We start from the raw sequence: 54,260 nt of genomic DNA on the forward strand, positions 1-54,260 counted from the left end.
CTGGCATAGAATTATAACACATAAATATCCGTCTAGGCAAAATTTGTCCATCAAATGTAAAAACAACTGTTTGTGAAGGTTTCCACGTAGGTGAGTTATTGACCATGATTTTATAATTAAGTCGCCTGATTTTTATAATTTCCCCACACCCAATGGGTATGTTAGTGTTTTCCATAATATCTTCAGGAGACCATTCCGTTGGTACTCCCCTAACCAAACCCATCCTTGTAATATTGAAAGTAGGGATAAAAGCTTTCATGTTGTTAGTTGGTAAGCAGTTTGAATTTATAAAGCTGTTTGCGTCTGTATATTTACTAAAAGTTAATGTCATTTTATTTCTGCCAATACGTTTTAAACTACCATCTACAATATTTTTAAACAGAATTTTTTTTTTAAATCTCCCGAATACAACTGAGTGTAAAACTGTGCTATCATCATCAGCAGACTGTATTTTCTGCACATGTACCACCGTGGTCATTGGCATCGTAACTAGCCCTACCAATTTGTGTCGTGGGTTTAGAAGATATACCGGTGGAAAGATCAGGCATTGTTGTCTTATTAGTGGAAGGTGGAAGCAAATTGTTGGTTGGTGGTGTCACAGTGGTTTCAGCAAATTCATCTGTACATTGACAAGAAGGACTGTCTGAGGGTTTAGAGTGTTCTGTAGTAGTTTTGCGTTTCCTTTTGTTGCAATGTTTGCAAACTCTGTGTAAATTTTGCCTGTGACTGCGCTTCAGCTTCTTTTTAGAGGCCAAAGAACAGTCAGAATCCTTACCGGATTCATTAGAAGTGGTGACAAATGCAAACGCGGGGGGCGCCCTGCCCCCCGGGTCCGGAGGCTCGTTCATAAAACACAAAAACGCTTACCCAAACTTGAAGAAAGAAGAAGAAAAATATAAATAATAATACAAATTATAAATATATACAATATTTAACTATTCTGATCACTTAATTTTTTAAATATTATTTTACAGAAAATTCAAACAAAAATCGCGCCCGCCAAATTCGAAGCTTCCCGCGTTTTTTTTTTAACCAAAAAGTTTTTTTTTTTTTTCCTTTGGCTCTAACACTGTTTGTGCATTAGCCAGCGTCAAGTATGGGATTTTTATAATTCGTTGTTTTAATTATTTACAGTTTATGCATAATGAAAAAACTAAGGAAACCAATCGCGACATAACATAAATAATTGAAAGCGCATAAATTTACAAAAAATCAGAATAATTAATAATGGAAAAAAATCAAAATTATAGTTTAATGTTATTATTTACAATAAACATACTTATAATACTATATACAAGGGGATTGAAATCTCGAAGAAGTAAATAAATATTGGTAGGAAGGGGAACGGACAGAGAAACTAAAGAAGTATATAAGGAAGAATGGTCATACTTAGGACAAGAAAAGAAAACATGATTCAAGTCAGAATAGCTCTCGCCACACTCACAGGCGGTACTAGTTACGATACCGAGTTTGTGCAAATGAACTGGAAGGCTGTTATGTCCCAGACGCATACGGATTATAGTAGAAGTGGCAGTTTTACCAAGCGACAATTTGGCAAACCACGGCTTCCTGGGAACGGAAGACTGTATAGCATACAAGAAACGACCCTTAATCCGGCCGTTCCTTTCCCAACACATATTCCACGATTTGTGGAGATATATCCCGGGCAAAGCAGCAAGATCATGGCCAAAATTCTTGTACGGGTATACGTCACCGGTCTCAGTAGCACTGTTAGCCAAACTGTCAGCTTTCACATTTCCAGAGATACCACAGTGACTAGGTATCCAACAAAATGATACTAAATAGTTGTGTAATTGGCATTGCAACAGCTTTCTCCTACATTCAAATATAACATGAAAGAATGGGTTTAGTTTAAGTGAAAATTTTGCTAAGCTCTGTAATGCACTTAAGGAATCGGTAAATACAACGGTTTTTTTGAGTTTGAAACACAGCACATATTCAAGAGCTTTTAGTAGTCCAAAACATTCACCGGTAAAGACCGATGATTCTGGAGGTAATTTAATTTTCTGAACTATGTTGTACTGTTTGTGGTACACTCCAACACCAACACACCCATTGGAGTGTTTAGAAGCATCTGTATACATTTGATGCCAGTTAGGCCATTTCATATTGACATTGGAATTAAAGTTTGCATTGGCATTAAAATCAGATTTTTCAATGTCAATAGAAAAGCATATCTCAGGAGAAAGAAGTAGAGAATCATAAGAAGAGCTAAATAGGGGAAGTATATAAAAGGAATGAGTTGGGGCTTGTAATTGTTTAAATTTCAGAAAGCTTTTTAATAGACAAGGTAAAGGTTTATGTGCAGAGGGTAATTTTTGAGAAAGAGATTCCAGTTTAGAAATGAGGGGATGATTATGGAACTGGACAGTTCTAAAAATGAATCTATCTGACAGATATTGACGCCTTAAGTTTAATGGAGGGTCACAACATTCTATTTGCAGAGCATTAACCGGGCTCGATTTCATAGCACCAGAAACAATCCTCAAAGCCCTAGACTGTATGAGATCTAGTTTTCTAAAGCCTGCTACATTACCTGGATCTAAGAAAAAGGTCCCAAAATCAAGAACGCTTCTAATGACAGCATTATACACCAACCTCAATGTGGCCGGGTGAGCACCCCACCAAACTCCACTGAGACATCTCAGCATATTCAAGTGTCGCTCACATTTACCAACCACAAATTCGCAGTGTGGTTGACCTGTTAGTTTAGAATCAAGTATAGCTCCTAAGAACTTTACTTGATTATTGACGGGTAATATATTATCGCAATCATATCTTATAGTTGGTGAGGGAGGATTTCTGGATTTTAGGAAAGATAAAGAGGACGAGACACGTTGTTCAGCATTACTTACAGACTTATCAGAGGCATAAATAACCAAGTCATCGGCATATTGTAATAAACTAACTGAATCTCCGATAGAGTTTTCTAGGTCATGTGTATAAATATTGTACAATAAAGGACTCAGCACAGACCCTTGTGGCAAGCCCTTCCATACCAGCCTACTAGGAATGTAAGGGCCGCCAACATCTAAAAGAATTTTCCTCTCTGATAGAAGATTTACAATGAAATTATTTAAAAAATAAGGAACCTTTAATTTATCTAATTTACTTTTTAGAATATGTAACAAAACATTATCATAAGCCGAATTAATATCCAAGAAAGCTGCGACTACTGACTTTTTATTTGAGAAAGCATTACGAATGTCCGTGACTAATATGCCTAAATTGTCACACACACTTTTACCTTTTCGAAATCCAAACTGAGTTGGTGACAGATATTTATTATTTTCTATATACCATTCAAGCCGATTTTTAATTAAATGTTCAACAACTTTTGTTATCACCGATGACAAGACTATAGGACGGTATGATTTAATATCAGATCGAATCTTAGACGGTTTTAAAAATGGCAGCACTATTTGACTTCGCCAAGATGGCGGTATGTCATTTGTCAATAGAACTTTATTTATTAAATTTAAAAAGTAATTTAATCCATTTTCGCCAAGGTGAGACAAAAAGGAATATGGGATCCCATCTTCCCCAGGAGCACTGTCTTTAACGTAATTTAATACACCTTTTAATTCTAATAACGTAAAAGGTAGATTTAGTGAGGAAGGGACAACATCAGAGTTATTTTGTGTAGAAGAGTGGATGAGATCTGGAGCAGAAGGAGGAGCCAAGCGATCAAGGAATTGATCAGCTAATTCTATAGGAAGCAACGACGGGTTAGAAGGATTGATAGCTGACCTGAATCTTTTGATATTTCGCCAAATGACAGAAGAATTTATTCCAGGTGATAAAGAGCTACAATATTTCCTCCAACCCTCAGATTTCTTTTTTTTAAATAGTTTTTTAACCTCTTTCATTACATTCATTAAGACCTCGTATTTTTCCATAGACATATCATTGCGATAATTAAGCTCAGCTGCCTTGCGTTTTTTAATAGCTGTGGTACATTCTTCATCCCACCATGGTGGAGATGACAACTTATTACTACTTGGCTTTTTCCTAGGAAAAACACTATCAGCCGATTCTAACAAAACTTCTTGTAAATAATTACTATTTGTGACATTATCTTGTGAGCAATTATTCAGTTTCTCTTCTACTAATAAACTGTATTGACTCCATTTCGAGTCTATGATTTTGTGTTTAAGGCGAGACTTTTTAATAAACATATTACTATTTTTTTACAGGGAAATGAAATGATTATGGGATAATGATCACTATTGTAAGATGAACACAAAGTAGACCAAGAGAGAGAAGATGCTAAATTGGGAGTACAGATGGACAGGTCAATGGCACTAATTACTTCACCAGGCTTTGTAAGGCGAGTAGGAGAACCCGTATTTAAAATGCACAGGTTATACATGTCTAAGATATCCAATAATTCATACCCGTACCTATTAGATACTGAACTACCCCACGATGTATGATGAGAGTTGAAATCACCCAGAATCATGAAAGGCTGAGGGAGAACTGAAATTAAGTTTTTTATTTCATTGAATATTTGCAAGGAGGGGTGAGGGACATATACAGAGACAAAACAGATACCATCAACAATAGCTGTAATGATAGAAAAGCTGTTACTATGTGAAGGAAGAGGGAAGGAAGAAAAGATGCTTGAGTTTCTGATGAGCAGGCATACACCACCATACCCATCAGCCCTGTCTTCTCTTAAGCAAGAATAACCAGGGATTTTGAATACCTGATCTGGCTTTAGCCAGGTTTCAGATAAAGAAAAAATAAAAGGATTAAAATTATTTATAATGTGTATAATTTCATGCTTTTTGTTTATAATACTGCGGCAGTTCCATTGAACTAACCTGTCCATGTTGGCCATTATTATTATCAGTGTAGGAATTAATTAAATTAGCAGCGTGGGACGGTATAGATAAATTAGGTTGAGAAAGAAATTTAATTAATGTAGTAATTAACTCTATTATTGTCTGTTGTGAATTTGCATTAGGCGATGATGGTAATGCACATCCATTAGAAGGCTCTGGCATATTGTAGTCTCTTACAAGAGACTCATGTGCTACATGATCGAAACCTTTACTGTGTTGAGGAGGTGTTCTGGGTTTAGTGAAGACTGTTTTTTTATAAGATATTGTACGTGGAGGTGGTGAACCAGGCAATACTGTATTTCCACCAGGAAGAGATTTACTTGGGAGAGAGGATACAACATCAGCAAATGATTTCGAAATTGGGGGATGTAATTTTGACGCTTCAATATAAGATAAGCTATTCTCTGCCATTGTTACTTTTATATCTGTTTGTCTCACATATTCTGGGCATTTTTTGCTTGAAGCAAAGTGCAGCCCAGAGCATAAGCAGCAAGAACCATGGTCTTCCTCTACATTACAAGTATCTCCAGTATGGCCTTGACCACACTTGTAACACCTGGGCTTTGACCTGCATTGGACCTTGGTGTGCCCAAAGCGGCAACAATTAAAGCACTGAATTGTGGGATACACATACAATTTAACCGGCATAGAATTATAACACATAAATATCCGTTTAGGCAAAACTTGTCCATCAAATGTAAAAACAACTGTTTGTGAAGGTTTCCACGTAGGTGAGTTATTGACCATGATTTTATAATTAAGTCGCCTGATTTTTATAATTTCCCCACACCCAATGGGTATGTTAGTGTTTTCCATAATATCTTCAGGAGACCATTCCGTTGGTACTCCCCTAACCAAACCCATCCTTGTAATATTGAAAGTAGGGATAAAAGCTTTCATGTTGTTAGTTGGTAAGCAGTTTGAATTTATAAAGCTGTTTGCGTCTGTATATTTACTAAAAGTTAATGTCATTTTATTTCTGCCAATACGTTTTAAACTACCATCTACAATATTTTTAAACAGAATTTTTTTTAAAAATTTCCCGAATACAACTGGGTGTAAAACTGTGCTATCATCATCAGATGACTGTACTTTCTGCACATGTACCACAAACGGGCCGTGGTCATTGGCATCGTAACTAGCCCTACCAATTTGTGTGGTGGGTTTAGAAGATATACCGGTGGAAAGAAGAGGCATTGTTGTCTTATTAGTGGAAGGACTAGATGGAGGCAAATTGTTAGTTGGTGGTGTCACAGTGGTCTCAGCAAAATCATCTGTGCATTGACAAGAAGGACTGTCTGAGGGTTTAGAGTGTTCTGTAGTGCTTTTGCGTTTCCTTTTATTGCAATGTTTGCAAACTTTGTGTAAATTTTGCCTGTGACTGCGCTTCAGCTTCCTTTTGGAGGCCAAAGAACAGTCAGAATCCATACCGGATTCATTAGATATGGTGATAAATGCAACCGCGGGGGGCGCCGTGCCCCCCGGGTCCGGAGGCTCGTTCATAAAACTCAGAAAAGCTTACCAAAACTCGAAGAAAGAAGAAGAAAAATATAAATAATAATACAAATTATAAATATATACAATATTTAACTATTCTGATCACTAAATTTTTAAAAATATTATTTTACAGAAAATTCAAACAAAAATCGCGCCCGCCAAATTCGAAGCTTCCCGCGTTTTTTCAACCAAAAAGTTATGAGTACTGATAACCGACCAACCATAGACCATGTCAAATTAGAAGGTAAAAATCTTTATGGAAATTATTATATAAGTGTTTACACTGTTACAGAGTATCTGACCGATAGACTTTAATTTCTTTTATAAAAGTTAAGTTTATTGATAATGTTAAGTACATTCTCCTTTTTCGCGATGTGAAGTTAATGCAAATAAATAATGTATCTTGTAAGAATAGAAATGTATTAACTATGGTGGAGCCCTCCCACAACATTGCTGTGCCTAACCAAGGTCCTTATTGTAATAAATTATAACGTGTAAAATATTTATATAAGGAATGCAATAAAGATTTGAGTTTAGCAATATTCACTACAGACACAAGATTAGCATTTTCAAAAAATGAGTCAGTAGTAGCTACTTTCTTAGATATAAGCTCAGCTTATGACAATGTTCTTATATCGGTTATCAAGGAAAAACTGCTATGCTTAAACGTACCACCAATTCTAACAAACTTTATTATAGATATGCTCAGTGAAAGATACATAAATTTATTTATTGAAGATGTCAAACTATCTCGGACCGTATGGAAAGGATTACCACAGGGTTCTGTACTCAGTCCTTTGCTCTATAACATCTATACGTATGATTTAGAAACATCATTGCAGGCATCAACAAACGTACTACAATATGCAGACGATCTTCTTATATACAAATCGGGCAAATCAATTGAAAATAATTGTCAAACTCTAACATCTTCCCTTTCATTTTTAAACTCATGGCTGACTTCGAATGGTCTAGACATATCTGTATCCAAGAGCAGGGTTGTGTTGTTTTCCAGAATGCGTAAGCCTCTCCCGATCCAGATAAAGTTTGATAATGTTTTGATTCCCTCAACTAATAATGTCAAATTCTTGGGGGTGGTTCTAGATTCTAAGCTCACCGGTGTATCCCACTGTGAGTATGTAACAGCGAGATGTGAACGAAATTTAAATATTCTTAGATGTTTATCGGGCATCTGGTGGGGAGCGCATTCACACTCCCTAAATCTGATTTACAACGCCATAATCAGAAGTGTAATTGATTACGGTACTTTCCTGTTGGAACCAGGAAATGTTTCTGCTTTCAAAAAATTGGATAGTATTCAAGCAAAAGCAATGAGAATAGTCTTAGGAGCTATGAAGTCAAGCCCAATCAACTGTATGAGAACCGAATGTGTAGAGCCACCATTAAACTTACGCCGACAATTTCTATCTGATAAATTCCTATTCCGCTGTATGCAATTTAGTAACCATATCCTTACACCTAAACTGACATGCCTGACATCTACAATCCACACTTCTCATTTTTGGAAAAACAAACGCACACCATGTTTGGTTAAAAGTTACACAAGATTTACCTCTCTTCAGGCTCCTACTCACCAAGCGACTTCCAATCCTTTGTTCAAATATAGTTACGATTCCCTTGTAATCTCTCCTGATATACATACTAGCATAGGTCTTGTTAAAATTGAGCAAAACCAAAGGTTAACATTTAACTGTATTGTTGACACTAAGTGGCCACAATGGCATCGAATATTTACAGATGCATCTAAACATTCCAGTGATGGATGTGTAGGTGTTGGTGTACTACATTCTAACTACAATATTGTCCAAAAAACTAAACTCCCTACTGAATCCTCCGTGTTCACTGGCGAATGTATTGGCCTATTCAAAGCTATAGAATACATCCTTCTACTGAAACTTCAAAAAACTGTAATTTTTACAGATTCACTTAGTTCTCTAAATGCCCTAGCCCGGTTCCCATTTGGATCACATTATCAATTCCCTGTCATTTCCGAAATTAGAAATTAGAAACCTACTATTGAAATGTTTAAAAGAAAACTATGCCGTATCGTTTGCATGGATTTCTGGTCACTGTGGAATATCTGGAAACGAAAAAGCCGACCGTATTGCCAATGAGGCAGTGGAGAGTGGAGATGTGGATATTTTTGGAAACTATGCGCATGACTTGATAGCTCTTTCTGGGATTTATCTCCGGAATTCCTAGTCTGAATCCTGGAATCGTCAATCGTCAAATCGATCGTTCAAAAGGTCGCCATTATCGTGCTATTCAACCTTCTATACCCATTAAGCCCTGGTTTTGCAGACTGAGATTCGGTAAAAGAATTACAACAATACTGTCTCGTATGCGTCTGGGACACGTCTGCACCCCAGCTCACCTTGCTAAGTTTAATATTATTGACAACCCTACGTGCGAATGTGGATATGATGAAGCTGATTTGAATCACATAATTTTTGTTTGTTCTCGGCCCGAACGGTCGGCTCTTATCGACGGTCTCATTTCCCTTCATCCATATCCTGTTCACTTTCAACAATGGACCCACATATATTATATTGACAACATAATATAATGGACCCACTTTTAGCAGCTTTTATCTTAAGTAATGATATAAAGATCCTATGAATGTGTATATATGTAAATATCTTTTCTTACACTCCTTTTATATCTATTTCTATAAGAATTGATCTTTTATTTTATAGATTTCCTTTCCTTAATTCCGTTCCATCCGATACGTTTATTTTTTATCCGTTTCCCTGTTTTGACCCTGGTCCACAATGACCAAACCGTGCGGGCCATAATATAAAAAAAAACTATTAGTTAATAGTTTCTCTACTTGGTCTTGCTGTTTATTACTGATACCTAAATGGTTATAAATTTGTACACATTACCTACTAAAATTCATAAATTTTATTTTTAAGTGTCCTAACTCCTTACCCTCATCAATTTTACATTACATTTAGAAATTACAGTAAAACTAAACAATGTCATTTAAAATTCATATACTCTTCATAAACAGGTCCAGTTTAGATTTTTACGTCTTACCATTCTATTTGTAATTTTGTAATGATAACAGGCAACAGCAACAATAAATATACAGTTTGTTAATCGGTTCGAAAATAAAACAATCGCACAATTCGCTCATAAGGGCGTATTGTAACTTTGATCTGTCATCTGTGCAATTATGTCAGAATTGGGTGACCACGTGAAAAATCTAACCACATTCATATGGTTAATATAGGTTGTCATGTGTAAGTTGGCGTGTGGCAGAAAAAGGTACTAATTTTGACAGTTGTGTTGACAGTTCTAACAGCTTGGTAGCCTCACGTGTGTCGGTGCTAATAATTTGTGTTTTAAAGTATAAAAATCATTACGAAACATGCCAAAAGTAGTGCGGAGTGCAGCTAGAGAAATTATTCTAGCTGTAAAACGTTTTTGTGAAGAGGAGAAACGTAACAATGGGCCGATTATTCCATTTCAACAAGTGAATGCTCGAACAGCGGCTTTGACAGGTAAAGTATTGCCAGTTAAAAGTGATATTTATATCCCCAAATTTAGGGAAAAATAATAATTGCTTTTGAAAGTAAATGTGATTGATGGATAACTTAAAATATTTTTTGTTTTATTTAAGGTGTTTCTGAAAGAACCGTGAACCGTATAGTTTCAGAGGGAAAAATCATGGAAAGTAATTTTACAGCGAGAACTGAAGTCCCTAATCAAGCAGCTCAAGGACCTTCCACATCCACAGCTTGTGATGACAATTCCACACCAGAGAACACTACTTCCGAGGCTAAAGTTACGATAAAACTAGTCACTCCAGGTAAAAGTAGAAAAAGAAAATTAACTGTTTCTGATTTGGATGACTTTGATCTTTGTGTTATTAGACGCAAAATCCAATCTTATTATTTAAATAATTCCGTCCCTACTCTCAGAAAATTACATTGTGATCTAAAGGCAGACATCAATTTCAAGGGTAGTATAGAATCTCTCAGAAAAATACTACACAAGTTGGGATTTAGTTATAAAAAGAATAAATCCAAAAGGATGGTTCTCATGGAGCGATATGATGTTGTTGCCTGGCGATCAAGATTTTTACGAGAAATAGACAATAATAGAAGGAGTGACAATCCGAGGCCAATCGTTTATTTGGACGAGACTTATTTACACCCTGGCTATAAAGTTAAAAAATGTTGGCAGTCTGAGGAAACTGAAGGTGTCCTTACAGAAGTCTCAGAAGGTCAGAGATGGATCATAGTGAATGCCGGAAGTGAGAAAGGTTTTATCCCCAATAGTCTTTTGTGTTTCAAATCTAAGACCAAAAGTGGAGATTATCACGACGAGATGAATGGAGATAACTTCAGTAAATGGCTACAAGAAAAGCTTATCCCAAACTTAGAGCCCAATTCATTATTCATTCAATCAGGAGAATGTCTACTTAATTGATGAAATATTAAAGAAACATGGTCATAAGGCTGTAAGACTTCCGCCTTATCATTGTGACTTTAATGCAATAGAATTCATTTGGAGTTCGTTCAAAAGAATATTTGCAGACACAAATGTTACTGGCCTCTCTGAAAACATGGAACAGAGAATCCATAGTGCATTTTCCAAAATAACTGCTGAAGAATGGCAGAAACACTGTAATCACGTTATAAATGTTGAAAATAATTATCGTATGACAGACAACCGCCTTGAAACAGTAATGGAACCATTTTTAATTGATTTGAATAGCAGCGACTCAGATTCTTCTGACACAGATGACTCTGAAGAATTCATGGAAGGAATAATGCCTCTAACAGACCATAATTACTATAAAAAATAATTTTTTGTTATTGAGTTTTTTATTTACCTTTAATGTAATATCTAAGAATATCCATCAATCCAAACTAAACAAAAAAAGTGGCAACACAGAGGGTTGTAGGAGGCGCCGCCACTGGTACGCCAACTTATACTTGACAGTCTATAGAGTACTTGTCTAGTAATTTAGTAGGAAAATAGAAAGAAAACTCTGCCATTCTACCTAAAATAAAACATGTTTTAAAGTGATTTTGTTATAGATATATTCCTTAATTCTCTACTTAAGCGTTGTTTCTATATGATGTGGTCGTTGATTTCGAAGTCGTCTTATTTAAGTCTGTAGTCTCCGAGCTAACTAGATACTACTTATAACACAGTCTGTAATTAAACGCAAAGAACATTTCCCGCCTTTTTCACATGAGTACCAACCTTAGCCTTAAAAATTATATATTTAATTGCCAGTGTTTTAATACGTAAAATTTACATAGGTCTATACTTTATAGCACTGTGAAAGATTTACAGAATTTAATTTGTTTAATGCAAAAAGTAATATAGGTATATTGATTAATGTTACCGATTTAAGAATGAAATAAACAATATATATTTTTAAATATTGAACAAAAAGTCCTAAATTATACTTGTTAATATTTCAGTTTTATATAATGATAAAGACAATATTAATAAATGTGTATATCAATAATAAAAAAATACACCTGTAAGGCTTTCTCTTATGTTTTTATTTTGTTTTCAGATTATGCAAAAATATAAAACCGACTAATATTTATTATCTATATAATAACATAGACAAAATCTTGACGGCCGACGCCATTTTTCTCCCTTTTGTAAGTTGCTATTGCTGTTGCTAACGCCATTTTTGTTATACAGTCGAAGCTCCATAGGGTGATTCTTTTTTACTCATAGGCGAGACCCGTGAGTAGGAAAGAGATAATCGACATACATTGTTTTATGTAGCTTCAACCTAACCGAATATTTTCTACAAAGCTTATTTACGACGTTTCTCCTTGTCTATGCTCTAGATACGCATCCCGAGCGATACATACGGTGAAAAGAGTTTACTGACAAATGTTTAGTGAAAATGAAGGAAAACGCTGTACTTAAGTGGCAAAAAGTGTACAATCCTACTGGACCCCAACCACGACCTAGACATGGTCATCGAGCGGTCGCCATCAAGGATTTGATGATAGTTTTCGGCGGCGGAAACGAAGGGATAGTTCATGAGCTTCACGTATTCAATACTACAACAAACCAATGGTTTGTACCTGTTACCAAAGGTGAAGTTCCTCCGGGATGCGCTGCCTATGGTTTCGTCGTGGACGGAACGCGTCTTTTAGTTTTTGGCGGCATGGTGGAGTACGGCAAGTATTCTAACGACCTTTATGAACTACAGGCCTCTAGATGGGAATGGAAGCATTTAAAACCACTTCCACCAAAGCAGGGACTGCCTCCCTGCCCGCGTTTGGGCCATAGCTTTACTCTTCTTAACGGTAAAGTGTATTTGTTTGGTGGACTGGCTAATAAGAGTGATGATCCAAAGAATAATATTCCGAGCTACCTTAATGATTTATATACATTGGAGCTATACCCAAATTCGTCAATGACTGTATGGGACATACCATTAACATATGGTCAATCACCGCCCCCACGCGAATCTCACAGTGGTGTGGCTTATACAGATAAAAATACTGGGAAATCATCACTGATAATCTATGGGGGAATGAGTGGCTCCCGACTGGGAGATCTCTGGATCCTTGATATAGATAGTATGTCATGGACTCGACCTGAATTAGGAGGTATATCACCACTGCCACGTTCCTTACACACTGCTACTGTAATTGGACACCACATGTATGTCTATGGTGGCTGGGTACCACTTGTACCTGATGAATCTAAACTAGCAACTCATGAAAAGGAATGGAAGTGTACTAATACCCTTGCATCACTTAACTTGGAGACCATGACATGGGATGATATATCTCTTGATAACTTTGTAGAAAGTGTCCCTAGAGCTCGCGCTGGCCATAGTGCAGTAGCCATCCAAACTAGACTCTATATTTGGTCAGGTCGTGATGGTTATAGAAAAACATGGAATAACCAGATTTGCTGCAAGGATTTGTGGTACTTAGAAGTGGGAGTTCCACCACAAGCAGGGCGTGTGGCTCTGGTAAGAGCTGGAACTACTTCTTTAGAATTGTGTTGGCCAGCTATGAATACAGTTACTACTTATCTACTGCAAGTCCAAAAATGTGGTAAAGTGACCCCTGCTAGGTTCCCATCTGCATCTGAGCCTGTAACAGCGCCACCACCTGCACCTCCTGTGGCATCTCAACCAGACGCAGCAAAGGCCTTTGGGTTGATATCCCCAATTGCAACATTACCTACACCTGAGATACCTACCCGATCAACAATTTCTGCTGCAACTCCTGCACCTACTACACCTCAAAAAATAGTATCTGGATCCATTAAAGTAGCAGGACAATCTACTGGTCTCAAGATAGCTCCAAGCCCTCCAACAATAAAACAGTCATATCCTGGGAAAACAATTGCCAAATCACCTGCTCCTGGATCATCGCAACAAATTAAAGTAGCAGCAGTTACACCACAAGGTGTAACAAGAATTATGAGCGGAGTAAGCACTCCTGCCACGGTACGCGTTTCAACCCCTCAGTCTAATGCACAGATTGTTCTCAGTTCTCCTGTTGGATCTAGCACACCACGTTTTGTACAAGTTAAGACTGGTACGACTGCAGGAGTCCCTGTAAAACTTGGTGCGGGTAATACTGTAAAATTGGCCAGTAACACACTAAAGATTGGGACTGCAAATCTCCAGGGTAAGATAGCAAATAGTGTTCAAAAAGTTGCTTCAAATGTTCCATTAAAGTTAAGTGCTGGCAATGTTAAAATTGGTACAAGCAATGTATTGGTTAAATCTGCAGGAGGAGTCCCTATACAAAGTGGCATGCAAACAAAAATAACAGGAGGAGTCCCCGTTAAACTAGGTTCTGGCAATTTACCTGTTATTGGCAGCACTGGAGGAACTATACAGATAGCCAGTGGTGCTCTTACAGGACAAGGGGGCAAAGCTCCTGTGTATAAAATAGTGACTGCAAAATCTGGTGAACAAAGCACTGTAGTAACATCTGTGGCAGGCAGTGTGAGTGCTACTGGTGCGACAGTTCTACGACAAACTGGTGGCAATGCAGGTATACCTGTTATTATAAAGAAGACACCAGGTGCCAATGCTCAAACAAGTTCTGCTCCACAATATGTTACATTAGTCAAGACCTCAACTGGCATGACCGTTGCGACTGTGCCTAAAATGGCAATGATGCAAAATAGACCTGTAGTATCAAGTGGGGCGCAGGGCCAGGGAATTTCTCCAGGAGCAACAATTGTTAAATTAGTATCCGCAAATACTGTAGGAGGTAATAAGATAATCACTTTACCATCTAATGTTCTCCAACTGGGTAAATCAGGAGTTGGTAATAAGCAAACAATAGTAATCACAAAGTCTGCTAACCAATCACAGCATGGACAACAGCAGTGAATGACCCGACCACACTGAATCTGACCACACAGTGAAGTGTTCTTGAGTGTCTTACTTCTTTTTAAAAGATGCAAGGTTTCTGGGACTTGTGACACTATAGAAAATCCTTAAAACTATTTATTAGTTTATAGTAAGAAACCGTATGCACTGTAACAGTTTATTTAGTTTTAGCTTTTAAATATTCTGATTTGCATTTCAATGACATAGGAAAGAAAATTAAATAATTGTGCTGGTTACATGGTTTGTCACAATAGAATATCTGCAACCCAGTTTACTGCTGCTAAACATACTGTCTTTTTTGCGTGCAATTCAGATATTTTATATACAGTAACTTAAAACTAAATGTCAAGGGTTTTTTTTTATTGTTTTGCCTCTCTTAAATTTTCTTGTCTTCCTGTTCACAGCAGTTTATTATATAATTCTAATAAATAAACTGGTGTATTAGGCACAATACCCAAGTGCTATACTTAAATTTGAACAATTGTAATTAAAGTAACATAAAAAATGCACTATTTTAGTTTTAATATGACAAGCCAAGTTAATGTTGTGGTGGTTATTTTATCATTAAAAATAGGTTCTGAGGTGTATTCTGTTGAATTGCTGATTTATGAGACTTATGAGGCTATTTGTATGTTGACAATCCACTGTTCTGAATATCTGGATGATTATGGTTTTAATGGAAAGCAAATATATAAAATTAATTTTCACTGTGCCTAAAAAATTATTGGCAATATCACTGTAACTTAATGGTAATTTTAGAAAATGTATTGAACAGCTGAAAATTTAAATTTTTACAAATTGTTTGGTCAATAGCTATACTATATATTAAAGTCAAAGCCAAGTGTATAGTTGGGTGTTATGAAAACATATTGATTTCTTTGTGAATTACATAAATAATTATAATTGTCTTATACACATTTCAAGAGTCAAATGATTTTCTTTTATGGCCTAGCCAATAGATTAAACCAAAACACTATTAAATTGAAAGCGTCAGTTGCTGAACCTAAGTCTAACTTAAGAAGTTGAAATTCCATGTTAGCTTCTGTATGTATACATTTAGTTTTTAATGCTGCTCGAGCCTACCCTGGATAGCCTTACTCCTATCAAATAAGTAAATATTTCATTTGTTTGATATCATATTTTATCTGTAATTTTTATTATGTAAGTTAAGTAATTGACATAATATAGTAATATATTATTAAAAATATGCAGAATATATTTTCATGTCACCTAAATCAATTATAAATTTAATGCTAAAATGGAAGCAACATGTCGAATTAATTGGATTTTTTATTTTTGTATTTGAATTAAATGAAAGCATATTCTGCACACAAACAGTTAAGTTAGTTATATTTTAGAATATTTAGAGTGATAAGTAAGAAAGAGAATGTAAATATCATTAAGTAGGTAATGTTATAGTTTGTTCATAATATTATGTTCATTTGCTTGAATAAACGATTTGGATAAAATGTGAATTTTATTTATGTATATGCAAAATATGAATCTGAATGATTCAAACATAGAATACTTGAATTATAGATTTAAATTTTAAATCACTCATCATCAGTGCTAAGTGTTATATGTGTGCTAGTTAATTCCGTCACTAGAGGGCGTTACCCGTATTTATGTATTGTAGGGTCATAGATACATAGAGAACATATTAAATTGGTGTCGAATTGAAAAACTCACTTTTTTTTGCTGTTCTCTGAATAAACGCCATCTTATTAAACAACTATTAACAGCCTTAAGGGCTAAGGGGTATTTTAGTTTGTACTTGTGTCACAAGGGTGCTCTGTGCGCAGTTTTAATGAACTATGATTGTCGCGTTACTGCATAACACATGTAAAAGCAAAATTTCCTTGACGTTAAGTATGCCATAATCACCCTTGTGATAATATTGTGGTTAGGTAATCCACACCAGGTTCAAAATCCGAAACTGTTTAGTAGATTATAATTATTTGTATTACCAAAATGATTAAAATAGTGCCCTAACGATAAATTTCTGTAATTTTTTTAATTCAAATCCAAATGGTTTTCCAAGTAGGTTAAAGTCGTCAATTGTAGAAACATGTGAGTGCCATGCTCGATAGTTATGATGATGATAATCTATAATGAAAATCTAACACACACTTCTACTGCCAGTAAAAAAATCTGTTTAGGAAACATAAAAATAACAGAAAATACGTACTAATTTAATTTATTTCTTAATAACAGTCCTTAAATTATTTTATCCCAGAAGACCACACGTGACTATATTGAGGCAACTCCTAGCCTGTCCATCAGGTTTTACGGCTACTATCTTCTTCTTTTTTCCATTCGCATCGTAATGTTTTTCTTCCTGTAATTTACCGATATGTTAATATATATTTAACCCAACTGTAAATCGCTTGTTCTAACTCGATGATTTTTTTTATTATTGCAAAATACACATTTTCAGGCCACCGGTCGTTTTTTTTGCTCAAAACGAAGTGGACACGATACGCTTATGATGTACATAGAATACATTATACAGACGGACACCAGATGCGAATGGACATATTTATGTATAATATAAGGTCATTTCACTTCTTGGAATTTTTGAAAACTTTTGTATGTTACTTTATGTATATTTAAACTTGGTTCTGCTCCAGTATAACCAGTAACAAGTACCTTTCCAAAGTTTGAAGTATGATTCATTGCTATTGTTAGGTATACCTACCGTGACCAGACGTCCGTGTTTCCAATTATAAGTCACGGTGTCCCCGGTATTAACTGTCCCGTTTTCAGAAACCACGTGACAAATTGAGCAGCAAAATATAAAAAATTGTGCCAAGAGTTACATTCACATTTGAAATGGTCACCAGCTAATAAATAAACAAATTTGTTCTTCTGATATTGATATTTGATATTCATCATCATATTGAGATTCGTAGGTAACTTTTAAGCCAACTTTGAGCTTTTTTTAACTGACTAGGTACTTATTATTTAAACTTAATTAGACCAAAGTCCCGTTTTGAGTCAAAGAATAAATGGTCATTTTAGGTATACCCTGTTTCGACAAATTAATACAATTCTTAAAAGGCCGGCAACGCACTCGCGAGACCTCTGGCATTGAGAGTGTCTATGGGCGGCGGTATCACTTAACGTCAGATGAGACTCCTGCCCGTTGGCACCCTATTCTATAAAAAAATGTCTAACCCAAAAACCTTAACAACGTTCTACTCCATATTTATATAAAAGTAATCTCTCGGAAAAACAATTAGGAACGAGTATTAACTTGTTGCATGAAGTGCCACTGTATTGGAACAAGCGTCCACTCAGCGTAATCGATTGTCAATTGTCAATTGGATTGAAAGAGCAAAATTCAGCTTGAACGTCTTAATTTCAAAATTACTAATACTTCAGGTGTCTCTAAAATAATAATAGTTATATACACGTTATTAACATAAAAAAACAGGTAACACAAAAGTTGTCAATGAAATTAAAGGTTGGTTTTACTGCTAACAGAAGATTATTTCTGACAACTTTGACTGTGACTTAAAGGAAACATACAGCAAACACTATAATAACATAAATATATCGAATACAAAATACTTAAAAAACACGAACCTATTGCGTAATGGAATACTGGAAGAAGCTGTAATACTTACGTTCAAAATGAAAATGAATGGTTTTACGTGGCGTATATTGTTAAGTCCTACTCCATTATATAACAAGTAGAACTAAGCCTCTATTCCGCTACGATCGTCACTTTTTACATTAGTGAAAAGGTATTGTATTTTCATTTTTTATAGCACTGCAACTGAATACTCTCCAGAGATTCAGTTGTGTAAGGTACACGTCTATTGTCTTTAAAGTTCTTTGAAACTTTAAAGTTAGTAACAATAGAGCTGAGCTGAGCAATGTTTTAGAAACACATACGATGAATCAATACTTACTTCAGGTAGTTCTCCTATTTTGTATTTGGAGAGTATGGTGTAAGCATCAGCCGTGTGACCGGCCTCGTGGAAGACCTTGGTGCAATCGGTCCCTGCCTCGTCTGTAACTAGCTCGGGACCGCCGGGATGCTGTGAATATTCGTTTTTAAGGTTTTTAATTTGTCGAGTTAGGTTTTACGAGACTACTTGCCGTACTCGGTACATTAATTCACGTCCATCAAACGATCCCTAATGGTAGATTAATTTTCATTATAAATCGAAGGTACAATGCCGGATATCAGCAAAGTAAATTTAGTTCGTGATAGGGTAGTAAATGACCTATATAACAAGGAAAGATAATCTCTGATTAATAGTTTTCTTTGTATATTGTAATAACTTGATAACTATATTAACTTTTACCATCAGTTGATAACAAGGTTATTTTTTGTAATATTATTACAAATATATGAAGACCGCCGTTCGTTTCTAATAACCACTTTTCTGTATTGTGTATTTCATTAGATTTACAAAAAGCCAAGGTACTCGCAAGCCACTGGGCCAACACTATCAAAAAGACTATATTCATAGACTTTGTAAAATATTAGATTACCGCATTCACATATGTTTTATTTTCGTATATTTTTCTCTCTTGGTGGGCGTTTATAAATAATGAAGGATTTTGGACTAACTTCAGCAGTATATTTAGTAACATCATAGACGGAGTCCTTGTATATGATCCACACTGGAGCCGCATTTCGACCAGTCTTCTCGGCCACCTCCGCTCTACTATACCTCACCGGCGCCGACATGTTTCTGTAGAATCAGTCATTACCAATATATTGATTATCTTCACTCATCGTCCTAACAACATTTATAAACGGAAAAATTAGTTTAATAATTTATTTGCTGTATTAGAACACATCACTGTTGTTCTAAACGAACCAACGTAACATACGTTGTTGCTTTTTTTAATTATGTTTGCATAATTAATGTTTCATCATTTAATAATATTTGCTTGCAATTGCTAATATAAATAATATACGTACATTCCTAAATAAAATACCTACTATTTTAAAATATTAGAAAATAAAGAAACTATATACTTACGATAATCCTCAGAAAGCGAGTATCCGCGTTCCGCAGCTACCACTCTATCGCCAGTTATCGCTTTATATATCCATATTATCTTTGATAAATATATTACATCCAATCCGCACGGATAGTCACGGATATGAAAGCGTTCATTTTGTTCATCTGTTAATGTTACTTTTTAAACGCAAAACAAATGAAGAATGGGCAATCCACTATGTTTTCGGAACGTTTTTTTCTTTCACAACCAGATCTTGATGCTGAGAGATAAAAATATTATATGTTATATTATGTGATAATATGTTGATTATAATAAATATTTGAAATTGGCCGATAAGATAAAATATTCTTTATAATCGATTTACGTATTTGTTTGTCGTCAATTAGTATTAATGTCTGTTAGTGTCTAATTTGTCTGTGTTCCAATTTTTCATTAATGTGAAAATGTAATGTATAACAATAATTAATCATTAAAAATTACAAAAGATAAAGTAGAAGAAGTCAACGATAAAGATTGCATGACGATTTATAGGTTAATTCTTTTAGTTTAATTGCTTTTCAAACAAGAGATCAAAGGCTGACGCAGAGGCGCAGCAACCCTGTGTGGTTCTTCCCGAAGTTTTCGGTCACTGATCAAGCAACAATTGATTCCTTTAGTAGCATTTCACAAATATCCTCTTTAGGTGAGAGTAACATTAAATAAACGCGTGGCCGGCCTCGGAAGACCAATAAATGCTACTAGAGTGGGGAAGTGAGTTGTTTGGCGCGAGTGCTGGTCAATAAATTATCAATATTGGTTAAAGATATTGGTAATAATATTGGTTATCGCTGGGGCTACCGACCTCAGTTCGTAGTAGAGTGTGAGGAGGCACCAACCTGCTACCACTATATCGGAGACGGCCGGGCGACGCACATGCATACGCTGAGGGACTGCCCAGCATAGAAGGAGGATATGATTCCTCTGCTAGATGTACTCCAGGGCGATGACGCAAGACCACCTATCGTAGTAAAATAAATATTAATAATATTTATTTATATTTAGTATTTATATTATTAATAACGGCTCATGAAAAATTGTCCACTATATCTACTAGGCGGTCATGAAAAAAAAAGAAAAGGTGGAAAGGACCAGAAAGCTTTGTTCCGTAGCCCATCCGCGGCGGCGAAAGAAACTCCAAGCCTATAAATGTCTCGCTCACTAAAACCTCGCCACCTAAAACGTGCCAAACCGGAATAGCAGGGTTCCATCCGTTAAAAAGAAGGTAAAGCCAGTAAGTACCCGATCTCCCCGAGCTATTACTAAAAGCCCCCTAATGGCCCCGTCTGACAAGGTTACTTGCTGTGGTCTGTGCCAAGTATCTTCACAAACCAACAATGAGCGTGGAGAGGCGGACGCAACCGCCGCATCGTATGTGGGGAAGCATATAAAACTCTAATGTAACCGCTTAGGCGATTTTTTGGTGGCGCCTTAGCGTTTTAGTGGGAATGCACAATTGCGAGTGCCATGTGACTGCTTAGCAGTCGGTAGAATATAACCAATGCATTTCCACCAAAAAACAAAAACAAAAAGAATGAGAGAGACTTTTTTTAACATTTTAAATTTATAAATGAATAAAAAAATAACATGCATCTTACGTTGTATTACAAGCGTGTAAAAATGGGCTCGCTATTAGTTTTCATTGAGAGTGTAATTACTGAATATATAGCTATGAGTGGTTCATATTAAGATCCCATATACGCCTCGCTAGAAGCAAACTTGTGTTACGATACTCCATAATACGTTCTCATTGCGCCTTAGTAAATATTAATACGTTTCTAGTTCTAATAGAAACATTTCAATCGTTTATTAATGGATATCAATTGGGTTAAACAGAGTGTCGGTAATTATTTATTTAAATTACAATACATTATCTTTGATAAGAAAAAATAATATACGCGTAATATGATACAGAACCATTTCGGTATGAAAAAATTTTCACCGTGCCTAAGCCGGTGGAAGGCCATCTGTTTGTCTATCCATCTGTTTTTTTCTGTGACGGCCAACGGGTGGTAATGATGGAATACCTTGGAGCTTACATTAGGAGGGCATTGTGCATAGGACAAATAACGCAATTGCTAACATGCTCAAGGTGTTTTGTTTCACCAAGATAACGCCCCGCGCACAAGTCCGGAGTTTCGATGTTACTAAGTCGGAAAATAAAATAGCATCTAATAAATAGTTAGTATCACCTTAACTTATTTATTTATTTATATACTTGAACATCCCTTTGCGACAATATATATGTCACGAAAAAGGAAAAGAGAACGGAAATTGTTACTAAAAGTATTTGTGTTTAAATATTGGCTAAATCTAGTACTATATCGTTGTAATAGTAAAATTATTTTAATTGAAAATAGATTATAAGCACATTATAAGCTGTGTAGATTATAACCATTATGAAGGCATCATTACACCGAATGATGTATTTATAAGTGTACACGAACACGTCTGATCCAATCTGGCTCGCAAACATCACGCTTGTTTGTTCATTGCCTTCGGACATCAAACATATTTGCCCAACACACCCACTTACTTGGAATATTATTACGCACTTTAATATTTTAAGAGTTATTCATATTACGAGCTTGGGGATCGGACAGAAATCGCCGTAAATCTCTTCAAGGGTTTATTTTAAATCAATCAACGAAGAACTTAATTACACTAAAAAAACAAAAATTTCTAGAAATAATGTCAGTAATTACAAAATTACGCCCACTTCACTCAATACTTTATCAGTTATTTTCACTGTTCGCACTTTATCTCTTCGACGTTAGTCTCTAGGAATCGCACTAGAAGCCGAGTAGATGGGTCGCGTTTCGGCTCACTTATTATCCCTGAGAATAATCTTGATCGATTTTCGAGAACTTTTTAGTCAGGAATGGTACCGAGTAGCTGATGTTTTATCCTTATCCCACTATTGACTCTTGAACAAAGCTAGAAGCAAAAGACCATATAAAAAATAAAATTTATATTTTTTAAATATCTGGCGCTATGCATCATCTTAGACCACTATATCTTAGACAATAATAGTTTTTACAGCAATGTCGCGTCGGCAATGAGTGTAAACCGAATTATATTGCTCTATTAGTTTTGCTTTCCCATTTGACGATCCTACGTAAGCATTGAATTGCTCATCAAACTTATAGGCATAGCTTTCAACACAAATGGTAATGGTCGTGTTTATTTCTCGGACCAATATAATGCTTAGTTCTCAGTTTAAGTAGTAGACAAAATTAAGACAGTAAGTTATTTAAAAAGCAACACATTGAGGATATATTTGCTATTACTAACTACAAACATTGGTAGTTTTGAGTTTTAAGTCGACATATTCAGCGTCTTATATACCCAATATTTACGAATTAACGATTGGTTACTTGACTAAGACTGAAACTATATTAAGTTGAACTTCTGAGGGGCTACGACTCATATCAGTGCAACAGCCACTCTCCGGTTAAGGGCCAACTCATATTTAAGACAAATGCCACGATTGTTGTAGTTGTTGCCTGTTAACTCCTGTAAACCCTTTGCAAACTGATAACATTGTAAAGGAACACAATTCAACATTTTCTTATTGGAACATAAAGGACGTGGAAGTGATTTCCTCAAAGAAAGACAAGAACTATGAAATGTTTATATACTATACTACTATTTTATATAATACATATGCATAGTTTTGCGCAAAGAAATAAAATTTTATTGTATTACAAAATTGTACTTGTATCTTTATAAAAATAAATAAATGCTTTCTGTATAGACGGTAAAAGCTTCTTAAATAAACTAAATTGAGGTAATAAACCTTCAATAGATTAAATTAATTATTATCAATTGTAGGTGATAAAGGAGTTGGTGACGATTGCTGAGTGGAGTTTACGAGTATCTTGAGAAGTTTACGAGTACACGCCCGTTAACAGTTTGCCAACAATTATCGCTTTTTATTGACTGTCGCATTAAACTGTTATTACTTTATTTCTTAACGTATGGAAAATTTCAATTTGTTGTTGTTCTAAATTATTTAAGCGTTTTATTAAAATATTTTATGCTTCGTCATTAATTCCACAATAATTGTATTTACTTCGCTAGATGATTAGACTTACACACTTCGATCATTTTCTTTCACACGTTTTAATTGCGCAGATAAAAGTGAAATCCTTGAACGAACAGCGAATGCTCGACCGCAGGCTTTCGTCATTACACAAAAATAGAAAGCTCTTGTCAAAGGCCCCACAAGCCAAGGTCTGGAAGCCTAATAGGTTTTGCAAAGTTGCGACAAAATATCTTGTATGTACATAATATAATTTTCAAGAGAGAGGTTAATACTATAAAGAAACATAATATTTAAAATTTCGATATTTTATTTATTCTGTTATTTGTGACCCCACTATTTCTAAAGAAACGCCGAAGGACAATCTCTTTTTGTGGCCAATTCCGATTCCTTCAAACCATTTCGAAATCTTACATGTTTGCCACGAACCATTCTTACACTCAGCTCTTATGGCTCGTTTCCTTCGGGATGACATCTGTAACCTCTTGACCTTGATCAACTAAAAATATCTAGACGTCATCGATGACGTCATAAGATTTTATAAAAATGGGCGGAGCCAGGAGTGCCATGCGCTGGTTAGCGCCGCCCATCAGTTAGAGGAGCCAACGAGTATATAAACCATTTCAGGCTGAAAGGGCACCAGTCCACGTCGCACTTCAGGCAAGAACGTGCTGCCTGATGTCGCAAAGTTTACTCCGAAGTACAACGGTAAGTAGCTCTGAGAGCAAATTACGTTTATCAAATAGAAATATACCTACACACAACTATATAAGTCATTTCAATGTTACAATTTAGTTTTTTAACTGGAAATTTGTTATTTACGTTCTCCAAACATTTTCAAATTAACCCTCACAGTGTGTTGGTATTTTAAACCCATATGTGCGGTCTGTTAATTCGGCTGTTAATTCCTATTAACAAATAATATTCCGAATCTGCAAACCGTCAGGAAAAAATGAATTGAAAGTAAAGTTTTATTGAAGCCTACGAGTGCTTTTGTTAGGAGCGACTGTTTACCTTGGAAGCCAAGTTTTTAAAGGTTTCTTTCTGATTTAAAGCGTGAGACAATGGATCGTCAAAGAACGAATGTAATACACAATATTTATTCAGTAATTATCACTTTTTCCGTTTATTCATTAGCATTTAAATTAACATTACTAACGGTAGTAAAACTAGTCACAAATATTTATTTCTCATATTGAGCAGTAGTTTGTTAGAAACGACTATGCAGCCAAATGGACTAATAAAAAATATCAAGTGCTAATTCACGCGAATCGAATATCACATAATTTCGTCCTATTTTTACCTCTCCTTGTCTATATCTACGAATGCTTACGATTTATCTAATTACATTTAAGATTATCAAAGGCGTAAAATTATATTAAATAGGAAAAAATATGAGTAATTCACTTTTAATACAAAAAATCATAAAACGGGTCGTATACTTAGCGAAAAGAACATTCTAAAAGGCAATTATAAAAATTCAATAAGAAAAATATTCAGTAAAAATCTTAAAAGCATAAAATCATGGGACAATGATTCATAATACACGAGGAAGTTGAAGAAGAAGGAGTTTTTATAATACTGGCAGAAGTTTCACCTATTTTAATCGCTAAAGTAGTTAAATTTTAATAAATAAGGGTCGGTTGTCGGTAAACGATGGGATTGTTTTTGAGCTCACGCAATTCTAATTATAAAATAAGATACTTACGTCAGCCTTTGAATGTCTGTTTCTTTAAATAAAAGACAATCAATCGGCTTGACTCCTGTCAATCTCACTTATGGACGAATATCTCATTTTGTATTTTTTATTCTGCCGCTTTAAAGGGAGGTATTTTTATAGGGAGAGTATTTAGACCATATCATATATATAACTTAACTGTTCTCATTATGTTCTTATTACATATAATAAGAACATAATGAGAACAGTACATTTATACAATACATTTGACATTGGCATGCCTATTTTTATATGGCTGATTGTGTGGATTTTAATAATTAATCGATCTATACGTACCATTGTTTTTGCAAAAAAACAGCTTATTTATTAATTACAAATCGATTTCACTTAAAGAAAATAATATAATAGCGCTTAGAATATATTTATATATTAAATTACCATTTTATTTATATTCTAGACATTTCGCAAACTGCGTTAAACGCATTTTAATACTAAGCCTTTCTGAAAGTCTTGAAGATTGGTCAATACTGATTGAAATTATAGAACAATTTCAATATCCGGCGTCCCAGCAAACATAATAAATGCGTAGCAGCCATCTACGAAGGGTCTACGGAGTTCTGTAAAATGTCTACGTCATTTGTTAAAATGTTGCTACTGCGTTTCATAATAGTTACCAGCGACTTTCTTTAGTAAACTTGAAATTTGGTAAAGTAAATTTACAAAAACTTTTTCAACCGGCTTTAAAAAATGACACAGTTGTGAAAGTTTCGTTACACAGTTTATAGCAAAAGGTAAGCGGGTTTTTTTATTTGATTTGTTGAATTTTTCAGACAATGGAATTGACTTAAATATTTAATCCAGTACCAACCTCGCGCTGCCTATTTATTTATTAGACTATTTTAGAGTATGTACATTGTTCAGTGCCCCGTATCCCTATTGCCTTTGTTTCGGGATAAATTGTTAGCACTTAAAGACAGTAATAGCGTCTCGAGAACACGAGCAGTAGTTAAGTTTCGAGCCTATTTTGCGTCGATATTGTTTCTTTGCTCATTTATTTAAAGACTATTTGCGGCTGACGGATTTCCAAAAGGACGTTGAAGCACTAAGCATAAAAGATTATTTTAGCAATAGATTGTCTACCACGTCTATAACTAAACAAACTGCCTTGGTAGATCCAAATATAAAAACGTAGTTTGACGATAAACGAGGTTGGAATTTTCGAGTAAATCGACGGATACAATTTCTTTATACTTAGGTAACACTGAAAATGTTTTTACTTTAATTGTATTTGAAGTAATCTCCGTTCCTTTCTAAACATTATCGTATCGGATGGAACCACTGAGAAAAGCAGTGGGCTATCTATGAAATTTTCGTACGCTTTTATCTTTAGTTTTTGGAAATAAATGGGGTTGCAGGGAGTTAGGTCAGGACTATATGGCGGATGAGTCGATACCTGCAATGATCAAATCTGTCCGTTTTGCAGAGTGCGGTGAAGCATTTTCGTGTTGTAGGAGGGCTGTCGATTTGTTCCCAAGACGGCAGGCAAACAGCGATTGACATACCAGTCTGCAGTAACTGTCCTTCCATCTTCTGGCACAACTGTCGCGAAATAACCTTTCCGACCAATGAATGAGGCAATCTTTTTCGTAGACTTCTTTATTTCATTCTTTTATCGAAAGGATACACCCACTGAGCTGATTGTCTTTTGGTTTAGAATTCATAGCAATATATCCAGCTTTTATCACCTGCAACGATACGAACGAAATACAGCATTTAAGTTATCACCGTTGAACTTATCTAACATTTGGCGGTACCAGTCCATGCAAAGGTGTTTCTGGTCGTCGGTTAAAGTATCGGGAATTGATCTGGTACAAAGCTTCCTGACGCCTAAATGTAACGTGTAATATTTTTTTCTCATAGCCTAAGCATGCCCGTATCACTTTCCAATATATCTATAGGGATTTATTATAAAATGCTAACCGCAGCCTATCATTATTTTGTTGTAGCCCACAACAAACAAAAGTCATAATAAATCATTGACCGAAAATTTTCTCGCGTTAGGTTCATTTTCACGTGTAAGCTTTAGATTTAGATTTACCGATAATTCACAAAAACAAATGATACCCAAACGATAAGTTTTCGTTAGTAATATTACTAAGTGGCCAGTTCTAAACATTTTCAGTGTCACCCACGTATGAGACGCTATTGCGAGGCAAATTGTATTCAGCTAATTTTCTTGCAACAGCTTTAACTGTTCAACTTCAGTGGTAAATCTCAAAACCCTTTGTTGGGCTCAGATTTCTTGAGACAATTTGGAGCTATGACAATGGTCGTTAATTAATTCGGGACGTCCCAGAGGTTTGCAGTTCTCTTCAAATTATTCAAACAAATACGCGTCAGGCGTCACTTAACTATTGTGTAAATCATATACAGACAATCTATTTAACACGGACATAATTCTGATCTTACCAATGCGGTGCACTCTCATAGTTAACAACTAATTGGAATTCGATTTAATCTTGAAAGTTATTAAACGACAGGACTAAACAAATAAATGAATATCAAGAGATGGCGAAGAATTAATGACAGCAGGAGATTGATCCAACTGAAATATTGGCAGCGTAATTTTCTTGTTATTTCAAATTGTTGGCAAAATAATTCAAATATGATCAGAGCAAATACAGACGTTGGCTCTTTGAGCTTGTAATGAGGTCTTAATATCTATCGGACGTTCTTGAGTCAATAACGACCTTATCAAGTTGTATCTAATATTAAATAAAATACAACCCAAAACGAGAAATAATATCTACGAGACTCACACAGTCACACACTCTACACACTCACACGGTGACTCACATATTATTTATTGTTTGAGGAAAGCTTTACAGACCCCACGGCCCAATGAGTTTACAAACGATTACAACATTCTATTTAAATTACACATAATACTACATGGTACAAACATATTAAGCAATTTTTGAACAAACATAATTTAATCCACTCCATTAGAGACAAACAGACATTCAATAGCAACTCGTACGTAATGTTTCTAAGTTGATTCTCTCTTTATTCTAGTGATCGATGGCTACAGCCAACATAACATTTGGGTGTTAATCCTAAGTATTGAATAGGCGGCGCATTGTATGCTCTTTATGCTATCTTGTTCATTTTTACTTACGTACCCACAGTTTTATCAATTACAATGATTTATCTATCTATTTATATATATAAATATATATATATATAAATATATATATATATATAAATATATATATATATATATATATACAGGCAGGAGCTCACTTGCTCTAGCGCTAGTGCGTTACCGGCCATCACTAAAAAATTTACTGTTCTGTTATAAAATTAATGTCATGTGTATGAAGATAATTATTAATTATGTATTCACCTTTTTCCTCTTACGGTTTCTTCATAAACGTTAGCTACAAGTTAAAGTTTGTAATAATTAATGTAAATTATGAATTTAATTTAAAAACTACACTTAATCGGTATTCGGTCGGAGTGAAATAAATCCGTTCCACCGAAAGTTTTAATTTAAAATTCGGTCACTAATTGAAGCCACCTCCCGCCATCTGGTGTCATTTGTATGGAAATAGCTTTGTTTAATTTTTATTGTAAATTGATTACTGAGCCCGTTGTTTGTTTAACTGTCCTTATTTACCTTGAGCCGATTTTTATTATTCCCCTGAATGGCCGGTGGGTTTTTATAAAAGTGGTCGCAATTAAATCCGGTCGTTAGTCTTAATAGTTCCTCTTTAATTCAATCGTCTTAATTGTTTCGTTGCTGCCATTATTGTGTGTGTGCTTAGTTTTTCTAAGTTATGAGCAATATATAATACTGTTCTAAATATTAAATGGTTTAAAGGTTGCACAATCTAATAGGAGTATGTCGTGTGCTCGTATATTATAATATTTGAAACGTCCAGAGCAATCTGAGCTCCTTATCTCGGATACCTGCTTCTACCGGTCCGCCATAAATAAGCACAGGGCGAAGTGTCCCAAGATACCGAACCCAGCTACTTTATACACGATATCCTTCGTTGGTATAATTTATTCATGATCAGGTTCCAAATACTAATAACACAATTATATTTTCAATAAAAGTGAAGCACGTTAAAATGCGTACGTTTATTCAGTACAGGCAAGTGAGTATAAATAAGTCTTGCAAGATTTTATAGGAATGATGTTTAGTTTGGTTAATAAATTATTGAAATGTCTCAAACCTCAGCTCGTGAAAATGCAACCGAAGAGTATAAGAAACACAATGTCGTTTTTCACATTCGATTTATTATTTTCAATACCTTTTATTTTCTTTCCTTCTCCGGGACTTTGGAAATTGCTAGAATCTTACTTATGACAGTAATATTTTTGCGTCGCGATCATAAATTATGTATTACCGTTGTAAGGTTAAGAAATGGCACCACGCAATTTTTTTAATTTGATCTGCTGTTCTCAAATGTCTGTTTCATTATATTTTTCTTGATTATTTGTTTTATTTAATAGACTAGAATAGTGATAAGTCTTCTGTACATTTTCCTTAAAGCGCAATATCAATTACATATGTAAATATTAGTTAAGTTTCATGTAAAGAAGAGAATCTACATATTACAATTACACATATAAGAATGATATACACAGAAGTACGCGAATCACACCACCTAAACTTTTTAATACCGTTCGCCACTTGAAAGTGAGGGAAACTTTCGGAATATTAAAATTTTAAATCCCAGTTTTTAATAATCTGGGAAGCTTTGGCTCGCTCTCAAATAGATAGCAGAGCCGGTCACTTCACATTTACACCCATTTCTCTCTCCCGCTATTTTCATAAAACTGCTTATCTTTCAGATAATTGTTTTGAACTCATATTATATCTTATTATAATGATAAATAGAATTAGAATAAGTTAATTCGATTACAAATATAAGCAAACAATGGAGAATGAATTCACAAATACAGATCATTACAAAGACAAATTGACACCTTGACAATCAAGTATTGTTGAGAGGTACATCAATAAAGCTACATTCATTTTCTCATCAAAACAAATTCTCGAATTTTCAATAAATTGTCATTGAGGGATAACCACGTTTTATACATTTGGATTTTACATTCTTAAGATTATCAAATCGATACTTACGATATATATAATTTGGTATTATAAATCAATGAAAAATGTTTTATTTCAAATACAACAGGCATACTGCCTTAAAGCTGCATGTAATTTAACAAAACTTGATTTCCTTAACAATCCATGCATTGGAGCCATTAGAACTAACGGATATAACATTTTAACTAAGTATTATTTTTATTTAAGCGTTCATTTTGAAATCTGTGTTCTCTGAGGGCATATAGAGACAGGTGCAACAAACAAAGGCTCGTGTCCATCGACCGACATCACGGATCACGGATTATAAGCCCACACGTTTCACACCAATATTTTGCCCTGTTTGTTTTCCAAATAATGGCTAATGTTAATACGGTTTAAATCAATAGCGTATTATAAATGCACTTGTTGAAGTGCTGATGATGGGTCAAACACACTGCTATGAAGTGCAATTATTACGATATCACAGTTGATGTAACTATAATGTACTCTCATTTTGGTAATATATAAGCCATCGCTGTATACAGTACTTTGTTGTACTCTATTAGAGTTTGTGATTCAATTATCTCACTAAAAATATAAGTAGTTATAATTAGTTTAAAAATTAAATTAATTTATTCGTCCATAGGTACTGTAACGTGTCAATCTACCAAGCCCCTATCTCAATATCGCGCTATTGTTGAAATTAATTAAAATTTATTAAGACTCTTTTATTCCTGATTTACACTACATTACAACGACAATCAACACTGAGTTTCAGTACCGTTTTATACTGGTCACATTGGTTCCAAGAAGAACCAGTCCATCAATGTTAAAAGGTCATTTCTGCTGCACAAACACTAGAGCCAATATGTATCGTCAAACACTAATATAACAATCAGTTACTGCCAACTGCTTTGTAGACGGCTTACTCCGCGTTTATCTTATAAAGTTAGGCAAGTTGCTCGTTGGGTATAATCCTGTATATCCTACTAATAATAATCACTTAATACTTTATAGGGAGTATCAATTGAATCTGGCATACACATTCATACGTAAGCAATGAATTTGTCTCTAATGCTTCTCTAAGGTAAATTAACGCGCAAATGTAAGTTCATTTCCTGGGTCTTTTTTTGCTTCCGGAATACACATAAAGCAAGAAGTATCGAGCTCAAATAATTAACAATGAAGTAAGGCCTTAGTGCGGCTGCTTCCGTTTCCGGCAAACTTAAGTACAAATGTGATGTCCTACTTTCATTTATTTAGACTTCATTTTCCTCTCACAATAACAACAAATTCAACATCAAGTCATTTTTATTTTGCGCCCAACAAATACAAATAATAATATTAAATGTTAACCCGGTTCTTCATTCTAAGGTTTCGACGTTCATCTTCAAACTCAAACTCAAGACCTAAGAACGTCATCAGAAAAGGTTCAAGTCAAGGGGATGAACTGGCAAGAAACTCTCCACCATTCTTTTTAATCGATAAGTTTTGAGTCATACAAATTGTTGAACTGCAGCAAATCAATCCTATATAATAAATCCATTTGCTTGGAAGTTTAATGTAAAATCTATTACAATTTTCATACACGGATTAGTTCTGTTTCGAATATAACACACTGGTGAAAGTCACAATTTGTAAAAAAAATCTGTAAGATGTCGGGTTTCTTCTCTCGGGTTTCGGTTCTTTACTGCATATGCTGCAGAGCTCAGCCTATTCGAAAGAGTCTCTATGTGTGGGCCCCATTGGAGTTGACTGTCTATTGTTAAGCCTATAAATACAGTTTGTCAACAAAGTTCGGTTCACTGTCCTTAGCTTCCAGTTGCCATCTCACTTTAAGCTAGTAGTTGTAGTTGTCTTTATTTTATTCATATTGTTTATATATATACTATATAATAATTTATATATAATTATTAACATAAAATAATTAGTTCGCTTCCATGTAGCAATAATACGACATAGTATTTATTTCACACGTCATCAGCGTTAGATTGAATTAAAACAATTATGTCATCTTGGAACTTTTCCATCGGAAAACTACCCATCGCTAAAACTAAAATATATATATATTGTTATTCTCACAGTGTACTACTGTTAACACCGTCGGAACTCTGTGTAGAACGTAAATCAGCGGAAGAGGACAAAAATATTAATTTGCAGTTTTTATGTTTCCCCAAGCAGCATAAACTTCCAAACTAATTTGGAGATTACAAGTCAAACATGTCGCCATGTTTCATTCCACGTAAAGCATATTTGTTCTGCATCAGCAGTAAATCCTTTTTAACGGCATTTTGTGTTGATTGAAAAAACACAAATTATTCTAAACCCTCGTGGCCAGTAAACATTCACTAAGTCTCGACAATTACATGCTAACATTTCGGCAGCATATTTATGGCTTTGGCTTAAATTTTGTTTTTCCGCACTTTTGCGTGCACTGTTAAAACAAAATATAGCCCGTATAAAACAAGTGTCCATCTGTTACCGATGCTATATCCATTTTAAATAATCCGCATTCAAGTATTATCGAAATCGACAACCGACAACATATAAATTTCATTTCTTATCGTATTATTTCTATATTATTGTCTACTTAAATAATTGCACGACACAAAAAATATACCTTCCCATATCGTGATGTCAATGTATATAAAGCAGAAAATATAATCCATAAAAATATGGAGTAACTCGTCGTTGCATTACATTACCGGTACAATGAGAAGACTTAAATAATCAGGAAGGCAACTGGTTCCTTACACCTACGGGGCATGCTTATCTATTTGTTGCAGTTACTCGGATGTTCAAAGTAAGAGTCGACTATGCCTAAAGCCGAAGTTTGAAAAGGAATGCGCTTCTTAGAAAATGTTAATATTTCGCCTTGTCATAGATATAGTTTTATTGTACCGTGATTGACATAAGAAAACTATTTGAAAAAACTCGTAATACTTAAATGCGTAGTAAAATGTCAAGTTTATAGTTTACATAATATTCTGTATTTCTCTTTTGAAAGCGTTAGTTGTGAGCTTTAACATAAAATACTTTCACCGAATAGAGCAAAAAGCATTTCAACAAAGCCACGTCCAGATCTTGCGTCGTGCATCACGAGCTGTAGTCGCTACTCGCAAATACGAGTAAGTATTAATAAAACCTCAAACCCGTCCGAAAACCACCACATATTTTTTTATGCAAAAGTTTTCCATTTCCTCTCAAAGTCGCTTTGACTCGAGTCTCGTAATATTGTTGGTAAAAACGTTACTTCTGTCCGTAATGAGCAACTAATGAGCTCGCCGCACGCTTTTATTTACTCTTTCGCAATTTATAAGCTTCTTACAACTTACAGAATGACATCGTTAAGTTTTTCTAAAAGCCATACAAACTGTTTAGCGCGAAGCGTACAAAAACTTTACAAAACCTTAAGATGAATTAACACGACGTTTTTTCACTGTAATTAACAAAATTTATAAAAAATAATACAAATAATTATGTTAAAATTTACCATTTATGTTTGAAAGTGCGAAACCAGTGTTGAACAAGTTGAAGCGCCATGAATCGTGTATCGTGATTGATGAGTTCTTGTAATTATATTGTGCAGACAAAACGGCAAAACTTTGTTATTAAAAACCGCAACCTGACAACAATGCCCGTTCTTATTTACGTTAACCGTACAACAGAATTAACTGCTAATACTTTGGGTTCTACTCATTTGATTTCTAATATTAGGAGACCTTTCAGATACGTAGGTTACGTGTAGGTTTGAGAGCGGAAGCTTCGTTTGTCAGCAGTTGCACAATCGATTGTCAAGTTTTCTCGTTACGGAAGCCCACGAAGGATGAACGCTTGTGAGATACTTTCCTTGTTTAAATGTCGAATCATAACAAGTGTTCAAGTTGTATTCAAGTATACAAATCCAAATATATTTCGTAACAATGAAAAGTTTGTTATTGTTATTAGCAGGTTTAAGATATTGGAAAAATAATATTAGTGCCCATTTAGGTGAATTCGTTATATTCATAAAGGTGTAACTCAAGACTTGATAATACGATAAAAAACGAACAAAGCGATGCTCATTAAAATACACGTGGCATTTTTTGTATTCCAGCTAGATAACGTTTTTCGATTTTCTATTAAAAAGTTCTAAGTAATCGTTAAAAAAATATATATATATACTTACTTACTTACTTAATTACCCCATGAGAGGAAAAAAGATATACTCGTACAAAGGTAGAATCTAACACTTTGCTTCGAAAATAATTTCTGACATTAATTTTGATAATATACAAGCTATTTTTGTTTAAGATGAAAAATGGCTACGACAGAGTTTTTAATGAAAGATTGGCGATACCTTGATGGACGTGACAGTTTAATAACGTCGCCTCTTCCCCGGCCACCCTCACCCGCGCCAATGCGTTGTTAATGGAGATTAACAGATTGAAGCCCTTTCCATTTCAATAATTTATTAAACATAACGATGCGCATCGTTTGTGTAAGAACTGTAAATGATTGCTGAAAAGCACTAGAAACGCCCAGAGATTTCAGCCGTTTTATTTATGCACACATTGATGAGTCGAAGAGATAAACGTTTTTATTTGATTACATCGCAACAACAAATAAGATCTACTAGAAACTACGCCAGTCTTCGATTGTGGCTAGTGAAAGCTGTTGACGGTTACCGGAACTCGGACATGCAATTACATAAATGTATAGGTCCCTTCATCTGCAAGCCCTTCAAGATTACTTACGCTATACGTATATGATGGCTTACGGAATCATAAAAGCGTGTTACGGATCGCTTGACGTAGGAGAGAGACCGACCCTAAATTATTAACAGTAATCAAAATGTTTTGATGATTGAAAATTATTGTAATATTCGTCAACCCAAGTCTATTTGACTTATATTATCTTTCGTGAAGTCTCAAGTTTATTATAAACCCCAAACGGTTTTAGATAGTTTACTTCAAATAAACCGCAACTTAATTTAAACCAATCAAATGAAAAGTCAACGGGCAGATTATCCTCCGTCAACTGATCTCATCCAAACTTTAAGTATCGTCTTAATAACTACTTGAAAGTCTGTCGCTCTGTCCTCATTTAAAACTATAGCTTTGGAAGGTGATTTTCAAATCTAAAGTTATTTCCTCGTTCAACGAATTAAATAAATCAATTAATTAACAATTAATTACCCTTCGAATAGTAATTTCATAAAACGATATTAATTAAATAAGCCGATAATATGGCAATAATCGCTCATTATACAACGTGGCAAATCCGGAGCGTGCTGAAAGACCGCGTGACACGATTACTGCGTGTTTGTCACGTACGCGCTGTCGATAATGCGTGAATGCCTCAATCACTGACGTCTCGACAAGGTCGGCTGAGAGTCACTTGAACGTAAGACTCGTTCGAAAACGTGACTTACATGTAACAATTTCATAGCGGAAGAATTTATTGATTTAATTATCGTTTATTATAATTAGTTCCTACTACTCGCTTCAGAACAACGCTTTTATAGAGGATATTTTCAATGGTTTAATAGTAAGGGAGGCGGACGAGGGGTTATGTCTCGAAATGGAAATGTAGCAAGAAATATAATTCCGGCAATTTGCAATAATCTCGCTACAAATTAGGTTAAAGCGGGCTCGAGGCGCGCAGTTCAATCTGCCTCACCGGGGTTGGCGCCATTAAACACTCGTAAACATTATTTATAATTTACTATGTTTTTTTTTCACAAGACACAGCTGCGTTAGTATCTAAGATTATATGTAATTCCCATAGCGACAAATTACAAACGTCTATTAAATGAAATGTTGATTGCGGCCTCACAGCAGCGAAGCGTCGATAAAGTTGGTAAGGCGATCTACAAACAGAAAGCCACCATCCCAAACTCGTAATCTCCGCTAAGCCTGCCCGTAGACCTTAATCGAAATTAAATGTTTATTATTAAACCGACATTATAATTTATTTAGTTCTATTTAGCTCGGAGACTTTCGAGATGATCATTCCTCGTTTAGAGTATATTGGTTTAATGTTATAACTTTTTGTGTAATGATAAGTACAACATTTAATTTGCTGGAGAAATAATTCAATAATTATACAAACACGTTGCCATTCTTCGCCATTTATCACGTCATTAGTAGTCACTTCATGACGTCATTTATTGAGTATTCAATTTCTGTATTTGTAAGTTTAATTTGATTATTTCGAAAAACGTTGATAATACTGAGCTGAAATAAATTAAACGATTCATTAAAGTTGTATTGATTTTGAATATTGTCATTAACTTTACGGGTCCTTTCAAATTTGAGTAACGGTCAAACGAGGGGCTCCCTTTGTGAGTTGTATTTTACAAGTTTCGTGTCATATTGAAGCCCTTTGATGAATTTCTTAATATCTGGAATGTTAGTAGCGTATGCATACCTGGGTTTTTTATACGATTAACTCCCTCGCCAAGTCAATAGGACAGAGCCCGCAACGAATGATCTACTTCCTCATGTCATTGCAAGTAGGATATTACTCCAGCTACATCCTAAAACAGTCGGATAAAGGGCAAAATTGTTAACCTTTTCGTGTTCTGCCAACTTGAACGTTTCATATAGTATAAATGCATTCATATATTATATGCTATATGTAGTAGTTGAAAGGTTTATTTAATGCTAATGTACCAACTGATGAATATTGAAGGACACGTTCAGAGCGATGCTTTCATTTTGAAATTTTCCTTAAAATCTTTTATCAAAACTATGATTAAAATGTTATTACTTCAATGTGCACTCCAATCCAAACTATATAGATAGTTTATGATTATCCGAACTATAAACAATTAATTAGTTTAGCATTAGTGATTAGCTGAAACATATTAACAGTATGAAGAAAAAAGTATTTTTTTCGGGAGTTTCTATATTCAGCTATTATCTATTACATAGAACAATCAATACATATTGAAACCGCAAGCATCAAATGATATCCATTCGGTATCAGCTTTTAGAGTTAAAAATAAATTAATCCATATAATTGTTTTTTTAATAACTTGACTTTGAAAGTCCTGCATCGTTCCAACAGTCTTTTTCCTGATTCCGATTCAATACATAATCAATTATGATAAAGAGAAGGTATAAAACGCGAAGTTTTCTTTATAAAAAGGCCTGTGACGCAATCGGTATCCCGATCTTCAGGTTTAGCCTACATCAGATACTTATTTTTACCTATGAGATTTATGTCTATGAGGCAGATCGATATCACTCTATAAATACTAAATGCTTTTAAATTGCACTATACGACATATAGAAGGCGCATTTCTCCTGAAAAATGCTTTTTACCAGCTTGACTCTTTGTCCTTAAGGTTGATTCCACGATACATATACAGTGAAACTTGGTTAAGTGGGACCTGGATAAGTGAGAAACCTCCACAACTGGAACTCATGCTGAGGTCCCAACACTTTGGCACTGAATTACCTCTGTTAGTGGTACGAGGTAAACCTCTATATCTGAGATTTGTTCTTTCCAAAGCATATTTGATAAAATTTATAACATCGAAAAACATCTGATGGCTGATACTTCCAAACGACAAACTAAAATGACAGATTTTTATAATTGATACATTCTGTTTCCATATTCGTACATATTTCGTGTAGAAACGTGCTTGAATATTTTTGTTGATTACATTTGTATGATTACCTTTAAGTACTATTTTTTTTTATTTAAACTCATTTACATACATAGCACGTTATTTTATATAATGATCGCACCTGTATAACTGAAATAACCTGTATTCTCACCTCTATTAATGGAACCCTCTGTAAATGAGACAGATATTTATTTATACCTGTATATCTGAGACACTGGGTAAGTGGAATACCTCTATAAGTGAAACGACATTGCAGGTCCCTTGATGTCTCACTTAACCAGGTTTCACTGGATATATGAATGTATCTCTGTTAATAATAATAATGTGATTGTCAAAGAGATAACTTCCGACATCGTATCGTTCACTGTGAGAAATAACAGCTCCACGACCCTTAGGCAAAGACCATCAAAGCTTGACCCCTCACGTGTTCCAGTCCTTTGAATACGGCAACGACCTCAAGTAACCTACAATGGATAGTGCAGATGGCGCTTTTTATAGAATATTGGCTTAGCGAATTAAACCGTGCCGAGTGTGGATTTCTGAGTTTGCTTGTTCTCTTTTAGACAAATATATCTCTTGTTTACATTTAGGAAACATAATACCGAAGCGAAGAAGCACCGATTGGTTGAAACGGTTTGCATTCCGACAATTCTTATTTACAAACTCTGTCGAACACTTCCGTTTAATTACTTTCAGCTGTACCAGCATCCACGTCAAACAAAGTGTTTTAAATTATCTTCAAAGTACTAAGATAATATAGAAAGAATGAGGAAAACTATTACCGCATTTCATCAAAAAGCAAATTCTAAAGCAGTTTATTTGTTTTCAATTGCAAAAACAAAAGCTTGGCACAACAAAGCATTCTTTATGCCCTGAAAGCCTTATTTTCAATTTGTATTAATATGCATTCCTTCAAGTTTTCTCTTTGTTTATAAGTTTTTAAATATGTCAGCTATGCGGAGCTGAGAAATGTGGGTTTCGCATCCTAAATAACATTTTACTAATTAACATTATTTACTCGAAACAAATAAACAACCTGAAAATGTGTAAACATTTCGTTTTGTTAGCTGGAAGAGTACATGATATATTTGAACTCATACGTGCTGTCAATTTTCATTAATAATAATTATATTTTAATAAGCAATTTCAACTACAAATGTTCCAGATGCGTTGTGTAGCGGCGCTGTGTTTGTCCGTCCTTGCGACACTTGCCGTCGCTGCCGCCGAGACGCACGACCCGCTGCCCCAGGTGATTACTAGCATTTATTACAATTGCGAAAGGACCGCCCAATTAATGTCACGAAAAGACGCTTTAAATTATACTTTCCATCCAATTATACGCAAACATGACCACCGAATGTCACTTTTGTTTTAAACAATTACTGTCAGACGCATGACCCTTCGGAACCTGAATGAACAAACTTGTCTTTACCTTACGGGCCATTTCCTATTACAATACATCTTTTAGCACAATAAGCAAACAAAGCCTTTGTTATATATTTAGCTATACGGGCTACATTCCTGTGTCTGAAATTACAATATTCTCACTATTATTTAAAATTAACATCCTGTTGGGATGTTCTTTTTGTTTGACAATTACCTGAAAACTTTTGTTAGATCTTTTGCAAACCGTTTTGAAAGTGCGAATTTTGAGGCGTAATATTGATTAGAAGCTTCTTGAGCTTTAATTATTATTTGCACCTCATGAATAAATGTCACAAATGCAAAGGAATATTGTGTTTTATTTGATACGAAAGAATTTGAGCAAACCTTAAAAAAGTGAACAACGATAATAAATACATAATGTTTTTAATTTAACGATATGTCTAAAGTAATTACAGACAGTCAGACAACGGTGAGTTTGAGACAAACTATTATTGATCGTTCTTAAAATTGAAACTGCTATTAGTGCTGCTCGGTTATTATTTTTCAATTTTGCAGTTTATTAAAATTGCTGTTTGTCAATCATGTAAGCAAGTTGAGAGCTGACAACACTTCCGGATTGTACTGCTCTTACCTATTAGCGTTAACATATAGGCTTTTAATAATATTTTATGTCTTTATAGAACGCTACGAATATTATTTTAACGTTAATCTAAAACCGTCAAAAATATAAGTGAAATAATGATACTTTGTAGAAAATAGCTCTTGAGGCTTGCTTTTTCACTCAAAAAAATTTATTATAATTTTTTCAAAGCACGTAACGGCTACAGAAAAAGCGTTGTAAGAAAGCGGGTGATATTAAAAATATTCACAGAATACACAACCACGACGCAAAATGCGAATAAATCAGTGTCGTTAAACAATTTTCCAGCCAGTCCAACAGATTGGAGATCGTCTTTTATTAGCCTATTTCCCTTCTACCTTCTTACACGTCGTGCCGTATTCTCATATCTCTTCAGAAATTGTAGCTTCTGACTAAATCTGGACTAGTCATTTATTCATTTTAATTCCCACAATCCTCAGACATACAGCCATATGTCTCCATGACAGCCTGTAAATATATTATGTTAACGTATTAAACATTGAGTAACGTAAGTCAAATAGCTAACTTTTACATTGTCAATTTCACTTACTATCTATAATAAACTAAAAACTAAAAATGTCATTATAAAAAGACCGAGGCATTTTATGTTTAGAAAACTGTGTTAGACCTCAGCCAAGTAAACTGATTAAGATTCCGCGCGAAAACAATTTGATTGAACAACTTGTGAGGCGGCTCACGCGTCGCCGGCTCCGAGGATTTTTGTACGCAATATAATTTAACAAAGAGCTTTGCTCCGATACCGCCGCTAAACTAATTTCATTCTAATTATACAATAATCTCGGCTTAATCGAAGACGTATCTGATGGATATTGCCTCCGGACGGCTCGGACGGTAACCGAATACATATCGCGGATCCTATTCATCTCGATTATTATCTGAACACAAGCAGACAATATTACATAAACCTTAAAATAAAGAAAAAACTTTCTCCAGCAGACTGACAACGATATGCAACTAACAGAAGAAGAAAAGCGAGCATGGACAAGTTTACAAGGGGGGTGGGGTAAGCGAGCATGGCAGGACTTGAATTCTGCCTGGGGTAAACGGGCCTGGCAAGACCTCAATACCGCTTGGGGCAAAAGGGGTTGGCAAGATCTAAACTCTGCCTGGGGGAAAAGGGGATGGCAGGATCTAAATTCAGCGTGGGGTAAGAGAGGGTGGCAAGACCTAAATGGAGCGTGGGGCAAGCGGGCATGGACGGATATGTCGCAACACCCATGGGGAAAGCGTTCATGGCAAGACCTTAACACTGCTTGGGGAAAGCGCGGCTGGCAAGACATGAGCTCAGCGTGGGGTAAACGAGGCTGGCAAGACATGAGCTCTGCGTGGGGCAAACGGACACCTGTAAGCATACCTGTTCCTACTTGAGTTGCAAACACAGTTTCACTTAAATCAAACACTAGCTAGCTAATCTTGTGTTATGTGTGACAGGACAACTGGGCCAACTTGCACGCGGCGTGGGGCAAGCGATCGTCGGAGCCCGACTACGAAGACTACGAACTCATTTCTGATCGCGGCCTACCCTTACAGCAGCTACAACCGGTATTCTTCATTAGAAAGAAATACTTGTTCTGAACCGCAAGACTAAAAATATGTTCTGTTTTACTTATTCTAATATTGTACATAACAGTTGGAAGCCGAACAACGAGGACTCTCGGAGGCGCCGGAGAAACGAGCGTGGTCTTCTCTCCACGGGGCATGGGGCAAACGACCCGTCAAGCAGGCGCACTATAACAACGGTGAATTATTATTTTTTGTGGTCTGGATGAGTGTATGAGTAGTATTTTAATAATTAATTTAATTATAACATTTTTTTCTTTATAACTAGTCCAAGTCCATACACCTGGTAAATAGAGTTGCTCCAAAAGACAACGCTTAAAATTTAAATGATCGTCGATACAGTATTTATTAAAATTACTAAGTAATGATGCTCTGCTTTACAATAAATGTCAAAACTAATTAAATTTCGAGTTCAATATTGAAGAAATTTGTGAGAAAAGTGCAGTAATCCCCGTCAAAATAAATTAGCGGCATGAAAGCCGGGATTTATTCCCCGCTCTTCTTACTCGCTGCGATCTTAGATTAATTACTCGGCTATCATTTAGGGTGGACATTTCGCAGTTGAACTCTTTAATAATAAATTCTTATCATTTAATTATATACCGTATATAGGAGAACTTTAATAAATTGTACAAAGTATTGTAAGGAAATATTTGTTTTGAACTCGGCATTCGTCGGTCTCCGGGGTGCGACTGGACCTTTGTGGTTTAAGTCGAGCTGATTCACTATTTGCTTTGAACTTTGTAAGTATAACTTGCGAGTGAATCTCAGGAGCATATTACTGGAAGCGCGAGCCGGGCTGGACGAACCTGAGGGGCATGTGGGGCAAACGATCGATGTCCCCCTCGCACGAGGACCATGGTAACATTTAAGCCCCACTGTCTAGTGCATCTGTGCCTCTATTTGCACCACTGCATATTTAGATTAGACTTAGAGGATTAGCAATTTGCACTTTCCGTAATAGTATGCACTCGCACTTAGCCAATCGCCTTAGTGTATCAGATTTCGCAACGTTTCGGCACCGATCATTTTCTCCTAGTAAATCCTATTTGGGTTTCCGGGAGAGATACGTTTCATAGCACCATCACTAATCCACCCACCACCAACAGCACCCACCACCACATTTTCTCCTATCAATGTATCTCTTGTTGTATTCTCACACGAGGATTTTCATATATTTATGTATAACATGTTTACTTATAAATTTCGCTGACGGTTCAAACGGGTGGCTGTCGAAGGATAATTAATTTAAAATCGTTATCCTCTTTGTAGAATTCAATTAGAGTTTAAAAGCCCACACGTTAAATCAAATGTATTCTAAATAAATACAAGCCCTTTGGATATGTTGACAGGCGCCGGGAAGGCACGAAAGTTGTCAACATGATGACGCTGTGTTGAAGGGTGCATAACTTCTACTTGCTTGCAATGCAAAGAAATGCTTTTCCCGATTCATGATCTGCCTCACTACATGTTTGCGCATTGTAGTGAAAGTTCACTACAATAAATCACAAAATATAATTGAAATATTTAAAAATTATTCCAAAACATTAAATATTGTTCCTATAATATGTATGTTTGTATATATAAGACAAACAACATAAATTGTTAAAGTTTGTTTAAACTTAAAAAAAATTAAAGTTCTTTCTTTTACAGAAAATCATAATATGTTTAATTAAAAAACTGCTGTGGTTTGTAGAAATATGACCCTAGCAGTCTTGAAACATTTGCCGCCAAATATCAGTGGGACTTGTGTGAGTGTACGAGCCGTGCGCCAAGCATGAAGGCACAGTCAATCAGTGCTGACACCGACAGGCAGGTGCCAGACGAACTGACGAATACATGTGTCTCGGCACTTCGCCATTCCATTCATCTATTCTCACGAGAGTTTACTTACAGCACAATCAACCTCATTTTAACACACACACACACACACACAGTACTTGTAACGCAGAGAAGTAATACAAGTTTTTGTGATGATATAAATCTTTCTGATTCTAAAAGGATTATATCTTTTTAGACCAACATTATATTCATTTCTTTCACATTTCATTATGATTACATTCAGCTACATTGTTACTCATCCGTATTCCAGATGTTAACTGAACCTGTTAATCAATTTCATTGAGAAACAATTTGCATTTTACAGTTTTACGGTATAAACTAATTTAGATAACAATAAGTGAAACACATTTTAATTTGATAGCTCCTCAGACATTCATTGAAATTGATTTAATATTAAGAGGGCTAGGAATAATTTATAGAATCGAAAGTATATAATGGAAGCAATATGGCAACAATGTGCACTGTATAATTATAGGTACCTTTAATGCAACATCAATAAAACGCAATGTTCTCACTCGCAATGGCACACGATACGAAGTCATTAGTAATTAAAAGGACCAATAATGCCACTCGTATTGTTATGGTAATGATCCCATTTTTCTCTTTCCGTATAAAATATTTTACTTTCATAAATCAAAGTGCTCGTCCCAAATTCTAAGCACTGCTGGAAGTGACGTTAATTGTAATGAAAATAAGCCGACGATGAGTCAAAGCCGTCTGTTTCATGAGTAAAATAGCATTTGCATTTACCGTCGAGTATGGACCTGCTAAGGAATATCATACGGGATTATCATACTTAATGGTTGTTGTCTTAATATTGAATTGACTGATCGAAACAGTATAATACCGTATTGTGCGTGCCTATTGCCCAACCGCGTATTAAAGTAACTACAGATTTCAATTTCCACTTGTAACATACGAAAAACAAGCGAACCTATAAAATTTAGCTTACACATAAAAATATATATAAGAAATATATATTAATCATTCAGAATTAGGTGGGCTCACGCCGAAACAACACGTCTTAGAATCGTTAACAGAATGGTTCCAACCCAATGAGCGGCTCCCTGTCGATCTTAATGAGGCCTGACAGCGCTTGATAATGTTTACATACTCGCCTAAAGCTACCCTTCTATGTGTGCCGCATGTATAGATATATAAGCCGCACACAGGCATATGTAGCGATGTGAATATTATTTCTAACGAGATATTAGCATTTTTTTACAATTATCTCGGGGTACCTGAGGAAATGACGAAAAGAAAATAATCAATTAATCTTCCAAAATGACTGAATACGTTAATGTGGATTAAATATATAATGAACATTGTGCTAACAATGGGATTAGTAGAAATCTATTAGGATGGTATTAGATTCGGCTTTGGGAGTAATCGGGCGCTCAGCACCCGTTTGTAAAACAGATGGAGCGATCAGGCTGTCGGGCGACCCACCGAGTGGTTCGCAGCTTGGGGTCAAATCGTTTCAATATGTAACGCCAATGATGCGCGAAAAACAATCGCTTTACTCGACCCCCGCACTCACCCCTAATTTATTGGGTCTAGGAACATATTATAATAAATATCAATAATGTATGAGTATGATTCTATGTATGTTACCTTATTGTAGTCTTTTGTATATGCATGTTATGTTAGATAAGCACAAACATTATTAAACTGTTTCCTAACGTAAATATATTTTTGTGTTTCCAGAGAACGTGACAGAAGACGAGGCCTAGACACTGGAACACTATGTATTATACGAAAAACCACCTTTTCTTTATTCCTTAATTATTTATTATTTACTTTAGTTTACCTTATGTTAGCAGTATCAGTTCCTGCTAATTAATTATTTAACTTAAACTACAACACAAAAGTAAACTATGTATACCTTTTCGTAAGATGTTAAAGATGATTTATTTGATACTGAGAATTACTTTTACTAGATTCGTACAAGTGTCACCTTCTAGTTAAGAAACAATTAATGGAGATTATATTATGTTTAGCTGTAAGTTCGGGCTGGTGTAACATATGTTAGTTAAACATAAATAAAAAATTGTAATTAATTATTGTATTTTATTAGTAATGTTGATGTATTAAAGGGCTTCACGACTTGTCCAATAAACATTTATTCGGAGCCGAAATATGTTTCATTTTATTAACCTCATGAAAAACATATTAGTCAACAGTGCAGATCTCTGTTTGAAGAGTTTCATATACTAATACCATGAACGATTGTTTAGTTAGTTTGTCTTAATAATGGTTAAACTGTGGCCACTACTGTCCTCAAACTTTAACTTTCGTAATTAGAGTAATTATATCTTGGTGCACTGTTTACAACAAAAGGCACAGTTTAAGATCCTTTTGCAAAGCTCAGCTTTGTCATCTAATATAACATTGTGGGGTATCTTATGAGTAGGCACATAATAAATATGTGAAGAAGAAATAAAATTAAACACCTATCTCAGGCAAGCCTTGGAAAACGACTCCTTATTGATTTCAATTTTAACATAATGTAAATGTTTACAATGCATTGACTTAACCTAGATAATAAATGCAATGTAAGAACCATTGCACCATGTATGTAACAACATAATTAGAATCCATAAAGTTTAGTGTTTGATATAATCAATCGGGAAATTTACTCCCTTTTATCGTATCTGCGTTCATCTTTAATAGGAATTACAACCATTACTTTAACCTGTTGTCATTTCATCATTCTCTAAACGTATCAAAGAATAATATAAACATTAATTAATTTTATGTTTGCTATTATCACACATTGTAACGAAAATACACCTTGCTGCGTTAAAAAGCGTATTTTACATTAATTCTAAAACTGTGAGATACGTTCATTTTAGCAGAATTCATGAGCTTACTCTGAATTAATTAAATTCAGCCGGACTAGCAGACATTCGTAACAGCAGCAGGGAATTATTGGGCCCGTAACTACGTACGTAGGTATATTCATTTACGAATAGCTTACACAAACAATTTATACAAACATCACGTATAGATATTACATATCTTGATCACAATTTAATACAAAGCAGAGTTTAATTTTCAAATTTAAAGAGATACAAAATATTAATATCAACTCGACCTCATTGTTCTTAATATTGCCACCAAAAGTCAGCTTTAACTCATTTTATAAGATGAATCTCAGAAAACGAGAACTTAAAACGAAGCTCAAACGATATCTTTAGAAATTAAATATTTGTTCATTTGTTTTCGTATGTTCATAACGCGTAGTACCAAGTTTCGGCTTATATTATTTTCAATCAAAACCCTGCAAGACTGATAACAGGATTCCTCGCGGCTAATACGGCGCACGACAGCAATTTGTATAGTGTGAGTGACGCAGTCGGCGGAGCGCGATGTGACGATGAAATATGAACTGTTTTATTGCCTCTAATAAGCTCCGAACACACTACCCTTCCACCTGTCGACGAGATGACGACCTCATCAAAGTTACGTAGTAGCAGCAACCAATACAACATGCTTTAAGCGTAATTAAAAAGTAGAATTGCTTTATATATGCCTTTATGTTTTCGTTTAGTTCGTTTGATTTTACATATTATGTACTGATAAAACACTGTAGCTGTTATAGTATATAGGTGGTATTTTTAATGCCAGAATATAAAACGAGGAAGAACGGCTGCTGTCAGTGATTACATATTAACGATCTAAAATAGTAACAATGAGGATTGTGTTTGCCTTTTATTTTTGTTACGTGCTTTATGATAATAACGATGTATACGAGATAGATTCTCGTCTAAACAAAGATAGGGTAGGCGAGGTCAACACGAAGAGTGCAGACAATAGTGATGAAGCTATAAAAAACAAAGTAAACGAAGCACTGATATTTGGGCCGCAACCACTCCATTCAATCGTGTACTAACACCCAACTTTTTTATACTTTTAGGGATAAAATAAACTTTAATTTAATACAAAATAAGTATGCTCTGTTTTTTATGGAACCACAATTTTATGACTTTAAAAATTATAAAAGGTTTAATATTCAAAAAGGTCCTTATGAGGAAAAGAGTGAACATTTTGGCTTAGGTACGTAGCTGCAAAATCAGGGCGGAAGGATGTTTTAAATAACTATAGAGCAATAGAGATCATAATCGACTCTGTGGTTAAAATTCACTCTTCATGAAATTAAATAAATGACTCCATACTCAAATCTTCTGGACATTTTAAAAACATGATTGTTGCGGTTTTGGAAGCCTATGTAAAACGTGGCGTGCAACTGTGTACTTTGTGTATTACTACCCTGAAGGCTAAAGCTCATAATGTATCACTGATTAAATCTTGATTAGTATCATTATCCAGATCAACGGTCATCAGTTACCTGACTAAAGGGAATTAACAAACTGCAAACTTCATTAATTTTGCTAACCACTAGTAATAGAGCACAAGACTTTACTAAAGACACTATCAAAAGAGAACACACACGCCCAAATGTAATTGGTACGACATCAATAATGCCTCTTTACCCATATGTTACGTGAGGTCGTGGCGCGGGACCTACTTACCCGATAACGTATCAGGGTAGCGTTACAGTAAAATCCTTTTATTGTTGGAACATTGAGGCTTGAGAGCAATGTAATGCTCCCCGATGTGAACCGCTCTCCATTGCACTTTACTCGTTTACGCTATAAACAAAAGAGATTTCCGCCAAACCTAAACGGTTGGTATAGTTTGACGCCAGTAGTAAAATATTTTGCATTGCTAACCTTAGTTTAGCTTTATGAACATTCTTAACGCAATTAGCAGTGCTTAGTGCATAAATTAATTGACAGATGTCAATAAAAATAAATGTATAAATTAACCTGATATGATCTTTTATGGCCTATGGCAGGGAGGGTTTCGGGAATAAAATAAAGAGGTATATTTTAGCAGACCTGACTTAAATCAAATGAAACTTACCGTAATAAGGATAATAGTCCCTATGAAGAATAAAATTAGTTTAATTGAGTATGAGCTGTAAGAGAGGAGTGCTCGTGTTCGCGACTGTCACAGAGCGAAAGAAGGTCGAAATTTGAATGGAGTGTGTTAAAACAATAACATTATTTCTATGGATTTATTCAAAGCGGACAACTTCGGGGTATTTAAATTGCTAAACTGTGGACAAGATTCAGAGGATTTGTCGAATCACAGAGCAAATAAATATATTATTATTCACGGGTTTAAATAGAATTTATCGGTAATTTATGCAGGATCGACTGTAGCCAATTTCCGCTGTAAGTTTTTGGATTTTATTTATTTATGTAATATATATAATAGACCGAACATAAGATACTATCACGGATTTTAGTGAGTATTTGAGAAGCAATGAACTAAGCGAGCAATTTGTAAAACTCAGTTTCCAAATATCCAAGCATCCGAAATGGTGAACACGAAGCTGGGGAATGCGAGTTGTTCCCGACAGAAAGTATAAAAGGAGACAAGGCTGTCTTTATCAATATTGCGCTGCTGTCACTTCACAAAATGAAATTTTTTCGCGTCCATTAAATATTCCCGTCCACCTTCCATTTACCTTTCACCTTAACACCCGAAAATTTCGCCGAGATATAAATAAATTTGCAATCATTAATTACAACCAAAATAAACGAACGACTTTACTCTATTCTGGTTTTCTATTTGTTTTTTCTTTGTCAGAAAAAAAGCACTTTCCGATTAGCACCGGTTTATGAGCTTCGACGCTTTATTATAATATATGATTAAGTAAATCCGTTGATTGACGCAAAGTAGTAATAAATATGTAATAAACTAGCTGATTTGTTCCTGTTTGACAGTTAATAAACCCAGTTTGTATTGTATTTTTGTTTATAGTGTCGATAATTTTCAGATTTATTTAAATTATACACAGAGAAAGCAAGCATCCTATTATATAAACATCTTAAAAATTAGTCCAGCCGTTCTCAAGTTAGAAGTGTTCAAACAAAGCTGACTTAGTATATTATATTAGTAAATTCCATACGATTTTCTAGTCTCACTTTAAACTTAGTGAGAATTTAGATGTGCGAGTGTCTTTCAGACACGACCAAAGTGGGTCCATAATGCATAAATTGTTAGAAAAGTGATTTTCTTCAAAAGTCTGTATATAGTCTGTAGATCTATAATTTTGCTTTTTAATTCTTCGGCGAACAAAGTGATCAGGTATTCAAAAATGATTAAATGAAATCAGCATTAAAAGGTGGGCCGACGAAATTGTGGAAATGGCTGGAAAGACCTGGATGAGATTTATATACAATAAGGGAAAATGGAGAAAAATGGGGGAGGCCTTTGCCCGTGGGCACACAGAATCAGTTATCGTAGATTAACAAAAACAATAGCTGTAATGTATATATCTTGTATTCTGATATAAGGCTATTAATAAATAAATAAATAACTGAAATCAGTGTCAGTTTATATAAAACTTCATTTATCGTCCGCACGATAACATATATCACAAATAATGTTCAAGTTACGTCTACATACATGTGTGAACATTGTATTAACAAAGTGCGGCCGGACGCACTTCATCTCATGTTTTCAGTTCTGCGAGAGGGGTTTGTATCAAAACTATTTATAACAAAATGTGCAATACTTTATAAAGATATAAGGCAAAATTCAAAAATTACTTTGACCGCCTCATGCATCAGATTGAACTTAAAATCTCCTGACGTGTCTTGATGTAATCCCGAGCGATTGCGAATTAAATGCCTCAGAACCTATCCACTGTTGTACTATCAATATTTGCTAAGGCAGGATGGCGTAGCGCAAATAAATGTAATATCGTCACAATTCTGCCTCCATTAGCCTCCCGACACTTGGATACGTATCAATGACGCCTCAGTCGTCGTTTCCATCAAAAATAAGTACCTTTTCGATAGAAATCTATTATAAATTATAATGTATAATCTATCATAAAGCAAGTTTTTGCTACATTTAAATGAACAATGTTAAAAATATATTTAAATAGGAAAAGAAAAATATAATAGAAAATGGATATTCCGAGTGAAATAAATGTCGCTCAATTCAAGGCACAGATAATAATTAATAATACATTAGCCCACTCATCTGGAACTCATCTGAATCTGGAACTGGTGGTGAGGCTTATGAATGTATTTAAATGTACGGTAAGTTAAATATTGATTCTTAGTATATATATAATAGTAATAGTATATAATAATAGTAATATTATTATAATTAAGAAAGTTAAATGTTTACACGTAGATACTAATACAAAGAGCAATTCCTACAAACACTAAATGAAAACATATAAAATAAGAGAATTAATAAATCTGTTCGATGCAGCGGAGTGCATTGGAATGGGGCGGATATAAATTGTTGAGTGTGGGAGAGCGCACAAAGTTATACAAACTGAAGGTGTCTTCACAGCCGTCCGACAGAGCCGCACGAGACGGTTAACATTTTATCAACATAATATATTGAGATAACCTCTTTCACAAAAATAGACATCTTACTAATCAAAACTTGAATAGAAAATGTAACATTACGTCATATTCTTCATTTGATTAATGACTCACATAAAATACAGTAAAATTGGTGCCAAAAACACCTACCTAATAACAGTTTTTATGATGTTTTAATTCAAATGTATATTTTTAATTATTGAAAAGTGTAGAAATATATTTCAAGTCCTATCCTGTCGGCGGCTACAAAGCAGTTAATCGCTAAATAATTCAAACTTGAGTTTTCTTAAATTTCAAAAGTTACCTCGACTCTCATCGTTTGAAAAGAAGTTCAGCGGAACTCGGGAGCAGACAGTTTCAGGCTAACTTTAAAAAACACATTCCGGGTTTTCATGGACTTTGCAAATATTCAACATATAGTAATTCTGCATAATATCCCTTTATTTAATACGACGAGACGTGAGTTTACTAAAGAATATCTCCAAGGACCGGGAGCTACAGTCGGGTGTAGGAAATGGGGGTAAAAGGGGGGGGGGGTCATAAAACGGTGACACTCGTAGTGATAACGCTAAACATGTCGTTAAATAGTTTTACAGCAAGTTTACGAGATCTAGTGAGGGCTGTGATCACTTCGCTGATCCATGCCTGTAAGTGTTATTACACGAAAGCACATCTACTGGATACTCCGCGGAAAGAGAAGGCCGTGTGGCGTGATGGCCGTCCAATACATTAAGAACGCCTTAAACTGCGTACTCCACTGCTACCTGTCCAGAAGTGGCACATCAGATAATGACAAAGTGAACAAGTGAAATCCGTTAGCGATGGTCGATTAGCTATGGCGGATAAATTTGTCTAGAACTAAGTAATTGATTAAAACACGACCCGAAATACTAGTTTTAAGTAATGGTATGTGCTTTCCTTAAAAATAAACTTTAGTTAGTTGATACAAAGGTGAATATTTATTCGATTTTAAATCAGAACTACCTTTGAATGGGATGTCCCTCTGTCTACAAAATGACGAGGGGCCGATGGCTGTAAATGCGGGATTCGTACTCGTGAACGTGAGCTACTCATATGTTAGTCCGGTCAAATTAACAAAGCCAATAAACAAAGCCCACCAAGCTGAAAATCAGTAAGATTGTTTAAAACACAATTAAAAATAAAATTTGAAAGTTCCCCCTGTTTTTGACACTTTGCAAAAGTAGATAAACTGGGTTTCATTTTACCTGATATTCTTATAACTTAAGTATATGTTATATTATTAGTGTAAGTAACAATGACCAATAGAAACATATTTTATTTTACTATATTTACTATATTGGTAATATATTATATTATTTTAATATAATATATTACCAATATAGAGATATATACATATATATGTATACACGTGGCGTACTCATACATATTATAACGATTACAACTTTTTGAATCGATATATCTCAAAAACGGTGGCCTGTAGAAATAATAAGTATTGTCAATACATCTTATGTAGATAATTTTATGATCTACAATTTATTACAATTTGAACAAACAGCTTGGTGTGAATTTATGTAGCTTCGAATGTTTAAATTGACCGGACTATATAGTTTGACAGCGAGATGTGAATTATATTTATTTTTGTTGATTTGTTTATATTTTTATTTATATCGGTAGTGATATTATACAGCTATATAGTTGGTGTATGATTGCGACCACATTTCGACAGTTCCAGTGGGACACAATCAGCGTCTACAGAAAGTCGGAAGAGAGCGAAACGTTGCCCGGTTAAAGCAAACTTATTTACAATGTTTTAATATTCCTTGAGGCTATTTCTTATTATTATTATTATTATTGAGAATCTGGGATTAACAAGCAATGTGTATAGTATGTGTATGTCTGTTCCGTTAATAATGATTAAGATTATGTCCGGTGCATTAATGTTTTGTAGATTGTTATTTAAATAAGAATTAACATTATCTATACAAATACCAATCTCACGACGCTTGTTGTGGCTTGACATATATTTTTATTATTTCTGCGCCGAGCTCGAAGATTGTACTAACACCGCCACCCGCTCCTTGCCAGTTGCTTAATGAATTTTCTTGCGGTCTGCCTACGATTTCCCGCATTAGCTTTTCCACATCGATGCGTCATCACCCAACGGCGGCGTATCACGACATAACTTTTATAAAAAAATATATTTAGCGGGTTTTTTTTTTGGGGATGATCGCATCCGGCAGTCAACTCATCACTCGACTAGCGCGAAGCCAGCGGGAACCAATCGTGACGCGTGATCATGGAGACTGATATCATACGAAGCTTACGTTCTGAGAATTGCGTTAAAACGAAGCGGAATTTCCGACAAGCTGTGTGCAACGTGCGGCAAAGTGCAGAGATTGGCGGCGAGTGGGAAGTCGCCGGCCGCACTTCAATAAGGATTACTATCAATAGATTTGCTCGGGCGGAACAGGATTAAGGCTGCATCGAACCTATCGTTATATATCTACACTCTACGCGGGAGCCTTATTGAAAGGAAACACTGACAACAATGCAAACAATGGTGGTGAAAAAAGATTTATCGCATCTGGTCCACGCGTGCAGGGAAGAGAAATTTACTCTCCGTATTCGCAACTTTAGCGATTAATACCTAATCAATTCTCGTGAGCTACCGCCGCCGGCTGCTAATCGACAAAGTTTTTAAACAAAACTTGCGAGGTTTATTATCACTCAAAACATTGACGACCTGTTATCTCTGCGCATCAACTTGTATATTTCTATAATATACTAGCAGACTCGGCCAAGCGTTGCTGTGGCTAAAGTTTTTGTTAGATTACATAGAAGTAAGCTATTCAAGGGAATCTGTAAGAGAACTGATGACATGATAGACAGCTTATGTGAAACTTTTAACACAGCGCCATCTGTTAGAATTGTATCAAATAATAAACAAATAATTTGCAATAAAATAAAATTGCGACTATAATTAAAAATCTAAGCTATCTTATCCCTTAAGTTGGACCAGAGTGCTCACGGTGTGCCAATTTAATTTAAAATCGGTTAAGCAGTTTAGGAGTCCATCGCGGACAAACATCGTGACAGGAGATTTATATATATTTCTATAATATATTTAAGATGGATAACATCCGAGCCTCGAGAATCGAATGTTGCTCGGCGGATCGTATCAGACGATTCTTGAAAAGTC

General features: G+C 35.1%; 3 protein-coding genes and 2 long non-coding RNA genes across 9 annotated transcripts; 4 read left to right on the forward strand and 1 right to left on the reverse strand.

Moving 5' to 3' along the window:
- The first annotated feature begins 3,041 nt into the window (after positions 1–3,041).
- On the forward strand, positions 3,042–4,784 carry LOC123689868. Its single transcript, XR_006750737.1, has 2 exons — positions 3,042–3,817; positions 4,218–4,784. It is a non-coding gene; the product is annotated as an uncharacterized LOC123689868 (long non-coding RNA).
- Positions 4,785–9,831: 5,047 nt separating this feature from the next.
- LOC123689865 lies at positions 9,832–10,263 on the forward strand. The gene is made up of 2 exons (XR_006750735.1): positions 9,832–9,892; positions 10,012–10,263. It is a non-coding gene; the product is annotated as an uncharacterized LOC123689865 (long non-coding RNA).
- Positions 10,264–12,073: 1,810 nt separating this feature from the next.
- Positions 12,074–16,211, forward strand: LOC111002994 (host cell factor 1). Its single transcript, XM_022273319.2, has one exon. It carries the CDS (start codon positions 12,274–12,276, stop codon positions 14,740–14,742), a length of 2,469 nt encoding a protein of 822 aa, XP_022129011.2. The 5' UTR covers positions 12,074–12,273; the 3' UTR covers positions 14,743–16,211.
- Positions 16,212–16,923: 712 nt separating this feature from the next.
- Positions 16,924–19,978, reverse strand: LOC111002983 (cytochrome b5). Of its 2 annotated transcripts, none has more exons than XM_022273296.2 (4): positions 19,743–19,978; positions 19,328–19,451; positions 18,660–18,788; positions 16,924–17,080 (listed from the first exon to the last, which is right to left on the reverse strand). In XM_022273296.2, exons 2-4 carry the CDS (start codon positions 19,445–19,447, stop codon positions 16,970–16,972), a joined length of 360 nt encoding a protein of 119 aa, XP_022128988.1. In that variant the 5' UTR covers positions 19,448–19,451; positions 19,743–19,978; the 3' UTR covers positions 16,924–16,969. The 2 variants fall into 2 exon arrangements, with proteins under 2 accessions (XP_022128988.1, XP_022128987.1); XM_022273295.2 differs by having other exon boundaries at positions 19,746–19,977.
- Positions 19,979–24,409: 4,431 nt separating this feature from the next.
- On the forward strand, positions 24,410–45,784 carry LOC111002987 (prothoracicostatic peptides). 4 transcript variants are annotated; one of them, XM_045631758.1, is made up of 8 exons: positions 24,459–24,517; positions 39,375–39,458; positions 41,190–41,534; positions 41,571–41,600; positions 41,688–41,798; positions 41,887–41,995; positions 42,588–42,677; positions 45,366–45,784. In XM_045631758.1, the coding sequence occupies exons 1-8, from the start codon at positions 24,488–24,490 to the stop codon at positions 45,389–45,391; spliced, it is 825 nt and encodes a 274-aa protein (XP_045487714.1). In that variant the 5' UTR covers positions 24,459–24,487; the 3' UTR covers positions 45,392–45,784. The 4 variants fall into 4 exon arrangements, with proteins under 4 accessions (XP_022128998.2, XP_045487714.1, XP_022128999.2 ...); XM_022273306.2 differs by having other exon boundaries at positions 24,410–24,517; positions 41,190–41,600; XM_022273307.2 differs by having other exon boundaries at positions 41,193–41,600.
- Positions 45,785–54,260: the final 8,476 nt, after the last annotated feature.

This window comes from Pieris rapae, chromosome 16 (assembly GCF_905147795.1).
Source record: "Pieris rapae chromosome 16, ilPieRapa1.1, whole genome shotgun sequence".
NCBI classification, from domain to species: domain Eukaryota; kingdom Metazoa; phylum Arthropoda; class Insecta; order Lepidoptera; family Pieridae; genus Pieris; species Pieris rapae.

Bases quoted from the DNA above. Each gene is read 5' to 3' on its own strand.
- LOC111002994 (XM_022273319.2), top strand. From the start codon at position 12,274: ATGAAGGAAAACGCTGTACTTAAGTGGCAAAAAGTGTACAATCCTACT.
- LOC111002983 (XM_022273296.2), bottom strand. From the start codon at position 19,447: ATGTCGGCGCCGGTGAGGTATAGTAGAGCGGAGGTGGCCGAGAAGACT. The intron at 18,789-19,327 runs GTTAGTCCAAAA...GAATATTCACAG, and splicing joins TTACTAAATATACTGCTGAA to CATCCCGGCGGTCCCGAGCT. The intron at 17,081-18,659 runs GTAAGTATTGAT...GGTAAATTACAG, and splicing joins AAATAGGAGAACTACCTGAA to GAAGAAAAACATTACGATGC.
- LOC111002987 (XM_022273306.2), top strand. From the start codon at position 24,488: ATGTCGCAAAGTTTACTCCGAAGTACAACG. The intron at 24,518-39,374 runs GTAAGTAGCTCT...CAAATGTTCCAG, and splicing joins GTTTACTCCGAAGTACAACG to ATGCGTTGTGTAGCGGCGCT. The intron at 42,678-45,365 runs GTAACATTTAAG...TTGTGTTTCCAG, and splicing joins CCCCTCGCACGAGGACCATG to AGAACGTGACAGAAGACGAG.